General features: G+C 45.7%; 1 protein-coding gene across 1 annotated transcript; it reads right to left on the bottom strand.

The window, feature by feature from the left end:
• Window positions 1-27,079: 27,079 nt before the first annotated feature.
• LOC8027661 (ribonuclease Oy) lies at window positions 27,080-65,631 on the bottom strand. Its single transcript, XM_029990409.3, has 9 exons — window positions 65,342-65,631; window positions 51,484-51,685; window positions 46,927-46,973; window positions 45,879-45,945; window positions 40,034-40,104; window positions 32,857-32,970; window positions 31,431-31,479; window positions 27,814-27,885; window positions 27,080-27,238 (listed from the first exon to the last, which is right to left on the bottom strand). The coding sequence occupies exons 1-9, from the start codon at window positions 65,404-65,406 to the stop codon at window positions 27,116-27,118; spliced, it is 810 nt and encodes a 269-aa protein (XP_029846269.2). The 5' UTR covers window positions 65,407-65,631; the 3' UTR covers window positions 27,080-27,115.
• Window positions 65,632-72,089: the final 6,458 nt, after the last annotated feature.

Genomic DNA, 72,089 nt, shown 5'->3' with positions numbered 1-72,089 from the left:
TTCATTTTTGACAAACGCCGTGACATGGCGCAGCGTGCTAGGAGCTCGAGGCAGGGGGAGACGCACCTTGTCATTAAATAAATATATACGATTTAAGTGGATTTAAATCAACTTGTCAGGAAAAGCAACAGCAACAACAACAACAACGGCAACATGCAACTATAGGTGACTCGAATTTCTTACTTTTTTTTATAGCACCACACGCCCTCAGCGCACGAACGCAAAAAAAAAAAAAAAAAAAAATAGGTTGATTCACCTTACCACGCATATAAGATTAGGGTTCGAAGTAATACTCTTTTAGCCGTTTCAAATTGTAACCCCGAACTACGAAGAAGCATGCAGGTGCGTACATATTGAGTGTCTCTATGTTGAACAAGGATTAATCTGTAACCCCTCCATCATTAAGTAGCATAGTTCTCTCCTCTACAGATCAAACAAGTTATCATACACGAGGATTATTGGGGAGACGTCATGCCAGATGCAAGCCATGACATCGCGCTCATCAAGTTGACACGACCTTTCGATTTTGCGGCCAGCAAAGGACACATTGGGACCGTGTGCCTTGCCGTGATGCCCCCCCGGCCCGGGAACGTCGTAACAGTGACAGGATGGGGAGAAATTTATCCGAGTAAGAATAGAGGTTACGTGTTGCGTATAAGGGCAGACGCCAGTGCTGTGAGTTAGCGTTAGCGTAGCGTGCTGCACAATACGGATGCGCGTTGTAGCTATTCACCAACCCAAGACACCAGTTTGGGCTCCCGCATGAGTAAAGACTAGGATGCTATTTCTTTGCATGCGAAAAGCGATTGCGTACGCTATTCTAAAACTCACTAAAGGCTAGACTCGTTTGTGGTTCTGAGAGCCTTAAAGAAACGCTAAACCGAAATTCGGATTTCACGAAATAAGGTGGCAGGAGTGTTCAACTGGGCGCCACAAACCCCAATACACCACTCATAAAGCAATATCTCGAACGGATAGCCGTATTTTTGTAAAATAAGGATGCGATTGAGTAAGAATCGCGACGTCGGGTCACCTGCTGCATTGTTCAGGAAGAGGGAAACGGCCTCTTTTCCGTCCCTCATCGCGTCCTCGCGGAGTCATAGCGAGAAGAGGAAACGAGAATAGCGACGTCACGGGCTTCTTTGGCCTTGTTCAAGGGTGCTCTTCTTTCACAAAAATACGAACATCCCTTGGACTTGGAGATATTGCTTTTTTAATGATGATGCTTTCGGGATTGTAGAGCCACATGCCTAGCGCTTTCGCGCTGCTTTTTTAAAGCAAATTTTTGTTTCAGCATCCCTTTAAAGACTTTTCTTTTAAATTAACACGGTCTCTCTAGAGACCCTTATCCAAGTTCTCCTCTTCGAATGGTCACCACGACAGTAATCGCACTTTGGATGCCTTTGAAAAACATTTGCCACCTGCGTATTAATTACGAATGATTGTTATGATAGCGCTAAAACATCGGGCGCGAATGAATACTGTGCTTAAATGATTTATATCTGATAGAAACAAGTTTATATTATTGTTGTCGCGTGCGAATTTAGAAGCTAGTATGTGTTATAATGTATTGTGTATTTTATATATCTATTCTTTTTTTTTTAATTGGTACAAACCTCTTTTTTTCTCTCACAAAGTGGAATATCGTTAAGTGGACATGTTCTTCGTTGTGCTTATCCAGTACGGGAAACATGAAATGGCAGATAAATTTCACGATTGCCGGTTAAGTAACTAAACGCTTGTAATGGCTTCGTGGATTATGTGCATGGAAACTGTAGTTATTATACGGCACCCCGTATTACGAGCTAATCCAATTGCCACCTCTTCCGAAGTTACATCGGCCTTTAAAGCTATTGATTCGTTTGTTTTTCGCGTTCTTTTTACCCGATTCTAAAATTGGGCGCACGACAGTGACACAAGTCCGTTGCAAGGACAACACTCTTCTTATTGTGCCTGTAGGTAATATGACAATTTACAGATACAAAACAAAGGGGTGCGAGTTAAACTGCGCAGTTTCTCTTTACTTATCACCGCCTCTAATAGCTTCAGAAAATGTGCCCTACTTCAAGATCTATAAAATTTTTAGTTGAGCTAGTTGGTTCTTCATGACTGACTTGAAGCGACGAAGCACAGGGACAAAGCGAGGGAGGTGACAAGACGGACAAGACGGCGCCCTTCTTGTAGTCAACTTGTTCGCTTTGTGCCTATCCTTCTGCGCTTCTATTAAATTCAAAATCTAGTTTGCGGCATCTCACAACTAGTTTAACTAGTGCAGCGAGGACGTCTGATTGCTACACTGATCATAATAGCTCTGGAACACAACGAAACAGCTAACGTGTAGTTAAAGGTTTTCCTTGTAACCTCGCTAATATAGATTACGTATACCCAGACCGGAACATTTTATGTCTTCTGCCACGTATACAATGTCAATTTACGCACTAAGTCCGTCTCATATTTCTCCTTTTCCATACAACCCGAGGGATTACGGTTTTACAATGACTTTGTTATGTTTTTTTGTTTTTTTTTTTATAATTCAGAGCTGTGTCCTCTTATTAGTATTTCCCGATTTATAACCTATCTTTTATATTAAATTATACATTTTAATTATGCATACTAAAGCAACCTAAATGGTAAATACTGGGCATCTAGTATTGTCATAAAATAAAAAAAAATAATAACAACAACAACAAAGTCATTCTTTTTAGCTTGCAAAATTGTGTGTGCATTGGTTCACACTTACAGTAATCAGCAAAATGCTTCTCTGTATACCTGTACTGTCAGCCGTGATTGCCTTTTCTGCTGCAATAGGCTGCGTTTTACCAATTTTAACGCTATGTATACTTGCTTACGTGCAGATGGAAGCAGTAGCTTTATTCTGTTGGCTGCCACGGTTCCTGTGATGAAAGACAAAATCTGCAAGAATATGTACCTTTATCTTTATTGGCCCAAAATGATGTTCTGTGCCGGGGAAAACGAAACAAATGCTGGACGGGTACGTCACAAAAAAAAAGTCTTAGCGCGCGGGCAAAACCAAAAGCTGTTACACAAAAAAAGAAAAAAAAAATTCTTTAGGAACGAAGAATTAAAAACAAAAAAATAATAAAAACAATGGGAATCGCAAGTTCGTCTGCTTCTTGCCCAGAGGTTGCGGTAACATCAGAACGATGAGCTTTCATTGGCTCTGATTAAAAAACAGAGGGTAGACTTCAAGGCAGCTTGCTTTGAGGTCTACCCACTCTCCTTCCAATCACAGCCAATCAGAACCCGGCGTTCTGGAGTCAACGCAACCCCTGCAAAATTAGCAGACAAACTTGCGCTCCGTAAAGTGTTCCGATACGATGTTATTGTTACTCACACCTTAAAGGGGCGACACAAGGATGTTCAGTTAGAATGTTTCTCTTTCATTTTAGACAAGCTTATTGGCGCTAGTGAGACCCACGTGAACTCGCACGCAACGCCGTTGATCATGAAAAGTTTCTGTAGCGGTGTGATTTCAAGGACAAAAGCGATCGTTGACCATTAAGTATCTCCTTCGCAAAACTTGCTGACGTAGCTTGGAGGTCGCAGTGTCGGCGTAGTCTCCCCGTGAGGATATTTGAATGCGGCTCGTATATTGGACCCGAGCATTGCGTGAGCACTTGATTTGGGCTCGTGAATATGGATAGCTCGACAAGTATTCGGATTCGGGCTCGGGCTCAATCGCTTTAATGACGAGAATAGCCGAACCCTATTACAATGCCAACCCCAGTGCGTGGCTATGATCAACATTGGCGGCATATAATCGGCTCCAGTTATATCACGTGGCAGCTTGTTCTGGCTGCGACGTAAACAAGTAAACGCTGTTATTGTTTTTTTTCTTTAACGTTAAAGTTTTATAGGTTAGGTGTTCAGGTGTTGTGAGGCCTCGAAAAGCATAACCCCGTTTTTCTCCACTAAATTCAGCAGGAAAAAAAGCGTCACATGGCTTCATGCCGGGTGGCCTTCACTCAAAGTTAGTTTTCCCGCTAGATGTAGTGGAAAAATCGATGTAAGGGAACATGGTCACGTGATCTACTCGAAAATTCAGTTTCTCCGGTTCAGTTTCCCGCGTAAATTTAGCGGGAAAAAAGACGTCACATGACTTCGTGCCACCCGACCAATACACCGGTCAGTTTCCCCACTAGATGTAGGGGACAAACAACGACGTCTCATGACTTCGTTTCGGTTGACCCATGCGCAAATTCATTTTCTCCGCTAGATTTGGTGGGAAAATTGAGCTCACGCGACCCCAGCACCAATTCGATTTCCCCGCTAAATTTAGCGCAAAAATTGACTTAACGTGGCTTATAGGCTAATTCAGTTTGGCTGCTAAATTTAGCGGAAAAAATGTTTGTTTTTTCTTTTATTGCGTGGGAGAAAAACGAACGTGTGCTTCATGGGTTATGAACGTCAGGGATTTGTTCTAGACGGTACTTGCGCCAAGTACAGAAATCGTTGGACCGCCCCTTTAAAGGCTAAAGCCTGGTTCAGACAGTAGCGTTTGACTGCGTTTGACTGCGTTTGACTGCGTTGCGGCAGCGAGAAACCAGGACATTCCTGCTGCCTGTATCGCGTGCCAAGACGACTCCTTGAATTGGATTCCACGCTTCCTACGAAGCACAGATGTGCCGGTGACTCGCATTCGGTTCTCGACGCAACGTAGTCAAACACACTCAAACGCAAGTGTCTGAACCGGCCTTAATACATTTTAGGGAGCGAATTATGCGACGAAATATAACTGACGAACTTCGCCAGTCGCCTCGCTCGCCATGCGCGCGACGTAGCATGCCACTGAGACGATGCCACACGCGCAGACCAGAATCCGCGGGCAAAAATTCGTCCATTTTCGCGCGGTATATATTCACCCCATGGATTTTAGCCGTTTAGAATCACAGGGCATAGGCCACTATGGTTCGTGCTTCTTGCTTCGTTAAACGTTCTTCCGCATTCATAATCGATTCGGATCCGGTAACCATGGCGTATAGGCAGAGCGACAATCAGATTTTCGGGATTCGCCACGCCACTGATCTCTATAGCAGTAGGCCGGATCGCGGACCGTGGCCTCGGCAGCTGGGGCTGAGCGTCGCCACCGGCGGCCATTGATTGACACTAGTCGATGCATGGGACTCTATGGGAAAAGAACGAGAAAAAGTGCCGTTTCCCCTGTTTCTAAAATGTTGTCGGCACTGAAACTTTTTGGCTGCTTTTCGATAAGCCCGTCAAATAGCTTGCGTACAAACATTAAAACTGACAGCCCTCGCAGTTCTTATTATAAATATTTCGTGGTCGAAAGTGACTCCGCTGTAGTGCAGCTCAGTGAGGCGAGAGTTACCTAGAGTTACCGCGGACTCGGTGCCGGTTTCAATGAGTTGGGTTGGGCAGACGACAAGCTTAAAGGCTTTGCTACGTGGAATTCGCTAGCTCGCGGAAAGCCTGTCGAAATGGAGCTTCTTTGTCATTCATCAACTTCTGGGCTTCCCCGAGGACGTCATAGATGGCAAGTTCCTTTGTTTACTTTACTACGAGAGCAAGCTAGCCAGCTGAGGTGTCGGTGCTCCGGTACGGTTGAATTTTTTTAATCGACGTTCGAACGTCTGACAAATACCGATTCGATCTCCAAACACCCAACATAAAGATCGCAGCACACCATAAAATACCCGCCTCTGAGCACAGACTACAGGGTTCAATATTCTTACTTTTGCGCGTTTCTCCCGTAGACTTGCGTGTATTGCCTGGTGTCAAGCAATGGCCGCCGGTTACCACAACGACAGGCTTTCGATCCGGGATCCAGCCTACTACTATAGAGATCAGTGCGCCACGCCATAGAGTTATTATAATGTACGCTAGAGCTTCAACTGGCGCTAGTGTGCTGTTGAAAACTGAAGCAGACAGCAACCAGTCCGAAATTGACTTCCGGTAATGCATTTCTATGGAAAAAAGCGAGTGCATTTCCTCTCCGCACTCGATTATAAGAGCAAATATCACGAATAATTCGTACCTACTAGGCACATTGGAACATTTTCCAGTCACGCAGATGAAATAATTGGTCAGTTACGGTGTTTTTATTTTAAAATCGTGGCATAAAAAACGGTGGGTGCTAAAACTGATTCGTGCACTTTCGGACACTGTTACCGCGACCACGCATCGGCGCTTTCCAGCATGGGGGATATACGTGCCAAACGAACGAAGGACATGTGGAAAACCAAGATATACGGCAAGATCTACGCAGAAACACTGAATAAGTAACTTTTTATGATTGCAGACGATCAAAATAAATTGAAAGTCACGTAATATAGTCCGATTATCAATAAATAAGTACTGCTTTTTTCTTTCTGCTCGTGAATATGTGCGAAGATGCTTGTTCTGTGTTCAAATCATCACCCGTACGCTCCAAATCTTTGCAAATAGGGGGAAGCCAGAGAACAGGTGCGCGATAAAAACTGCCCAATATAGAAAATAATAAGAAAACACACCTTTCGTAGCCCACGTACTTTATTCTTTACGTTTCGATTGTTTTTCTAATCACTTGTAAACATGCACGACGGGGTCATTTTCATATAGTGAGAGGACAGGCATATTAGCAATATATAAGCACCAACAGAATCCTGGCGAACTTTAAGCTCACTCTTCATTTCTTTCGATCGTTATTTTGCTTAGAATCGTCACTTGTTTTTAGGTTCCTGCCACGGAACGGAGGTTTGGGCCTTAAATATAGCGAAGTTTAACATCGTTCAGTGGTAAAGGGAAAATGCTGTAACTATACAGCAATTACACTTTCACAATATTAATAAAGGTGCATGCTATCCGTCATGACCGAAATAAGAAAAGTTATTCATGTTATTTTTCGGCGACGAGACGAAATTCATGCGTGTTTTTCCATAGGAATACACACGAAGACTGGAAAGGTAGACTGCGTGCTGTCTGCCTCAATTTACAACCGGAAGTCCTGCAGACACTAGCGCCAGCTGAGCCTCTAGCGTTTATTATAATAACTCTACGCGCCACGCTCTCCGTTTCTCGGGTGTATGGGTGGATTTATGCTAATGGCTATACCCGTCATAACGGGCAGCTTGCGCCACCTATAGGCTAGACTGTCAGTGAAGCTGGCATGTACTAGGGTTGCCGCTTTGTTTTTCTCCATAGAAAGTGCCTGCAGACATGTTCATGCATTAATGTGTATGTTTAGAACATGCTTCATGCGTGTCCGGAGATACTCTGCGGATACTGTCCGCAGATAAAATGATGGGTCAGCGGAGCGACTGTGGCTTTGGGTGCTATAGCGTTTGTTAACCACTACGAGCACTACGATTGGAACAAGCGTGATAAAAATACCGATACTTAAACTGAATGTCCCGATGTGCGCCGATTTAAAGAGCAACCGCAAGTTTGTATCAACTCATTTGGGAGCGATGGCACCGTAGGAAAAGCAGGCGTCCAATTGCGCTCCGTTAAGAGATTAATGTGGATCTTGCCCGGCACGTTTCTATGCGAAGCAACGGTACGTTATCTGCTCTGCTGGTTGCAACAGAAAGTTTCACTGCAAATGTTTGAACATCTGACTCGATAAATACAAGCTTCTCTGGAAATCTGGGAGTAGAACCTTCAAGTGCACGAATTGTACCCGATGCCACAACATGTCACCGAATCCGGCCAAGGACACGGCTGGTGCTCACATTCACAACTGTCATATGCAACTGTGCAAGCACTTTTTTTGCTGCGTCAGCCTCGGCACAAAAGACTCCCAGCGTTCCCGTCAGTTTACTGCTCGTGATTGACGATATGGCGAGTAAGCTTGAGTCCTTAGGGCTGAGTTGAAGTGCCTGAGGGCGGAAAACCGAAGCCTTCGGTCCGAGGTCTTGCTATTCCGCAAGACTGTTCTGGACCGAATCCCTGTCTCCCCTACACCACCCCAGCTCTGTGCCACCGTTACGGCCTCGACGTGGCGGTCGTCTCCCATGGTATCCGCGCCTTTTTTCGCGTCACCCGCCCTCGAACATCAGAGGAGCCTCCCTGCGTCACGCCCGAACTTGGTCAATCCCGTGGAACGTTGTCCCGCTCCGTCAGCAACAGGATTTTGTGCTGGTGACGAGGCGACTTCGAAGAACTTGATGGGCGACGGCTTCAGCACGGTAGGCCTCGACATCGAGCGAAGGCTTCTGTTCTTGTTTATTCTTGCTGCGGACATACCTTCTGTCGTTCATCCCTGATTTTGTTGTTCTCTACAGGTACCACATAAAAAGACAAGGTGAACGCTGTCGCTAAGCCTGAACATCATATAGCGCTATTTGTATCGAGGCTTGGCCCCAATACATCCGTAGCCGATGTCCAGGAACTTTTTGAGCCGTTTTTGGAAGGAAAGCCAATTGAGTGCTCAAAGATTATAACTCAATTTCCACATTATTCTTCATTCCATTTGTCTAGCGATCAAGTAGGGTTTGACGGAATCAACAATCGTAAAGTTTGGCCGAAGGGCAGTATTTTCCATCAGTTCTTTGGGCAACTTGGCCACGCTCGTGTCCACCCAGTTGTAACAACACCCGATAGAGATGACGAAGACACTTCAATTTTTTTACCAAAATGTGAGGGGACTGCGTACAAAGGCCAACGTTATTAGATTAGCTTAGTTACGGAACTGCTCATAGACGCTCCATGCATGAGCAGTACCCCCCCTCACGCACCACGACTGGCCTGGCGTCGCTCGACGCGCTGGACGGCTACTTTCGTAACTGCAGTGTTTTCTATGCGATACGTACGTTTCGATGCACGGCGTCTAGATGGCGTTTCAGCTGTGCTCTATGCGGCTTTATGAAATGCACAGTTATGAAATGAAAATCTAGATGGCGCTTTGAACGACGGCAGGCGGATTGAAGTGAATGAAAGGGGGGGGGGGGGGGTACCCCTTCCGCGGGAGTTCCACAACTGAGGTAATCTAGTAACGTTGACAAAGGGTGACGATGATGAATTCGTGTCAAATCTATATTATTTGCTTTCATATTATTTGATTATCGAAAACGTGCCTTCGCACTGGTATCGCTAACTCAAACTATATTACACCCAAATATAATGCGTTTCGCCGCGACAGTCCCTAACAGTTTAAGCCCAGTGCTGTTGTAGTCTCTATAACAGCACTGGGCTTAAACTAGGAGGTGGTGTTTTAATGATTGCACTCGACTCATCGTTTATGTCACATTGCAGGATTGGCTTGGAGTTCTATTCCGAATGTCTATGGGCCGAAGTTAGAACAGCGCACGGCGTCAATTTTCTTATATGTATTTACTATCTTCCGCCGATATTCAATGAAACAATTTTATCAAGCATCTCGAGTCACTTGAACAACAAATGGACTTCGATTTGTACAGAGTTCAAATATACGGACATGTTACCCTTCATGGAATTGATTGGGCATTAGGAGTTATAAATATCAGCAATTCCATAGCATTTTTATGGGTTGTATTAGCTAAAGAGTTTTGAGAGGAGCGTAGGTAATATTCTTGACCTTGTTCTTTCAAAAATTCCGATCGGCGACATTAATAAAGTTTTATCCCCTTCAATACGGATGGATGTGTTCCATCCACCTCTCGTGGTTAATATTTGTTTTCCTCGCAAGCTGCGCGTGTCGCAGACGCCCTATTTTTATTGTCACGCTAAACACGATTAATCTGAATGTATAAGCACTTCCACAGCTACCACTCGAGCGAGGTTCTAGCAATGGATGATGCCGATCTGGCAACATAGGCGTTTACTGCAGTTGTTAACGCCGCCATATATCTTAGTTTCGAAACACATTTCTCGGATTCCTATTTACCCTGATTGATTTTCGAATGATTGGAAGGATATCCTAAAAAAAAAAGATAATTTTCGTAGATACTCTAGGAAAACTGGCTTGAATCTCTGGTATACAAAATTTAGTATTTATCGTGCTCTCGCTAAAAGATTATATTCGCGTGATAAAGAGCTACACGTCGATGAAGTCGAACTTAGTTTAAATCGCTACCCCAAAACCTTTTGGATGTTTCCAAAGCAAGAAACTCGGGATGGTGCACAGGGCATTGCACTGCAAAATTGCGCAGATCAAAATGCTGGTTATATTTCCTGCTCTGCAGAAGTCTCAACTGTTTTTGCTGACTACTTCAGCAACTGTGACAGAATCGGTCCGCAGGTTTCACTGCCCTGTAACGCTCATATTAACTGCCAGGACACGTTTTCTGTTTTTTGAGTAGATAACGAAGAAATCGTAGAGGCTATCAGACACCTCAAGCCAGATTTATTTGCTGGAGCAGATATCACTTCAAGTTTTGTTTTCAAGGGTTGCGGTGACTTGGTTGCACCAATTTTGAAGCATATTTTTTATCTATCGCTGGGTTCTTGTGTATTCCCATTGTTATAAAAAGAAGGCGGTTGTCTTTACACTTTCAAAGAGGAGTGATGTTTCAGTTGTCTATAATATATTTCAAAGGAGTGATGCTGAAAAAAGGTGGAGGTGATGGGAAGAGCTGAGCCAGTGGAGGTGAGGGAGTCGACTGCACTCACCGCCACTAACAACATTACCAGCACTTCGTCGGACACCACAAACATGTATAGAGTTTCTGTGAGAGAGCGCTTGAGTGAAGAGGATGTAAAGATCGGACCAGCGATCACGGTGGACAAACGAAGGGAATTAATGTAGCTGGTTAACGGGTGCCGAGTCTGTTTTGCTACCAGTTTGGCTGAGTTGGGATGTACAATCCTGGACAAGATAGAGATCAAGGAGGAGCCTGGAAGTGAACCAGTTGCGTCTTGGCCGTATCGCACAAGTTTGGAGGAACGCAACAGCATTAAGCAGATCGTAACTGCGTGGCGCGAGTAAGTTATCTATACAGACACACGGTGACCGCATGCAATCCTCGTTTCGTTGGTCAAGAAGGAAAACGGAGAGCAACGGTTGGTTTTTGATTTTCGGCGGCTGAATGCACAAACTGTGGAGAAGCTCTACCCACCTCCCAACATTGACGACCAGTTGGAGAACTTGGCAGAGAGCAAGATTTTCGCAGTGATGGACCTCGCTCACGGGTACGTATACAAGGACCCACTCACCGAGGAAGTGAAGGAGAAGACAGCTTTCGTCACCCTTGACGAGACTAGAAAGTTCGAGCGGATGATCTTAGGACTGTCGAATGCGCCGTGCAAATTTCAGAGACTGGTGAGCCGGGCACTTGGTGAAATACGTGGAAGCACTGCCATGTGCTACCTGGACGATGTCCCGATACCAGCACGCGACAGGGAAGAGCTTATGGCGCGAGTGCGCATGGAGTTCACCGTCATAAGTGATGCTTGATTGACATTACGGCCAAGGAAACGTGTCTTTGGAGCACAAGAGATCGAGTTTTTCGGGTTCGAGAAAAGAATGGGAGAAGTAAGACCAGGAAAGGCAAAGGTGAAGGCGACAGCAGACTTCCCGCCGTAACAGAACGTTCATGAAGTAAGAACATTTCTTGGATTGACTGGATTTTTTCGCCGATTTGTGAAGGCCTACGAGAACGTAGCTGAACCGTTGAGCCGTTTGACCATGAAAGACGCAGAATTCTCGTGGGAGGACGAACAACCGAGGAGCTTCTCGCTGCTGAACGAAAAGCTCGTGGCAGAGGCCGTGCTGAAGCTCTACGATCCCAAGTAGGAGACGGAGCTCCATACGGATGCGAGTGCTGCTGGACTGGCCGGCATGTTGCTCCAGCGTGGAGATGACGGAGACTGGCACCTTGTGTACTGCGTCAGCACGAAGACAACGGAAGCAGAGAAAAACTATCATTCGAGTAAGCTGGAGTTGATGGCTATGGTATGGGCGGTGAAGCGCCTGAGGACATTCCGGATTGGGATCCATTTTACCTTGACCACAGGCTGCCAAGCTTTGGTGTTACCTTAGTGTATACTGCACCCAGAAACCACAACTTGTGAGGGGGTACGATCTTGCACAGGAGCACAATTTCACAGCGAGACATCGTCCCGTTGCGTTGATGTCTCATGTGGATTCGCTGAGTCGAGGGCCGGTGGAGCCTCCAACGGACACAATAGAGGACGTGATTGGCGAGAAGCTAGATGTTTTTCTAGCGATAAGTGCAGAAGACCTGGTGTTGGCCATGCAGGCAGCGGACATGGACCTGAAAGAGCTGGTCACCATACTTCAGGAACCAAGTGCGGACCTTTCGCGCGAGGAGAGGGACAGGGTAAAGGATTTTGCTCTGATAAAGGGTCAACTTGAAAGAAATTTCGGAGAGCCAGAAAGCGCAACGTCAACGCTGAGACGTTAAACGCGAAGCCGCAGTAAGCGGAATCTTAGAACAACATTTGAGTTTTTATTTTCAGTTAGTACCTTCTTTTTTGTGTGCTACCTTTTGTGTATTTTGCCAAATATTTCTACCCGTGTTACACTCTTAACTGGGGCGTTAAATCTTGCCAGGATGCCCGAGTGTTAGCGCGCGGACGTACTTGCGCGTCTTTTTGCTTGTCTATGTATCATCTGATGATGTACCAATGTATGCGTATTGCGGCACCCTTGGTCGGGACATTTTATCGAACACCGTTTCACCGAATGCCGTTTCATCGAAGCCGTCTCATCGAACACCGTTTCATCGAACGCCGTTTCCTCGAACGCCGTTTCATAGAAGCCGTTTCATCGAACAACGTTACAGTCTGTAATATTTTGGAATTTACTTTAATTTTTATACACAACTTCATCGAATTCTCTGTTGTTTTTTTTTTGTTTGTTTCACTTTTTATATCACTGGGTGCAGTGACGAGATAACTTCCATCGTAAACATATCCTACTTCGAGAAGAAAGCCTCCAGGAAACAATTACCCCTCTCCATGTCACATGAAACAATTAAAAATGAGACAAAAAACAGAAAGCACAAACACTTAAAAGTGTTTTAAGTGTCTGTCCTTTATTTGCAGCGTCGTGGTTTCAGTCATGTACATGATTAAAGCTTTTCAGTAATGTCGCATGCCCAATTGTTTTTATTTATTTTATGCCAATTGTTTTTATTTTTAGTAATTTAACACCATCTTCAAAACAATTTCACAAGTGACTGTGCCTTAGTCTTAACAAATGCCAAGTGAAACATCTATAAAGCACTGTTATGACCCAAAACTCGGTACAGAGCCATAACAGAGAAATTTGATAAAAGGGCCCTTAGCGATTCGATGAAACGGCGTTCGATGAAATGTCCGTTCATTCGATGAAACGCCGTTCGATGAAACGGCGTTTCACGAAATGTCCGCTACCCCGGAAACCCATATCTTTTCGTTGAGCGAGTGTTAGCCCTGCTACTTGAGGATTTCCAGGCCAACGGGACCCCCTTCCCCGAAGCCTGACAGTCCCTTGGGTCGTAATATAATGCGTGTGTGTGCGTGTTCCTTTTGTGTATTTTGCCAAACATTTCTGCGTGCGGCAGGAGATACGTCGGGCAAACGGGACTCTGCCTCAATGATCGCTTGCGAGAGCATAAGTATAATGTCTTTTGATTTGTGTCAGGTCACCTTGCCTTGCATTGCCGTGACTGCTGCTGCAATTCCGTCTTCGACAAGTGTGAAGTGATTAAGAAAAATAAAGACAAACTCACTGGAGAAATAATTGAGGCGCGTGAAATCGGAATACTGGAGGAAAACTGTGGTCAGCACTCCTTAAATATGTTTTTCCGAAAAGGAATGTTGCTTTCTAGGCACATAGTGACAGCGCATGGCTAAGGAGCGTGTGGCGTCCATTACGTGTGTTTTATCTTTATTTGTGTGTCATGACGTTACAGTATTTATACTTGACGTTAGCACGAATAAACTTTAGTTGTAAGTCAGCGCCGTGTTCGTCTACCTTCTTGTTCTTGTCCGTGTCCTTGCGTTGAAGGTAAACGTTCGGCAGACCTCTGCCTGGTTAGGAATAGACATGAAGCGAAAAATATGGACTCTAACCAAAAATTAAATAAACATTTACACGACGTTCTGGGACCAGTTCGGTCCCTTGTTCACGGGTGGTGTCATTAAATCAGTTTTGATTACACATTACCACGAGACGAGAAATAACTTCCTCAACCCTAGGTGAAAGCTAACAGTTGTTGTTCGATACGATGTATCTGGTTAAAAGTTATCTCTCATATCAGGCACGTAGCCAGGGGGGAGGCCCATGGGCCCCCCCCCCCCCCCCCCGGCCTGAAATCTTCCATTTTGCTGGGGCTTCCTCTCCCCTCTCCCTTTCATAAAGCATTTTGTCATGAGCGCCCCCCCCCCCCCCCCCCTTTCCCCCGAATCAAATCCCTGGCTTCGTGCCTGTCTCGTATCGCACAAATATTGTTACCATTTCTGGCACCCACTCTAAAATGTTTGAACCTTAGGTGTCCCCCAGGGATATCTATACTTGGGCCACTTCTGTTCTTGATATTTGTGAGCGATATAACATTATATGTTAAGAAGGCTGAAATAATACTGTTCGCAGATCACATTAAGATTTATGTGAGTGTCAATTCTCTCGTTGATTGCAACGTGTACTCCAAAGCGACGTGACTAACATACTGCGCTGGTTTTGAGCGCATAACTTGCTTCTAAATCCTCTCAAGACTAGGGCTCTTTCTTTGTTGTGACCCCAGGATTTTATACCTTTCACCTACTTTTTAGTGGGAACGCAAATCGAACGGGTGACTTTTTACCTATCTCGGTGTGTATGCTAGCTGATAGCGTGCTTTCATTCAATGCTCATGTCTGTTACGGTCGGAAACACAACGAAAATGCTGGGCATGGTTTTCCGTATGACTAAGCAGTTCAGAACTCTGCATGTGTGATTCCTTTATTTTGTAGGTTATTACGATCTGAACTCGAACTTGGTTCAGTTATTTGGAATTCATCGCTTGCAGTCGTTGAGCATTGAATTCGTGCAAAAAATGCCGATACGCATTGTATGTGATAGACACTTGCAACGTCTCCTTTATTATAACTATGGATTTACCTTTGGAAAGCAGAAGGCTGGAACGTGATCTAGTTTTATTGCACAACGTTATGAATGTCGACACTTACTTATTTTTGGGCTGCGTTACTTTTCACATTCCTTGCCGTATTACTAGACATTTTACTATTTTTACGTTCATTCAATTTGTAGTATGTTACCAGTGTCTCGTTTGCAGACTTCGTTCAATAGAAGCGCGTTGTCTAGCCTGGATATATTCAGTGACATTTCAGTTTTCCGTAAAACGTTAAGATACCAGACAGCAACCATTTAGCGTGCGTGCTTACCGTGCATCTCTTCCACTGGTCAATTTCATGTTATCACGACCTTTGATCGGCTATGTTTGTTCGCTTGGTTTTTAGATTTTTTGTTGTGCGTACCGAAGTGAAGATCTCTGTGGTTGGCTTTTGGACACATTAAATAAAGTTTTATTATTATTAATATTTTACAAATTGCGCGTCGTTCAAATCGCGGATAATTCTCTCTCTTCTTTTTGGTGTGTCGGGCAAGGCGAACCAGTGTTGTAGACGTTGACAAAAAAAAAAAAAAAAAGTAACGAAACACGTTACTCGTTGCTCTCAAATAAAAGGAACGCGTTAAGTTACCGTTACCGATAAAAAGTAACACAAGTTACTTTAGCGTTATTTTTTAAAGTATGAATTAGCTCGTTTTACTTTTCTGGTGTTACAGGTATGCATAAGCACCTTATTTCAAGAAATATCATGTCCATGCGCTAACGGAAATTTAAGTTTTTTTTATGGCTTCGCAAAAAGCAAGGCAAAAAAAAAAGTTAAAAGAACCCTCAGAAATGCACATAACTTAGCGCCTAAAAGCACGAAAAAAATGAAATGTATATTTTTTTTTCAAATCTCGGGAAGAAAAAAGTAACGAGTAACGTAACTACGTTACCGAAAAAGTAACGTGTTACCGCCAACACTTAGGCGAACTAGTATATAAGGTATTTTTTTTTTTCTAAAAGACAATAAGAAAAAGAAAAGCCTACAATACCGATAGATGTAGACAACAACAAAAGCAAGAGAAAATATGGATTCGAAAGAAAAAAAAAATTGCCTTCTGGGCCTCGAGAGATTCATGAAATAGTCGCTTGTCTTAGGCTTTTTGTTTTTTAGGTTATACTTCCGGCCACGTCACGCTAATTGTGCAATTTGTCTCGTTGTCTCAATCTTAGGGCGACTCTGGTGGTCCCGCTGTTTTCAGAAGTGGTCGGAAGTCATTCCAAGTTGGAATCGTTTCCTTCGGTTCTTTCGAGAATCCCTATCATGCTACGGTATACACCAAAGTTAGCTCTCACATCAAGTGGATTGCTCATACATTGAAAAAGCTCGAGTAAAAGGTTACTCCTTAGCAAACATTGGTGTACGTGTCTGTCAATGGGCTTTGCAAGATGCCTGGGTAGCACTTGCAGCGGCTGTCGCCCGCGTGTTGATAGAAATAAGGGAGGATATTTTGGCTCTCGTGATTCTTTTAGCTCCTTTGATTGTAGGCTCAGACAGAAAGCGACGTCCAGTTTATTTGTAAATAATGTAAATAAACGCAGAATACCGAAAATTAGTGACCCAGGATGTACGCTCAGAACACAGCAGTGAACAGCAATGGCGACGGGTGGACGTTCCGGAGCAGAAGAGCTAAGAATGGCTGTCCTGACCGCTTGGCTTCCGCCATTCCGGCCATTGGTGCAGAGCAGTTGGATTTTAAAAAAAAAAGAGTCGCAGTTTCTTTGTTGTTGTTTTTTTGCACCAGCCAATGCAGTTTCATCACGTGGTAATCACATTGTCTTTAACTGATGCTACTGAGGTGCGCAATGCAATAATCACTTTACCACCAGCAACGCCCTACGATATCCTTAAGGCCGAACTCTTTCAAGGCAGCAAGCCCCTCTGAACGACAACAGCTACATTAACTTCTATAAAAAAAAATAAAGCGAAAATCGAGGAGACAAGACATTTTTTTAGCGTATGCACCGGATGAGGCACTTGTTGGGTAACGTCTGTACGGGACTCATAAGAAGTAATCAAATTACTCGTAATCAATTGATTTTTAGAGTAATTAATGTTGTAATAATTTGATTACTGGGTGCGCGAGAGGGATGACTCGATTGCTGCATAGGCTTGTTCGGATAAAGGTGTGTGTTTTTTTTTTGTTTTTTTCCTGCGTCCAGTCGGCCTTGTTCTTCTTGCGAGTAATCCGTATGCACCGATCCACACATTCGTCAGTGCGACGTGCCTCTCGGCAGCAGATGATAGGACCGTTCCCACACTCGCGTTTGGTTACGGTTCTTGTGACCTCTTATGACGAGTGAAATCAATGGCACGATGGCGCCGTCGGCGAGGTCACCAGGTTCACTGTGTCTTACTATAGCGGAGGTTTAGCAGTATGTGCGAGATAACATGTACATAGGGGTGTGCGAATAGGGATTTTTGCAACCGAATCGAATACGAATCGAATAATTGTGGCACCGAATCGAATACGAATTGAATAATTTTCGAATAGTAAGTAAACTGCTAGTAAAGAAGAGTTATAAAACTAGTTTATTGTTCAAAATGTTCCTTAAAATTATTGTAACGACACGACTAGGCGATAATGACTGGAGTTCCACAATATATAGTGAAAGGGACACAAAACCTACTAAATTTTTGGAATGCTAACCATATAATATCAGGGTCCACGCGGATGCTGAACTTGAGATCACAGTTCGCGCGGAACTAAAAAAAAAAGAAAAAGGAATCGTACACCTTATAAGATTGCTTTTCACTCGCAATATGTTAGCGAGGTGATACAGTATACTAGACATATTAATTTCGCTGATCAAGAAATGAGAAGGCTTGTTACGTAAGCTTGAGGTACTTACAAATCCCATGCAAAAAAAAAAAAGTTTTTTTTACGTGTTTTACAGCGAGAGACTCCCGTCGGCTTGCCGCGGTGTTCGAGCGTGTTGAGAACAGCCTCTCACTTGCAACTTGGGTTGCGGTAATTGTCAGGAATAGTCGCGCCGGACATGCGAGGGCCTTGTACTTTTCTTTACCTACAGTTTGCCACCAGTGGAATGGGCTGTCGGTACGTGGCACAACCGGAGACTGAAGGTAGTCGCAGACCTCTTGCATTGGACAACCTGTTGCATCATTCTTCTTTGACTATGCCCAGCTGTTCAATACCTTCCACACTGAAGGCTGTTCACAGGTTTGAGATGGCTGTTAGGCACCACTTTCTTCGGACGTGAGCTGTGTTGAGCCTGCTACATCCTGAAGTGTTGTACTTAGTAGGTACTCTACATTTTCTTTTTCTTCCTTGCTGTAGCAGATGTATTTCAATCGAGGATCAAGGAAAATGGCAAGGGTATGAGGTGCCTGTGTGCTTACGTCCAGGTACCTTGTTTTCACTGATCTAAGCAGATTATGGGAAAACACCTTGTCTTGTGTTCCATTTGCGACCTCACAAGGCAACTTCTTCACACAGTGAACAAGTGGAACAACCATGGAAAGTGGTGGGAAAGACACGGCGCAGGCAGCTGTTGTGGGTTTTTCAATTGGTTGCAGCACTGACACCAAGGCCGCTACAAGACGCCATTTGTCCGTGGTCAAGTGCTCAACGGTATCGTTTTCTGCCAGGTCTCACGCAACAGCGGCCTTGAGCTTGAGCGGGCGTGCCAGCATGGCGTACTCTCTATTCCATCTTGTGAATACGTCTTGTACCAGCTCAAGAGGAACTTCTATGCCCATCCTTCTTTGTATATCTTGCGGTCTTGCCCTTGCACAGGTGCTCCGTTTGTAGTGCCCCGTTACCGTTATCGCTCGCGGTTTGGTGCACGCATGTGCGAACCCCTTGGTTTCTTTCTTGGCATCTTGAACGCAAAGCTGCAAGGTATGTGCAAAATATGCAATGTGCACCTGCGGCGTTCGGGCCATTGCAGAAACGAAATTCTGAGCGTTATTAGTGACCACAAAGCAAAGGAGTGTCAGAGTTATTCCCCACTCTTCAAAGACGCTCTCAATCAGAGAACGCAGATTCTCCGCAGTGTGGCAACGCATGCAGCAACACGCAAGCACAAAACTGTAAAGCACGAAGTCCTCACTCAGTGTATGGCACGTCACTGACACGCCAGCTCGTGACGCCCAGCCGTCAGTGGTGATAGTGATACACCCCACGTCCTTCCTTAGGACGCTGCGCAACGAATTGTGGGGAGCATACCTAGCAGCGTCGTACATTTCCGGCACGACAGACCTCGAGAACGTCGTTCGAGAAGGAACGTTGTACTCAGACACTGCACGTTTCATTAGCTCTAGAAAAGCTGGTTTCCCTACGACTGTCTAGCTGTGCAAGCCAGTTGCGATGAAGCAGCCGATTTTCTTTGTTAGTGCCTTGGCCCCTGGAGTCGGGGCTTCAAACCCGGCATCATACTTGCGTCCTTGGACTTTGGAGCATTACGCTGCTCCGCCACAGTAGCTGCGCTTTCACACTCCTTGCGGGCACCTGGATGACGCTTCAGGTGATTCAGCAAAGGCGTCGTCGTGTTTATTGCCATTTTCACGATGGCACCCCACACAAGGCACTTCGACGAAGCAGCGCAGGAGCGATCGAAGTACTTCTACACTCCACTGCGCCTTCTCTTCGAAGAACCTTCCCGCTTCAACCACTTTTACTTCGCTCATACTGAGCGGCGGCACCGTTGCCAACAGTTATAAAACTTCTCCACGGCACGCTTTCCGAAAGCGTGCACGATCAGCCTTGCGCGGAAGCAGTCCCTAATGAAGGCAACAACAACGTACTGGAGGCAACAGGAACGTACGGAAGAGAAACCAAGAAGAAAATTACAGATAAATTTGTCTAGATTCAGTACGCTGGGATCCTCCGGTGCAAATGGGTTAGCCGGGTTAGCCGCATATCTTAATCCAAATCCAGACACTGCTGCTGCCGATGATGATGATCATTGCTTAAGAGAAGAGGGTACGCATTTCCATCTTGCGACACGTATGGCAGGCACGGCCGGCGCATTGTGGGACGCCTGTAATCGAATCTCGCTGCGCGACACCGTAACGACTATTCGGAAATTATTCGAAAGATATTCGAAACATTTGAAAATTATTATTCGATTCGATTAACGAATCGAATAGGGTTATATTTGATTCTCGAAAATTGCGAATATTCGCACACCCCTAAATGTACACTCATTTTAATGAGATATAAGGTCATTTATAACATTACTAAAGGGGTCTCGAGAAAAGAAAAAAAAAAACGTAATGATACGCGAAAAGAAAAGGAAGTATACAGAAATCCCGAGTGTTCCGGCCATGGCTACCCTAGAGATTGCACTAGTGTGTTTTATTGTCCTAAGAGACCCCGAGAGGTTTAAAAAATATCAACCGTAAGCAGTCTCAGGTGTCTGCTTTATCTGTCCTTTAATCATAACATCATGCTCGAGCCTTCTCTTCCGATTGGAATTGAGCGTGCACTCTTCTTCGCGGCGCAGTCCGAGGCTAAGCGAGGAACCCGCTTGCAAACGTGTATAGGTTGGTACAAATGTTGCATTAGAGGTGTACACTGAGCAATGTACTAATCGGGGTTAGAACATCATCAGAATATAACTGTCTTGTTCCCCCCCCCCTTTTTTTTTCAAAACTTTGTCCAAGCTAAGCAATACAAAAAATATGGACGCGTGCAAGGAGAGGGAAGCTTGCGTTGAAGGCGGGACAGCTGCAACTTTTTCTTGGCGTTCCTAACCTTGTCAATATCTATAAAAAGAGGAGCGGATACATCGCGCGCTCTGAAGCTGACAGTGCGGTGGAAGCTACGTCCTTCTTGGTCGAATCATACGTCTTTCTTTAGTCACCTGTCTCCTGCCCATACCTATGCGCATTGAGCGAGGTCAGACGACGAGGGGGTGGCGGGTTCTTTGTTCCTGCGATGGCATAGTGCCACTGCCAGCACGGCGAGCGCATAGAGTCAAAGTCACCGCGCTGTGACTCTATATGCCAGCTTACACCTTTCGAACGCTGATTTTCCGGTCGAAATATACCAAGTCGCCGGGCCGCGGACACGTGCGTGGCGTCCAATATTTTTTTTATAAAAGAATTACTGGGCACGATGAGAACGCGTAGCCCGATGGACAAGGATGGCAGCCCGCCGAAGGTGATTATTGGAGTGGTCCATCGTCCACCACCATTGAATGCCTGACGTGCAACGAAGGATGTGCTCTCTTTCTTTTCTTCCCCGTTCTTTGACGCAATTAAACTTTACTCACGCCAGCGGACAGAATGAGCTCTTGTGAAGCTATGGTGCCTGGAACGCGTCCTCGACTGAAGTGTTGACCGCATCCAAAACAGTGTATTCCCTCCATTTCCTCCTCGTGACGTCATAGAAGTGCCATGCTGTTCGCCGGTAGCGATCCTGGTGGTGTCCCAGCAGCGGTGGTGGATGTGACAGACGCCCATTCTGCTGTAGGTCGCTCTCCAGTTTCACAGTCCACGAAAGCTTCGGCGGTCAGGAGTTGGAACGCCGTGACGACGGTGACACTCACGTTCGCTCGCGCTTTTCCCCAGCCTTTACGTAACCAACCACCACGAGGGAGACATCCTACAGCACTCTGGCTTCGGTCACGACATTTGCTGCCACTTCGGGACCATTTTTGATGTATGCGTGGGATAGGACGCAAAGCACACTGGTCGGAGACGCGCTCCAGGCACCCCATATATAGCCATAGCTCCCTCTATACTCACAAAGCCGGGAGTTCGACGAAGGTGCTATAGAGTTCCCGGTCGGAGATTTGGAGCGCGAGGATCTGGTAGCACAGATCATCAAAGGGCCATTGCTCAAGAAACCTGGACGTCAGCGCACAGCTTTAGCAGCGGCGAGGGCCCGAAACACACTTAGACAACAGGGAAAAAAAAAGTATAGTGTGTTCCAGCGTCTCGCCGCAGCGGGGCGCCAGTCACGTGGCTCTCCTCTCATCCGTTGTCTGCCGCTCCACCTTTTCTATTTCGACGGCCGCTTCTCGTGGCGATCTGCCATGGCTTGTCAGTATAGAGGAGGCTATGATATAGCACAGCTGCACGGTCCGCCTCGTTGGGATGCGTCGCTGGCCACTTCGTCAAGACCTCGAACCTTTTCCTAGGTGTCACTTCGGGAGACGACAACATTCGAACGACATAAGAATGAAGTGCGGCCTGCATTCTGCGCATGTTTCTTCGGGACGTTATCATGACAAGAAAGGAAATCCGCGGAACGCCGGCAACTGCTGCCGATGGGTTCTACGGGCGTTTGCGTCCGCAGAACTCGTCAACAAAAGCCCTTTAGATGTCATTGGATATCATCGGTCAGTGGCTGGTCTTTTCGTTTGTTCTTTAATTCGTTCGAGTAAATGGCCGGCTGTGGAGTCGGAGCGTGCCAGTCATAAACCGATTTACAGTTTTAACACTCTCCGCGACATGAAGTGACATGAAATTATTCAACGAGAAAAGTGGACAGACGCGTACTATTTAAAGCGTTCACTGGAACAGAGTTCCATTCAGCAGTGCACTCTAGCACGGATGATTGCGTCCCATTTCTCATTCTTGTCTCGTTTGGTCTTTCCTACTGCAGCACGCCCAGCAGAGCGGGAGCAGAACGGCATGGCCGTAGCTGTAGTATACAACTTTTTATATTTGCGACAAAGACGCCAGCTCAAAGGATCTGGCTGCTTGAAGTGGGCCTTGTGGCCCTACCCAAATGCTCTCACTAGTTTACGCGAACTTTTTTTGAATAAAGCAAAAAAATATTCGTAAAAGTAAAATATATTGCGATAAAAAATTGGTGCTCACGTTTACAAGCTTTTGGTTCGTTGATAGATCTTGATACCCGCGATCAACTTAACTGACGTCAGCATCGTCTGCTACAAAAGCTGTTTAAGTCGAGACGAAGCCGACGGAACACGATGATGGGACTGGACTTGTGCGTAATCCGTTACAAGAAACAAAATTACTTGTAATCCCTTACTTTCTTAGTAATTTAGTAACAGAATAATTACATATTTGCTCTAGTAATCGTAAAGTAATTCCTTTGCATATTTATGTAACGGATTTGTTGTAATCCCTCACATTTCTTTTCACGAGGCCCCCCCCCCCCCCCCCCTAAAAAAAGAAAACAAATAATGAAAGACATTTACAGTTGTCCCTAATGCCGAATTAGAGCGCAGCTCTTGAGGAGGAAGAGGAGAGGGTAGGTTACGGAGCGGAGGGTATGCCCCTCCCCCCCCCTCGTACCTTGCCCTCCTTCTCGCCTCCCATTTAGCGGAAAACTTTCGCTAAATCTCCCGCCATATTTAGCTGGGAAAATTTCCCGCTATATTTAGCGGGAACATTTCTCTCTAATGCAACGCACAAGTACGCCCAGTTGCATTATTCCGATAATGCAACGCACGAGGTTACGCCGACGCCGATGCCAACGTCCACGGCGACGGCGACGGCGACGCCACTCAAGCCGGAAACAGACGCCTAAAAGCTGCGCTGTAAAAAAAAAAAAGGTTGGTCTTATTTTGGTAAAGTCAAGCGCAGTCACACCATCACGTTCACTGGGAGGCTTGGCAGTCTTCCGTTCCCCAAACCCTTTTCTGGATCTATATGAATACATTTTGAGACCCTAAAAGCAATATCAAAATATCCAAATACGCACTTCTACAAAAAAAAAAAAAAAAAATAAAACGTGTGTGTGTGTGTGTGGACGTGTGGGCGTGTGGGCGGCAAGCGTGTGTGTGTGTGTGTAAAACGTGTGGGCGGCAAGCTATGTCCGCTGAGGGACACCAAGTGATTATGTGCCTCTTCGAGAGGGTTGAGGAGGTAAGTGCACAGGCAAGTATTTACAACGTCCTTCTCGGTTTTAGTGACTACGTCTATCTTCATAATTTCACAAGAGAGAACGCTCCCCCTACCCTAAAATCCCCTAAAAGAGGTGTGACAATATGTGAAGGTTTTCTTGCCACGAGCATCCTTGTTCCTGGCTGCACACTTCTCAATGATTATAATGCAATTAAATGCAAAGGTGAGGAGTGAGCTGGACAAGAATGACGAAAATATTCTGTGAAGAAAAGAAACAAGAGGGACAAAGGAAAAAAACACAAATCTCTAAACACAGCTAGGTGAGCGGGCCGCAACTCGGCACCCCTCCATTTCCAGTGAAGTGCTCTACCAACTGAGCTAACCAGGGGTTAGACGTCAGTAGAGGCAACAGGTTTTATAAGCTGCCACAAGGCTAAGACCAACATGGGTGAAAGCTTGCATTTTAAGGTTCTCGAAACCTATCTGTGTTTGGAGGTTTGTGTTGTTCCTTTGTCCCTCTTTTTCTCCTTCTCCAGGGACTATTTTTGTCACTCCTCAACTTTTGTGAAAAAAACAAAACGTATATTTTTTCTGCCTTTTTTCACCTTATTTGGCATTACTTTGGAAAGCTACTCATGTTTTTGTAGTCCGAATTCTGGGGTTGGCCCGCTTTACTTGTTAATTCCAGCCAGGTTATATGCATCTCAGTAACCTTTTTTGCGCGTTAGCTTTTTGCGAGCCCTTCAAAAATGGAAATAGTCGTCTTTTTTCTTTCTTTTTTTAAACTTTTACTCCAGCAGAACGCATCTTATTTTAGGCAGAAATTTTTACAAATAAAGCAGAATGGTGGCTGACGTAGACTTAAGATTATGGGCTTGAGGAGAGAGTGACACTCGTGAGTGAAGCCCATATGCCGCATTCATACTGGCGGTTGAACCGCGTTCGCAAAGCGGTTGCGAACGCGGTTGCTTAGAAATCCAGTGCAATTTCTCGCGCGTTTGATGATGAAAACGAGCGGATCCGCTTCGTGGTTGCGTTTCGAACGCCAGTCTGAATGCACACTTAATGTGGCTGAGTTCTCTCCCTTTCGCTGCCCGTGGCATGAGCGGACCTCTACCCGGAGAACACCGGAGTAAACTGCAGTCGGTCCGTGCTCCGTGTGCTTTTGAACGGCGTCAAAACATACACATGGTAAACGTGCGTTTACATATTTCCCTGTTTTAACCGACGTTCTACTTAATCCTTTTTATGGGTGTTCTGTTGTTTTTTTTTCTTATTGCTTATATTTATATATTGAAAACGTTTTTTATCCACCAACGTCTCAACCGAGGCTCGACCTGTTCAGAACCAAAGTAAAACGAATTATCACCTTACTGTTACCAACGATGTTTTGCTATTGTCTGGAAATATATGCCTGTATAGTAAGAACTAAGCACATAAATCAATTCTTATTCCAGTTTTGGCTAGCTGTATGACGACTTCTAAAACTTCGGGACTTCGACACTAAAGAGTTTTAGAAGATCGTTCCGATGACCGCAGCCTTTGCGCATGCACCCTACCGTTATCGTGAATCGTTATCAGAAGTATCAGAGATATCGGAACGATCCACTTAAACCCTCGAATATTAGGCAACGGCCGCAATGACAAAGCTTTGCTGTATCTTCTAAGTAAATTGCACTTCAATTGCTTCTCGGAAACAGCTCACTGCAGAGCATGAAGCATTCGCGAGGTACGACATGGCATTCCCATCCAGTGGCTCAGTTCAGAGTGTGTTCAGTGTAGCGGTCGACATCTTCAGTAAGAAATAACGCAAGATGTCCGACGATGCTTTCTAGAGCCATATGTTGCTCAAGGTCAATAAACGGAACAAGTGGTAACAATAAGAAATCTAATAACTCACTTCCTTTTGTTTCTTACTTGAGGACAATAATGTTGAATGTAACGCCACGAAAGTGAAAAAGTAACGGATGCCTTTTTGGGCTAACGGTCACTTACTTTTATAGGAAGGTAATTGTAATTGAAATTAATTATAATTTAGCTTTGAGCAATCCTAAATGTAATTCCTTACTATTTTTCAGTATGGAGAGCGACAGAAAACGCACCACCATGACCTTCGTCAGGTTTCTGGGCGTGTTCTAACGTCGCGGAACTAATTATAAACGGAAAAAGGCCTAGTGACTTGCTCTTTTGACGTTGCATGATGAATCCGGTTACCTCGCAGCGTCGGCTGCGTCTGGATCGAAGCTGAGACGAAGTAATAGGGTTTCGTGTTTCAGGGGTCTGGGATTTATTTTCCTTCATTGTCAGGATTTTTTTGTTGTTGCTGTTTTTTTTTTTTTTTTTTGGCAGTGTATTTTTGTGGTTTATCATTGGTCATTTATTTTTATTTTTTTAAAATTAAATGGTTTCTCTGTATCTTGCACAAAACCGAAAATCTATATATCTGATTTCGCTCCAAATTTAACTTCGTTTTTGGCATTTGACTAGGAGTAAACTTATTTCGAAGTTAGCAGCACTGGCTTTACAAGTACCAAGGACTAAGAGGCTGGAGTTGAGCCAGTTGGTACATAATTCAAAAGTAAACGGTCAGCTAGACAATAGGGACAAAACACAGACAGGGAGAAACAGAAACTGACATATACACTCACTGACTATCAACTAAGACTTTATATTTCTTCTTCATCACTTTGACCCAAAGATTCACACCTAAAGTAATGCCAATAAATCACCCTAGGTCCTTACATTAAACTACTAAATTAGAACACTAAATGAAAAAAAAACATTAATTACATTAAATTATTAAATTTGCTCACTAACACCTCCCTGGCCCAACCCACTAACCACCGCCCGACAAATATCCCTCTTATTCCCTTTCACGGGGCCGTTCCACACTGCAAAAACTGCCTTTCTCTCTTGCTGACCGTGATGAAGGGCATGCTCACGCAGTCATGGGGTCTTTCCTCAATGGCCAGTGCCTCGAGAATCTCGCGCGCAAAGGCATTTCTGTGTCTTTTAACAATGGAAACGCTGCTAAAACGTGGCCTGCGCCCGCACGTGCAGCAATGGGCTGCAAGGTGCCCAGCTCCCGTGCCCTGCACCGACGCCGCGTGCTCCCTGACTCTGTCATAAAAGACCAAACACACACACACGCCACGCCAATAAATATTGCTATCCTAACTTTCGTGATGGCACCAGTTGTTAAAAAAGAGTAATAACAATAACAAAGAGTAGAGGAATGAAATGTGGCAACGGTGGTTTCAGTTTAGTGGCGAGATTACAAGAAACCAGACTATACTTCTTGCGTTCGGTGCGGTCGTCTGCAGGTATTTATTCATCTCTTGGGCAAGTAATAGTTGCGCTTGGTGCATCCACCGTTCCTTCCCTGGCAGTTGACGGTTGCCAGCTCTTTGTCCAAGCAGAAACGGATCTCTGTCAGGACTGGGCCGTCCACATTCTGAAGCAAAGCAAGCGTGGAGATACAGACTGTTACAAACATCTCTATCACAAAGTCCTGATGAAGAACACGCGTGAAATTAACTGTGAATCCTGTATAAATGAACCCTCAAGTCAGATTTACAGATTCGCGTTTGACTGTGAACGACAATGTTACGACCGCTTCTGACTGGTTACGACGAGGTAACATACTGGTTCTATTCAACGGGTAGCACTGGAAAACTTCTGATCTGCAAATGTTTTCTCAAGTTATTCACCGAGAGGTTGAAATAATTTTGAAAATATTACAAGCTACCATTTTTCAGAGATAGGGCATAGGTCTGATTTCGCAAGTACTGCAGTGTTGGCACAGCTTCCTAAAAAATGCCGTTTTGAAAACAGAGGTAAACAAAAAATAGTTCTGAAGGAAAGTTTGTTTAGAAGGTGCATCTTCTTATTAAACACTAACTATAATATTCTATATTTCCATCTTGTTGTAATATTTCTCTAGCACAGATATTCCGGTTATATAAATCAATACCTACAGTTGTTTTTTTCTTTTTTGCTTTTTTGTAACTATGTTTGGGCATATCTTACCGGCACCCTTTGACAGACGATGTTGACTTTTTGCCTGATGTCGTCCGAGAGCGCGTTTCTGATCTCCGCAGCCTTCACAACAAAGAGAGAGATAAAAGTAAAAAAAAACAAACAAAAAAACATATAATTAGGGCGATGATTTTTAAGCCAGGAAATCAGACATTTTTGTTGTTTGTGTATGGGAATATAAGGCACAGACAGCGTTCCAGGAGCTTTCGCGAACACAGGTCCGTCAAGTGATGTTTGCATTTTTATGTTTTTACGATTTACCGGAATCCGTTACTCTTAGTGCTCTCTTAACGGCATTCGCAAAATTTGACGGAAGACGAAAGTTCGAGTTTACTTGAAGTACAGGGCGTCGCCGAGAAAAGAGAACGGTGTTTTTCGGCCCGGAAAAATAAACTATACATTGAAGAAAGCTCAAACTCCGCGAGAATGTGACGCATAGCGGCTGGGATAGAACCCGAAAGTTTGAGAACGTGACCTTACCTCGATGAAAAAGTAAGCGATAAAAACAAAATTTCTTTATGAGCTAGCGTTCACCTAAGCTTAATATCGCCAGAAGAAGAACTGGCATTTTAAACTCGTATGGGATTTATATAAGCAAAAAACACGTGCGAATATTCCCTTTCTTGCTGATAAGTGTTTTTCGATGATAAAAATCCCACATGCGCCCGCAATGTCGGTTCTTGCTTTAATATATTAGGCTTAGGCGAACGTGGGCTCCCCCCATAGGGACATTTCGTCTTTCTCAAATATATTCGGATCAAGTAAACGTCATGTTCTCAAACCTTCGCGTTCTATTCCAACCGCTCTCACTTTATCATGAAGTTTGAGCGTTCTAGTATGCATAGTTTGTTTACGCGGGCCGAAGAACACTGTTCTCTTTTCTAAGAAACGCCCGGTACCTTGTAGGTAAGAAATGCGCAGAAAAGGGATGGCCGCACGCGTTTCGCTAAAGCAACCAAATGCCTACTGGGCTCCCATCGCTCACTAAGCACATAAGGCCAACCCTTCTAGAGCCGACATTATCTAGAATCTCTGCATCGCCCCTCTCCCTCCCCTTTTCTTAGTGGCGGCGAATACTTTACTATACATCGTTTCAGCTTACGTCCGGACGAAGCTGACGCTACCAACTAAGGGGACAAAGCAAGTTGGGGGTCTTTTTTGCTTACGATTGGTTCGGCAATGATAGAACACGTAGAGAAACATGACGAACGCCATGATAGAGTGCACTTTTGACGCAGTTAGATTGGTTTCATCAGCTCGTAGCACCGGCTGCGCCTGGATGTTCTCCAGCCTGTACCCGTACCTTGCGTAACGCCCTTAAGGGTCTTCGAGGTTCAATAATTTCTGATGATGATGATGGTGAAGGTGAAACGAAGTCTATAGAGAATACATTCCAACTCTGCTCAGTAACATTGGAGAGCACATTTCCAGCGTCAAATCCTCCCTCAGCCGTGTTGGCGAACCGCGTTCAAGAACGCATGCCCATCGCGCCCTCCACGCTGTCGCTTAAAGGGCGATTCACATAGTTGTGTTGAGTCCGACCGAGTGCGAGGGTTGCTATGGCAGCGGCCGCGTCGCAACAGCTGCGTTGGAGCCGAATCAGCTGTTGCCGTAGCAACCCTCGCAACCGGTCGGCGGCGATTCACACAGTTGCGTCGAGTACGACCGAGTGCAAATGCAACGGCTTGTGACGACGGATTGCTATGGCAAAATGGGCGTCGACTGAAACAAAACCGGCTTTTGCTTCGTTTTGTTTGAGCCGACGCAGCTGTCGCAAGCCGAAGCAGTTGCACGCGGTCGGAGTCGACCCAAGTGTGTGACTCGCCCTATAGTAGCACGCCGCCATGGGAGAGTGGAGGTGGCCGCCGGCGCACCGAGACACCGGAGTTCTTCAAGACAGCAGAGACGGCTGTCTCTGCTGTCTGGAAGCTGTGTGGCAAGCGCAAGTCCATAGACCGGGCAGAGCACCTCATATGGAGGGTGCAAAAAGAAAAATTACAGTTCTTTTTGTGCAAACAAATTAATAAATTAGATTTATTAGATTTAAATCAGACTTATCTGATTTAAATTAAATCTATCTTAATTAAATCGAACTTACGTAATTCAGATCCCTTCAGCTAGAAAAGATGAACCTTTCATATCACTCTAAGAGATGTTTTTTAAATTGCTGCCTAATATAAACCTATCCTGGTCGATCCTTTTTTGCACATGGGAAACAGACGCAAAAAATAAATGCCATTGGAAAACGGACACAGAATATACGAAGGGTAAATAGAAATAATGGTCAGTATTGTTTTGGAGAAAAGTGTTAGATTTAGATCTTCGTAGACAAATTGGTGCGATCAAAATCTAAATTTAGATAATCATTTAAATCACAATTTAAATCGTCTTTAGTTTAATCCTCCACCCTGCTCATAAGCAAAATGGAAATACCCGAGTCAGCGGCGCGTCCAGTCTTTCGAACTAGGCAAAACCGGTCCGCGCCAAGGATTTGGGCGGGGTGGGATATATACCTCTAGTAAAGTATCCGGTGTCGCTATCTCGCTACACGTCGTTGTTAATTTAGCACCTTTATATTTATTTAGTTCCCTTTTATTTAAAAAAAAATTACGTATACGTCACGTGCACAATGCACAAAAAAAAAAGGCTTCCGATGTTTCTGAAGCAAAAATTACACATGTGAGTGGCAGATCTCTCTGAGATCTGCTACTGACTAAAGATGTCTAGTTACTCTAAAAAGAATTAACAATGAATAGGTGACCAGGGCTCAGATCTTTGGAACGTGTGGCGGTGTGTGCCACCTACCCTATTTGGGAACATGGTTTAAATGTATAAAAACAGTAGAGGTCAAATAGACACCGAAATGTTAATGGTAGGGCCAGCGACGAGAGCATTAAGATGAGTACCAGCATTTCAAAACATATACAATCAAAGTTCCAAAATTTCATGTAAAAAAAAAGGTACGAGACGCGAGAGATGTGAGATGTGTGATGAAATAACGAGCGTGTTGGGGCTAAAATGTAAACATTCGGAAAGAATAAACACGAAAGAGGAAACGAAACAGGGACACAACGGCTCTGAAAGAGCCGTTGCTCGTTTGTGTTTCGTCCCCTTTTTCGTGTTTATTCTTTCCTAATGTTTATGTGGGATACCTTAAAGTTTTCTTCTCTAAAAGTGTTTCTCGTAAAACGCTTATCACATACGTTCCGGACACTTGCTTTCAGTCACGAGAGAATGACGATCGCCTATTTCATCGTCTTAGAGCGCAGCTCTTAGGCGCCCGTTTCCGGCTTGAGCGGCGTCGGAGTCGCCGTCGGCTTCGGCGTCGTCGTCGGCGTAACCTCGTGGTGCGTTGTGGGTAAATTTCCCCGCTAAATTCCCCGCTAGGTCTAGCGGAAAAATTTCTCTAGGGAGTCACGTGACCTGTGGGGTCACGGGACCCCCCCCCTTCCCCCCCGAGGTCACGTGACACCCAACCAGGTCACGTGACCCCTCCCCCCCTCCAGTACCCTTCCCTCCTTCTCCTCAAGAGCTGCGCTCTAATTCGGCGTTACAGAGAGTTGTAAACGGCTTCCACTTTTTTTTTTTTTGCCGCCAACTCCACTCACCGAAAAAGTCCTCACGGCACTTGGTCGAATGTAGCTGTTGGCCAAGAAGCTGTAACACAGATGATGAGGCGGTTATGAAATTGGCAGTCCCCTTTATCTTCGAAGTAATATAATACACGAAGCGCAGTATTTAAGAAGTGATCGGTTAGAAGGACCTCAGTCAGTCGTTTTGGGAAGAAAATGATCTACATTTTCATAAATTTGCCGGGTAAACTTAGCGGAGAAACTGACTTGGTGCATAGGTCCCGTGATGTAAAATTACGCATTAGGTTAAGCGGGAAAGCTGAATTGGTGTATAGGTACCGTGACGTCAGTTCACATGACACTAATTTTCCAGCTAAATTTATCGGCGATACTAAAACGGTGCTTAGGTTATCTGATGTCAAATTCCCTGCTAAATTTTGCGTGTAGACTAAACTGGTAAATTTGTGTATAGGTCATGTGACGTCAGTTCACGGGACGTCGATTTCCCCGCTAAATTCAGCGGCAAATGCGCGGACAGCTAAACAAACGGACAAATAAACATTTTGAATTTTAACCCTCCCCCTCCTCCCCCCGAAAAAAAAAAAAAGAACGTGTTGTAGAAAACATAAGTGCCATGCCACTGACGACAGAACGACTCAAACATAAATAGTTTGCTTCGCAGGAGGACGTCATACATCTTCCCGCCAAAAACGACGCGCACCCGACAAGGATATAGATCGTGTGTGTTTATTATGAAAGGCCCAGAATTGGCGGTGATTCACCCAGCACATACTACGTCAGAAAGTAGACCGGCAAGCATTTTTGCCGAAAAGCTACAATTGTCACTGACCACTTAAGAAACGCAGCGCGAGGAAAGTCTCATGCTGCTTGTTATCGCCCCGCCACCGGTGAGATTTCAGTCATCCTCCAATAAGAGCGCCGAAGTGCGAGCAGACAACAGAGTGCGTGGTCTACTCGCTGCGCATACCGAAAAATGGCGCCACAAGTTAATAGCATCGCACACTCCGTCGTCTGTGAATGCGCCCAACGTAGACTTCGGCAAAACTGTTGCTTTTTTTTTTTTTTTGCTTTTATTTTTACAGGAAGCAAACTACGAGTTGAAATTTCGCATGGTAAAACTCAGCTGCTCATTGCACATTCGGTGAAAGTTTAAGCTTTTTTGAGTATGCGCCGATTTTTCCTGCTCGTTTTACAGTGGAAGATCCGCGCGTGCCACAGTGTAAATGTCAAGATGCACAGCGAACCTGAACCTTTTCTGCTCCAACTGATTGGTTTCACCCTTAGCAGTGTCTCGCGGTCAGTAGGTTAACCGGCATAATCGAGAGAGTGGCGCGCAGTTCACGTCCGCTTCGGAATCCACAAAAGACGTAAACATTGGTTGATGGCGGTTTTTATTTTTGCACGATAAGTTGTTATCAAACGAGGAGCACGGATTACTCACTCGAAGATGTTGTACTTGTGGTATATGGCCAGAGTAGAGTTGAAAAAGTTGAATATTCCGTTCAGCTTGGGCACGTCCGTAGCGCATGACCCATGCTTCTGCCACTGGTGCCTCCTGCAAAGCGACAACAACATTATCAAATTGATTCATGAAAAAAGCAAGTGAGAAAATCTGTTAGTAAATCAGCATAGTGACTTTCTGGGTTTTCGCAGTGTCATAAGGATGCGGTACTGCGTTAAGTAATCTAGTCACAGGGTCGGATTTAGAGGGGGGGTCCGGATGTCCTGACCCCCCTCTTGATTTTTACATGTGTTATATTTAGGGCGTTAAACAAGGGAGAGGGGGAGTGGGTTCCTAAACATATGGTACGCTGGCCAACACCTGACCCCTCCCTCAGGAAATTCCTGCATCCGCCCCTGTCTAGTCATCTAAACTTTCAAATACAAAAGACCCAGTTATCGATCTGAAACACTAAGCAAAGAGATCAAATTGACAAATGCACCAAGGATAGTTTTGCATGTTCTCTACTGAAACTACTGAAACTCCTGTTGATGTTGGAGCTATATACTATTTGTGAGCCAGACAAAAATTTAATAAATTCTTGGATTATTATGACATCATTGATTGAGATTATCCTGCGTCGCGCCAAAGTACATTTTTTTGCGGGTCATTGTTTCTAAGTGTGCTCGAAATAATTCTGACAATGTTATAAACGACCGTGCAATATGAATAGTTCGCATATTTGATCAGGCACAGGCTGCAATACCGCTCTGTCTAGTCATGCGCAGATCGAAGGTATTCCAGGGCTACAGAGAGATGGCGCCAGTGTTCCAGAGTGTTCTTGCGTCGGAAGCCGTCACCAGCTAGGGTGTCGAACCGAAACAATTTTTTGTTCGGTTCAAGTTACGGTTCAAACATTTCTATTCGGTTCAGGGTCAGCTCCAGAGCGGAAAAACTAACGGTTCGAAAATATTTAACTTGGTTCGTACGGGTTCATATAACGGTTCTAGGAAAAGTTTAAATGATAACCGAATACTCACACACCTCTACTGTCATGAAATGGATTACTGCAGTATAAAATACACGCTCATTTATTGCTGTTGTGTAATCCATTTATTTATTGGAATGATCTGCGAAAATTGAAGACGTAGCATGCGGCTGGATACCAATATTTTATTCATTAAACACAACATTATATCCATGTGCTACAAGATAGGACGAGCGCCTCTACAAGATTGTTACATGCGCAGGCAATATTAATTTCACTGATCGCTTTCTCTTTGGTGGGTGAAACGAGCGGAGAGAAAAGATATCATCTGGTATGTCCGGGCTCAGTCGCCTTCGTTAGCATGATAGGAAGTAGTTTAACCCCGAGAAGGACCTTTCCACGCCGACTTGCGTGGAGGGTACTATTTCAAGAGCAACGGCAGCAAGTGAATAGAGTACGGGGCACTGGGACTTTTGTTTTCCCCCAGATTTCAAGGTATGTTTACTCTTGCTAATTCGCAGTACTTTTGAAAGCAGTCCAGTAGGGTCTGAATCTTCCCAACAATCGAAGATTGGTCGCTACATGCTTTCAGGAAGCCGTTTCTTTTCCCCTTGAGAATCGCTTCGAGGTCGTCATCAAGACAGATGGAGCTTTCCTTCTTTCAAAAAAAAAAGAAAACAAAGAGAAAAAAAGTAAAAGACGTTTGCAACTCCCTGTAACGCCGAATTAGAGCACAGCTCTTGAGGAGGAGGATGGAAGGGTACTGAGGGGAGGGTATACCCCTCCTCTTCCTCCTTCTCCTCCTCCTCCCCTCATTCTTCAATCTCCCCCCGTGGGGGGTCACGTGACCTCGGGAAGAGGGGGGGGTCATGTGACGTGGGGGGGGGGTCACGCGACCTCGGGGGGAGGGGGGGTTCACGTGACCTCCGGTAGGGGCGGTCACGTGATTTGGGGGGACGTGACCCGGGGGGGGGGGGGGGAGGGCTCGCACGGTGCATTATGGGACATTCACATTTCCCATAATGCACCGCGCGGTTACGCCGACGCTGACGGCGAGCCCGACGCCGCTCAAGCCGAAAACGGCCGCCTAAGAGCTGCGCTCTAAAAGGAGACGACGGACGAAAAAGGTGACCAACACAAAACGTCTCAACTCCCCGTCGTGCGCGGTGCTTGAGGTTGCTGTTGCTGAGCATCTTCTTTAAGCTCGTGAAGCATCTTCCACCCCAGTAGCAGATGTTGCTTTGCTCTGGACCTCTCCTCGCTTGTTAATGTGACATGGTATCGAGGATCCAAAAATATAGCCGCACAGAATATGTCGCTTCCAAGTAACAACTTATCTTGCCTTTTCATGGCAGGAGCCAGCTGATTCGCGGCCGTGGTGTCAATTTTGACGTCTCGATTCGACACGTGAGCCATGCTCCGTAGAATCTCCCACAGCTAGTTGCTCCCCTTGAAGCTGCACTGTTGCTACTTCGATAGGCCCCAGGGAGGCAACTACGTTGCGTATTGATTGCCATGTCTTCTTGAGTAAGGCGGTGTTCATCATCGTCTACGATCAGCTCGTCGCAGAACTGTCTTAGCTCCAGCAATCGTAGCATCATGTCCCTGGTGGACCTCCACCTCGTTACGCAAGCCAGGATGAGCTTCTTCATATCAGCTTCTGAAGTGGGGACAGCAAGGTCTGCGACCTCATTTATTAACGCCACTGTTGGGCCTTCTCTACGATGTCGCTAGTAGTTGTAGAGTTGAGAGCATCATGTACAGCCAGCTGCAGCGTGTGCGCAGCACACCTCATTCCTTGAAGAAGACGTCTCTCACCTAAAAAAACAAAACTCCCTCCAATTCCTCGAGGGAGGAGGCTCCATCTCAGACGCCACTGTACACGTGCACGTCCTTGTCTTCCGACTCGGACAGCTCAGATCCTGCCGCGAGAGGGACAGCAGATTCTTCTCCTAAGATAACTGTTTTCAGCATATTGGCTCCCTTGTCGGTTGTCATACTGCTGGCCTGACCTGGGGAGACGTCGTACCTTGAAATTATCCGAAGAACTTAGCTTTTTAACGTAATGCGTCGCTTGAACATTTATTTCATTGCCAGCGTTTGCTTGTGAATTTTTCCAATTTTCGACATATTATACGTTCAGACACGTGGCGCGGGTAAATTTCAGTGACAGCAACCATGCCCTAAAGAGCTCAGAGACCTCTCTTCTGGAAATTTCTGCCTTTTCCAGGACTTTCTGCCACAGATGCTTTCGTCACTTACTGTAGCGTTGCTGTACGTGGCGTTCGTGGCTGGAAGCATGCTGTCCGGACTCTGGAGAGCCGCAGCGCATATTTGTTGATACAGCGTACTAACTGGTGTTTTTCAGTGTCAAATTTCAAATATTTTCGCACTAGGTTCTTTTTCGGTCGTACGATTTTTATTTTATTTGTTTTATTTATTTCAAAAAATAAACTGCCACCCGTGAGGCCGAAGCAGGAGAATGGCTGAAGTTTATATTAGCACTCTCAAGCGCTTACAACCATACAGATTGGCAAAGCGTCACACATACAATATCAAGGAATCGATAAATTCTGAAATTCGCTCTGTTTACAAAGTTCGTTGGCCGGCAGTTCCAGTGATCAATAGATTTAACAAAGAAAGAGTTCTTAAAATAGTCTGTGTTAAAGCGAGAAAGGATAATGTACTTGGTGTGTTGGGTTCTAGTCGCACAATCAGGGTTTTCGTAGGTTACATATTTTTCAGTCTTCATAATATACTGACCATGTAGCAAGTTGAAGAATACTTTCATTCGGCTCAACATTATTTTAGCGCTAATAGGAAGGAGGTTTGCTGCGGATTTCAGTAGGGAAACGAACTCTGCAGATACGTAGCCATTCAAAATGAAACGGACCGCTTTACTTTAAGTGCTGTCAAGTTTATGGATGTTTTTTTTTTTTCTTTTTGTCTGTGAATGATTCTTAGACTGGGCTTGCATATTCGAGCATTCGTAAGATTACTGCTTTATATACTGTTAATTTTAGCTTTGGAGTAGTAAATGCTAATATTCGTCTGAGTTTACAAATTTTGTTTAATGCTTTCTTGCGAACATTGTCTACGTGTGAATTCCACTTTAGGTTTGATTTTAAAGACTCCCGAAATATCTAAATTCCTGAACACTTTTTAAAGGCCTGTCTGTAGTTGAATTGATTTCCGCGTTACATTCATGTAAACATTTTTGTGTTTGTTGATTTCCATTTGCCAATCGCTGCACGAACCGGTCAATTTATGTAAGCGCTCATTTAATTTCTTCCGATCATTGGATGTTTGTTTTTTTAATTGTAAAAGTGCATCGTTGACAAAACGTTTAATTTTGACTTCAGTTTCAAATCTCCGGCTGACGTCACTACTGTACGTGTCCTACGTACTCCTGCTGTCAAGAGTACCTAAGACATATCCTTGATGTACTCCTGACATTACTGATAGGTCGTCTGACCGTACATGGTTTAATTGGACAAGCTGTTTTCTGCCGATAAAATAAACTTCAAGCTGTGTTACAATTTGATCATTGTTCAGTATGTAGTTGAGTTTATGAAGCAGCTTTGGGCGTGTCACGCGGTCGAAAGCCTTGGCGAATCCAAGTATACAACATATGCTTCCCCACCCCTGTCAATACATAAACTGTGGTCATGAGTCACCTTTATTAATTGCGTAACAATAGAACGTCTTCGTCAAAATATTCGCAACTTCCTCTGATGTTATTATTCTCAACGTATGTTATAATGTGCTTGGCAAGGACGTGTTAACGAATTTTACAACTGGTACTTGTGAGTCAAATTGGACAATAATTTTGTCTATTTGTTGTTTCTCCTGACTTTGCTTTGGGAATTATTTCGACAGATCTCCAGTCTCGTGGAAAGCTTCAACAACACAATGGAAATTTTCAGCACACAACAACAACACTTTCATAACACAGAGATTTTCATTAATGGCTGCCAAGAAAAGAAAGCAGCATTCAGCATATTTGTTTAAAAATATGTTTGGCAGTTCATCAGGTCCGGGTAATTATTTCGACATTCAAGATTAAAAGCAGATCAAATCTACCTCTCCAAACAACGCGTACATTGTCAATACCAGGAAGAGGTGATGCATGAAGCTCACAGTGGTGAATAATTTTGTTATCAAGCGTGAAAACCAACTGGAAACAATTGTTAGACAAAGTGCACATGTTTCTTACATCGGCGACAGTTCCTTCTTCAACAATCATGCTGGAGATACCTTTTCTTTTTTTGGCGGCATGTTTTTCCAAAACTTTTCGGGGGACGATTTAACAAAATTGTGAACTGTTACATTAACGTAGCCCTTTTGTTTGCGTTTAGTACGCCATTTTTAAGCTGCTGGGACAGCACCCTTATTTTAGCGTGTTGCTCGGGAAACGTTTTGTAACCGAGTCACTTTCTTCGTCATTTTATATGGTGTTTCAGTTGCGTCATATTTGTTGTGATCCATGGGTTTCGACGAATTTGCTTTTTGTCCGAGCGGAACAACACGCTCTATTTCAGCTTGTGTTAGCATCTTAAAAGCAGCCCACGCTTGTTCTACTGCTGTGGTCTCTGACGAAACAAGTTCCTCGAAGTCTGTGTAACGTAAATCCCAAATGTCGAGAACGCTTTCATCACTAGCCCTCATGAAATATCTGCATGTGGTCTTAGCTTTATAGTGAGATGGAGCCATCGGAGAATGTACAAAACGATCAGAGGCATTCATTTTATCGAACTTCATTTTAACGAACGCCGGTTTAGAGACTCCCGTTTATAAAATAGAGAAATCGTCGATTATTGTAATCAGCCGCCGCAGGCGGTCGCCGAGAAGGGCCGTGGGGGTTAACACGCGCCCCAATGATTCACGCGCGATGTAGGGGAGCCTTTTATCAAGCAGCGTTCCCTTTTCGATAAACGACGCTGACGCCGCTCTGACCTGCAGCTCGTGACTTATCGCCGACGTGGTTCCACAGTGGAACACGTGACTCATCGCCGACGTTGGTGAGCCGCGATACAGCGCCGATGCATCGCAGCTAGACCGACAACTCGGCACAGCATCAGAGCTGCATTGGCGTCTTTTTCAGCGTCGATTTGGCGTTGAACAGTATGTGTGAACAGGCCGCGGGCAGGACACTCCTTGACCACGTGACTGGATTATTTGCTGCGAACGCGACCAGTCGAGCGCTCGCCGTAGAAAGCCGGACGTGCTTGTGTTATGAGCAAGTGTGATTACCATTGTTCATTTGGTCTCGCGAATGCTGCAGAGACTTCACTTTAATGAAATGAAGTTCCAGAGTCAACTCCTGGATGACGCCAGCGTGTCAGTGTGCTCTCTCTCTCGTCGTAAGAGATCACAAGAACTCGATCATAACTTAAGCAAAGGAGAGTGTGTGAAGGGGCCTGTGGGTTCTCTCTCATCGGACTTGCTTGTCGAACAATTTTAGCGAAGTGGAAGAGATGGATGATATGTTGAAATGGTGAGGTCAACGCTCTTAAAAACTTAAAAAGGAGCTGTGCAACGATATTCAATTGGAATGTATCTCTCTATACACGAGCTTACTGGCACACCTGGGACTCAAGGATACTCACACGCAACGCCATTGGCCAAGAAACTCCTTTGTTGCGGTGTAATTTCAAGGACAAAAGCGATCCTTTTCATTCAATCTCTCCTTTGCAAAATTTGATGACGTAACTCGGGGGTCCCAGTACACCCAAGTGACGATATTTGAATGCGGTTCATAGATTCGACCCGAGCATTGCGTGGGCACTCGACTTGGGCTCGTGACAATTGCTAGCTCGAGAAGCATTCGGGTTTTGACCCGTGTCCAATCGCTGCAACGACGACAACAGCCGAGCCATAACAATGCCTGGAACTCAGCGCGTGTCCTGCGCTTTGCCAACCCCAGCGCGTGGCTATGATCAACACTGGCGGCATATAATCGGCTCCAGATCACGTGGCCGCTTGTTCTGGCTGCGAGTTGAGGGGGTGAACGCTGCTCGTTTTTCTTAAATTGTTTTCTGGAACTTCTATTGCGTGGGGTTAAAAACGAACGCGTGTTTCATAGGTCATTAACGTTAGGGATCCGTTTTAAGCGGTATTTGCGCAAAGTACAAATATTGTTGCATTGGTCCTTTAACGAAGACGAAGCTGCCCAGTTCACGGTCTTACCAAAAGGCGAAATACCGGGCTTCGGCGTGATTGAGGGAGGGCCAGTACTTGTTCAGGTCTCTCTTGATTGGCTGAAAGTCGGAGAACAGGAGATTGTCACGTGCGTCCCACGAACCAATAAGTGTTTGTGGTGTATTTTGAAAGTTAAATGGAAGCGGTGCTTGAGCCTATTTCTCGCATATGCGGAGCACAAGTCCGTCTGCTTCTTTTGAAAGGGGTGTGTTGACTCCTGAACGCTGAGTTCTGATTCGCTCTAATTAAACGATAGTGGGTAGACTTCAAAGCAAGCCGCCTTAAGGTCTACCCACTATCCTTCAATCTGGGCCAATCAGAGTTGGGCATTCTGGCGTTACCAGTACCCCTTCAAAAGAAGCAGACGAACTTGAGCTGCGCATTAAAATTGCCCTACCAATAATGAAAAATGAAACTATGCAGACCACCGCGAGAGGCAAAACAGACCACTTTAGGTATCCCAAGGACAATGTATGCATTTAATTGTGAGGTTTTCGGGTACATTTTAATGTGTTCCTAGATGTTGAAATGCAATAAGGTTTTTATGAAAAAAGAATATCCTGTTAGTAACGTTAGTATAGGAGGTATTCACTGGACGCCATATTTGAGGGCGATGTTTAGAGCGCATGCTCAGAACGAGCTCACATTAATAGCCTGCTAAGACCGGCAATCTTCATGGTGCTAAATGCACGCTCCAAAAGGACTCAGAAAGCTCGCCGTCGGCACGCGCTCAGCAGCAGCGCACACGGATATGGCCGCCAGTGAATACTCCCTTTGGTCTTAAGCAAAAAAAGAAAAAAAAAAAAAAAGCTTCAGCGAAGCCAAACGTAAACGGCATTGTGGAATATTAAAGTATGAGATGACGAGGTTACATAATTAACCGCAACAAGGTACTGCGGTGGGCTAGTTGGTTCATACTTAGTGTTTGAACAGCGCAAAGACGACAGGAAGATAGAAGAGAAGAGGACAGGACGAGCGCTGACTATCAACTGATGCTATTTATTCAGAAGAGGATGAGGTGCGCGAGACTCGAGAGTGCCAAAATGCACTTTTTTCATCAGATACACGCGCGGCAGCTTTTTGCAAGGGAATGGCCTGTGCCAGCAGGCGTCACCTTTTCTTCAACCGAAAGCGCAACCAGAAAACAAAAGAAAGAAAAGAAAGGAAAAGAAAAAAAGAAAAGAAAAAAGAAAAAGGAGAAAAAGCACGTGCTATAGTTTGCTGACCCAGGCGTGGTAACCTTCGCCACCTGGAGACCATTGAGCGTGCGATTGCCGCCTTTCTTCTTTTAGGAGCCTTTGTGTAGATTCTGCGCATTGTGATGTCCAGCGGTCTTCGCCTGATGGTGACCAATGATCTTGGAAAGTGTCAACCAAACTAAGGCCTTTCCCGCACATGCCTAGGTTGCTCTTCAAGGAATTCTATTTCTTTGGCAAGCAAGGTTATTGATGGAGAACTGATGGCTCCTTCCCCTCTTTTCTATATCGAAAAGGCCTCCACGATCTCCCGCGTCCTAAAGTGTCTTTTTAGGATGGTACATTGACCGAATAAAGGGGAGCACAAACAGTCGCTGCAATGCCTAACCAAGTTACTGCCTGAGGTGTTTCCTATGGAGGCGGCATGTTCCCTCAGTCGATCATTGATACATCTTCCGGTCTGCCCAATGTATGAACGACCGCAGGAGAGAGGTAAGTCATATACAGCACCTTCTGTACATTCCGTGAATTGTCTCGCGTGCTTCTTCCCGCATGGTGTTTGGGAGATGGAGAGGGATGTAGAATTCACCTTTTTGCACATCCGGCCAAGCTTGTTGGGTGCCGAAAACACAACTCTGACTCCTACCTTGGCTGCAGTTTTTTTGAGGCTGTGGGAGATTCCATGAAGATACGGGATGACTGCCGTGGGTAACTTTTCCTTGGTTACATTTTGACAAGGTTCAGCTTGGCTACGAGACTCTTGTAGAAGCCTCTCCGCCACGCTGCATATAATATGATCTGGGAAGCCCGCATTTTTCAGTCGATTCACTTGAGTGGTAAAGCTACTCGAGACCTGGTGGTGACAAGACCTGTGAAGGGCGTTTTTTATGGCTGCAACCGCAATGCCTCTCTTGACTAGCTTTGAATGTGCAGATGAAAACGGAAGGAAGGATTTTTTAGAGCGGGGCGAATACTTCCAACAGACATGATCTCCGAATAGAAGTGTCAAATCTAAAAATCGCAGCTGTTGCTCCTCGGGTAACTCATTTGTCAGAGTGAACGGGCGAAGAGTAGACTTGAACGTATTAAAAATATCTCCCACATCTTTTGATCCAGTGTCATCGGATGGTCTGTACAAGACAAGAAAGTCATCAACGTATCGAAATATTTTGATGACTGACGAGTCCCGGAGTGAAATTTCTAATAATCTGTCATAGAACGCTAGGAGTAGATCACTGAGCGCCGGGGCTATGCATGATCCTATACAAACACCTTCGCGTTGCCGGTAAAACTCACTCCTGAACACTACTCTTGTGGAGCGTAAGTAAAGCATGAGGAGATTCAAGAAGTCCTCAGCTGCGATACCGACTGAGTTCTGAAATTGTAGAGGTCCATATCTATCAATGCCGTCGTTGACTGTTTCACAAATAGAGTCGTGAGGAAGGGAATAGTATAAGTCCTTAATGTCCACAGAGAAGGCCAAAACCTTCCCTTTGGGAAGTTGTTGAAGGTAATCTGACACCATGGACGGTGTTCTGACCAAGTAGGGATCTTCAACTTCCAAGACGAATAAGGACTTCTGGAGGTAGTACCCCAGAAGGCGCTGCCATGTTCCTCGTTCCGAGACAATGACCCGAAAAGGGCAAGCCATCTTGTGTGTCTTGGCCGAAAAGAAGGCCTCCGGGGAAAGGCCTTTGCAATTCCTCACTAATGAAGCGAGTTTCGTTAGATTTAGCCGCTCGCACATCTTGACGGCTTCCTTGTTGCTCTTGTTGGATTGCTCTTGTCGGACAAAGAAGGCGGGTTCGCCATAGTTCCCGACGACATCTACAATCAGAAGGCCGCGGAGGCCATCACAAGTAACTTTACATTATTGAAGAGTTACAAACCTGAAAAGACGAAGAAGGAAGCCGTCAAGATGTGCGAGCGGCTAAATCTAACGAAACTCGCTTCATCAGTGAGGAATTGCAAAGGCCTTTCCCTGGAGGCCTTCTTTTCGGCCAAGACACACAAGATGGCTTGCCCTTTTCGGGTCATTGTCTCGGAACGAGGAACATGGCAGCGCCTTCTGGGGTACTACCTCCAGAAGTCCTTATTCGTCTTGGAAGTTGAAGATACCTACTTGGTCAGAACACCGTCCATGGTGTCAGATTACCTTCAACAACTTCCCAAAGGGAAGGTTTTGGCCTTCTCTGTGGACATTAAGGACTTATACTATTCCCTTCCTCACGACTCTATTTGTGAAACAGTCAACGACGGCATTGATAGATATGGACCTCTACAATTTCAGAACTCAGTCGGTATCGCAGCTGAGGACTTCTTGAATCTTCTCATGCTTTACTTACGCTCCACAACAGTAGTGTTCAGGAGTGAGTTTTACCGGCAACGCGAAGGTGTTTGTATAGGATCATGCATAGCCCCGGCGCTCAGTGATCTACTCCTAGCGTTCTATGACAGATTATTAGAAATTTCACTCCGGGACTCGTCAGTCATCAAAATATTTCGATACGTTGATGACTTTCTTGTCTTGTACAGACCATCCGATGACACTGGATCAAAAGATGTGGGAGATATTTTTAATACGTTCAAGTCTACTCTTCGCCCGTTCACTCTGACAAATGAGTTACCCGAGGAGCAACAGCTGCGATATTTAGATTTGACACTTCTATTCGGAGATCATGTCTGTTGGAAGTATTCGCCCCGCTCTAAAAAATCCTTCCTTCCGTTTTCATCTGCACATTCAAAGCTAGTCAAGAGAGGCATTGCGGTTGCAGCCATAAAAAACGCCCTTCACAGGTCTTGTCACCACCAGGTCTCGAGTAGCTTCACCACTCAAGTGAATCGACTGAAAAATGCGGGCTTCCCAGATCATATTATATGCAGCGTGGCGGAGAGGCTTCTACAAGAGTCTCGTAGCCAAGCTGAACCTTGTCAAAATGTAACCAAGGAAAAGTTACCCACGGCAGTCATCCCGTATCTTCAGGGAATCTCCCACAGCCTCAAAAAAACTGCAGCCAAGGTAGGAGTCAGAGTTGTGTTTTCGGCACCCAACAAGCTTGGCCGGATGTGCAAAAAGGTGAATTCTACATCCCTCTCCATCTCCCAAACACCATGCGGGAAGAAGCACGCGAGACAATTCACGGAATGTACAGAAGGTGCTGTATATGACTTACCTCTCTCCTGCGGTCGTTCATACATTGGGCAGACCGGAAGATGTATCAATGATCGACTGAGGGAACATGCCGCCTCCATAGGAAACACCTCAGGCAGTAACTTGGTTAGGCATTGCAGCGACTGTTTGTGCTCCCCTTTATTCGGTCAATGTACCATCCTAAAAAGACACTTTAGGACGCGGGAGATCGTGGAGGCCTTTTCGATATACAAAAGAGGGGAAGGAGCCATCAGCTCTCCATCAATAACCTTGCTTGCCAAAGAAATAGAATTCCTTGAAGAGCAACCTAGGCATGTGCGGGAAAGGCCTTAGTTTGGTTGACACTTTCCAAGATCATTGGTCACCATCAGGCGAAGACCGCTGGACATCACAATGCGCAGAATCTACACAAAGGCTCCTAAAAGAAGAAAGGCGGCAATCGCACGCTCAATGGTCTCCAGGTGGCGAAGGTTACCACGCCTGGGTCAGCAAACTATAGCACGTGCTTTTTCTCCTTTTTCTTTTTTCTTTTCTTTTTTTCTTTTCCTTTCTTTTCTTTCTTTTGTTTTCTGGTTGCGCTTTCGGTTGAAGAAAAGGTGACGCCTGCTGGCACAGGCCATTCCCTTGCAAAAAGCTGCCGCGCGTGTGTCTGATGAAAAAAGTGCATTTTGGCACTCTCGAGTCTCGCGCACCTCATCCTCTTCTGAATAAATAGCATCAGTTGATAGTCAGCGCTCGTCCTGTCCTCTTCTCTTCTACCTTCCTGTCCTCTTTGCGCTGTTCAAACACTAAACATAATCAGATTAAATTAGCGCAAACGACAAGAGAAGAGAAAGGTAAGACAGGACAGGACAGAGCGCTCTGTCCTGTCCTGTCTTACCTTTCTCTTCTCTTGACGTTTGCGCTAATTTAATCTGATCATGTCTAACCAACTAGCCCAACAGATGATATTGATGCACTAAACATAATTAACCCTTTTTATGGTTATAAATGAATATATGTGCCCCAAGAAATTTAATTATCACAAATTATTTGCACACGTGTCCCGCTTCTAAATGAAACAAAAAAAAAATCCCGATAAATTTCTTGTACATTTTATTTCATCTCAGCCGCGAAAAGAGAATGCGACAAACCGCTTAAACATCGCACGCACGGCCTTTCCTCAACCCGTGTCCAAGAGTTATCACTGAACACAAAAGGAAAGGAGAAAAAGGTTTATGAAGAAATCATTAATGTCAGAGTTTACACTAATCATCTCTTCTCAGCGTGCTCGACCAACACCATGGTCCTAAAATAACCAAAGCGCGTGCACCGCCGCTTCGACGCCATCGCAGTGACATCGAGTGCAGACAGATGATTGGACCCGAATGCTGCGTCACCGTTTAGACATTGATCGCGTGTTCGTTTCACAAACTGTGAATTCGGGAGATCAAATCAGAGTCGTAATAATGTCGAGGTCAAATGCGTGTTTAAATATATTGCTTACGTCCAATATGTGGCCGTTGAATCGCTCGTCAAGACAGTAACTGGGAGAGGTGTAATTTCCACTTGGCCTGCAACGAGACAGACAACCACAAGAGCTTGTATTCGACGCACTCACAGCTAGGAATCCGCGGTCGCAGGGCTAATACATCGTACAAAATACAGACATCAGACACTGTGGGAGGCGTGTTTCTTCCTTGTAGTTTCCGTCACGCTGGTCACACAAAAACCGCCTGCGGACGTGTTTGAAGCTCACATATACATGGCGTCACAAAAGAAAATTTACAGTTTTTTTTTTTTTTTTTTTTTTTTTTACCGCAAAAATAAACTAGGCATTGCCGAACGCTCATACTCCGCCCAAAGGTAGCGCTATATGTGGTCACAACCAGATGCCAAAGTTTCAGCCCGATCCGATACCTTATACAAAAGTTTTGAGTGATTTTCTGAAAATTGCTATGGAAAAATGAAAAATGAAGCCCATTTTTGAAATGAAAAATGAAGCCCATTTTTGCCCGTTTTCGGTTTCTGGTGCCATAGAGCCCCATGTATTCGAAAACTTCGTCGGCCACCATTTTCCTATTGAAATTTCCAGAAAATCACGTATAACTCTTAAATAAGGTATCGGATCGGGCTGAAATTTTGGCATCTGGTTGTGACCTCTAGCACTACCTTTGGGCGGAGAACGAGCGTTCGGCGATGCCTAGTTTATTTTTGCGGTAAAAAAAAACCCCTTAAATTTTCTTTTGTGACACCCTGTACATGTGAGGCAACCATGCCTCGAAAAGGCTTAAGGCCGTCTTTCTTGTGTGGCTTACCAGACACCAAACAGCGGAAATGAGCAATCGTGTGCACCCAGTATGGCCCCACGACCGGCTAACTAAGGAAGAGAAAAAATCGCGATCGATGGAAATAGCGAACGATTAATTAGACGCATTGAATCTTCAACGACAGATGGAACTTCCAATTTTAAAGCTTAGCTCGGGTATGGTTCGCTTGTTCGCTCTTCATCAAATGTGCGCCATATTTAACCCGAAAAGAAATGATAAACCTACCACAGTCCGTGAATCGTCCAGTAGTTCCGCTTGCTGGCGGAAACGCACTGTAAGTTGAAACGAAAAACAAAGGAAAAGTTTAAACGTCGAAATAAAATAAACAAATGTCAATAATTATGTCACTATAGCTTTTTTTTTTTTTTGTTGAGGAGCCTCTTGGTTAACATAATCTGCTTTGACGAAAGCGCTGCGCAGACGGTCAGCACATACTCTCGAAATGTTCCACACACCAGTTGTGACGCTACAAAAAGAAAAAAAAAAAGTCTACCCTATTGCTATGGCTCGCCGAGCTTTTTAAGAAAACGCATTTTGTACAGCCGCCAGCAATGTAAAGGTAAACACCTTACCTGGTTTCTTGCCTGTTTTACGGCTCCCTAAAGCTGTATTAACTCTCAACGTCTAAAATGGTACGTGGCTTGGGGTCTAAACTTTGCGTTCTTGCCCTCCTCTGGAACAGAGCTTGTTCCAAAACTTGCAGGAGCGTCGAAAACAAGAAGAGGGCTGTTCTCCTTCATATCGCTGTCACAAAAACCGGCCTGGTCCTGCCGGGCCACGCGTATTGTAAAGGGCGCCCCGTCGGCTGCCTGCGGGGCCATGCGGTCACCGCGGGTGGTGTGACACTCCCTCGTTGGCGCTAGTTAGCACCTCGCCGGTCTCGACTGGGACCCTAAAGACCCGTTCACACTCTTGCAACCGAGTACGACCGAGAGAGACCAGACCGGTTTTTAAGCCTCTTGCGATCTTTTAGGACCAGCCCCGCTGCAGCGCATCCGGTCCTAAGAAAACCGGTCTGGTCTCTTTCGGTCGTACTCGGTTGCAAGAGTGTGAACGAGCCTTAACTTGACTTCTTTATGACCTCTTCGACTCTCGTTCGGGGGACGCTTTTGCCCGAGGCTTGGGCGCGGTACCAGTTCGTGGAATTCGGAAATGAGTTTGCCAGATGCCCCAGTTGAGCGTTTTTGGTGTTGACTTTGGAGCTGGGGGCAACAAGTGTCTTCGCCGCTGTGACGGTCCTTTTTTTTTTTTGTGTGTGTGTGTGTGTTTGTGTGTGTGAGTGTATTGCGATTGTAGGGGAGCGGGTGTGTTTTGTTTACTTTGTTCGGAAAGAGCGCTGTTCGGTTGTAACTGAGAAACGGCGCGGGAGTCGACTTGAAAGGTTCGAGAGCGCAACCCGCTCTTCCTGTCGGCTCCGGGCGTAGCCTCGGGCACCGCGGTAAAGGGGAAGACCCGTCTGGACACTGAACGTCAGCTACTTCTGTGCTCCAACCCTGTGCGGCCTTCCTTTGCTGGACTGCCCAGTGCGTCGACCGTCCGTGACGCGACAGCGTCTAAAGCCAACAACCCCCGCCTCTGGCGCACCGCGGCCACGTCCAGACAGAGCCCGTCGCAAGCGACCGACCTCAGGTGCGTCCACGCCTCTGCGAGCCTCGTCGGACCGGATTGCGCCAAAGTGCGGTGTCGTTCTTATTCCTCTTGTTGTGTACTCTCTGTCTTGCCAATAGCTATTAAGTTCTTCTTGTATGCTTCCACCTGATTGAGACTGTGTCTGTATTATCCTTTCACTTTTGTCACCATCTTACTATAGCCTTCATTAAATGTTTCTACTGCTTTGTTCGTCACGTGCCTTGTCTTTGTCCCCCCGTCTCTGGAGCCCACGTACTGTGGGATAGCCGGAGTCCGAACCCACGTTGCGGTCTACGGCGAGTGCGTTTCCCCTCTCGTTCCGCACCGGACCGTGACAATCGCTCACGGGTGTACATTTACCTCTGCCTATTCCCTGGGGTTTTATGAGCAAGAAACTACTTAACGTTCCTTGTTGCGGGTTCACTGCAAGGACATGATCACCATTAAGTCCATTTTCATTTACATTTGGGCTGAATCATTCAACCAACTTTGCATAGACAGATTATTTCGAGTGTGCGCGGTAAAAGAGTCCGTGCCATTGTATCTCCACTATCAACGGAAGGTATGCGACTCACTATACTTCGTTTTAAGGTAACTTGGCGAACTGTGAAGGCTACAGACCCCGCGACCCAATAAGAGCGTCAGAGCTAGACACGTGACAACACGTCACGGAAGCGTTTCTGTCACTCCGCCAGATGCGAGGCCCGGAGAAACGGCTGTCGTCTGCTGGCAGAGTCGTCTGCTGCGAAACCAACTATCTTCGAATGAACGTTACCCGCCGCAGCATTGCCGTTCTCTAAGGTAGCAGGCTCTTGGGGAACACCTCATTACACAACCATGAGCTCAGTTTACCAGCAAATATGAGGCAGGTGCTACTACTAGGGCGAAGTTTTGAGTGGACGTGGTCAATTACAGTGCTGCGATCGTTCAAACATCGTTCAAAAGCAACGTTGTTATCGGAAAAGGCTTGATCCGGGTTAAGTATCATTATAGACTAACGTGTCTTCGTCTTCTTTTTCTTTTTTTTTTGTGTAACGTATTGATGATATACAGGGTGTCACAAAAGAAAATTTACACGGTATTTTTTACCGCAAAAATAAACTAGGCATCGCCGAACGCTCATTCTCCGCCCAAAGGTAGAGCTAGAGGTCATAACCAGATGCCAAAGTTTCAGCCCGATCCGATAACTTAATCAAAAGTTATAAGGGATTTTGTGAAAATTTCAATGGGAAAATGGCGGTCGACGGAGTTTTTAAACACATCGGGCTCTATGGCGCCAGAAACCGAAAACGGGCAAAAATGGGCTCCATTTTCCCATTGAACTTTTCAGAAAATCACTTATAACTTTTGATTAAGTTATCGGATCGGGCTGAAACTTTGGCATCTGGTTATGACCTCTAGCTCTACCTTTGGGCGGAGAATGAACGTTCGGCGATGCCTAGTTTATTTTTACGGTAAAAAAGACCGTGTAAATTTTCTTTTGTGACACCCTGTAGATGCAATAGTGCGACCTCAAATGCCGTTAAAAAAAAAAAAAAAAAAGATGCTTAGATTTATTTTTGTCGCGGACGGCTCTGTTGCTCTGGCGGTAATCGGAACGCCGCCTGACCCGTTCACGTTTTCGTCGCCGTCCTGCGCTACCGCGCTGCTTCGGGACTCTGCGACCGTCCAAGGGAGAGTCAAGTCGACACGCTGGTGTACCTGATGGGCCCCCAGGCAGAGAACGTTTTTAACACGTTCAAGTTGACGTCCGATGAGCGGAAAACCTTCGACATGGTGCTCAAAAGCTACGACAAGTACTTCATTCCTCGAAGAAACGTCATCTTCGAACGGGCGAAATTCAACACCAGAGTTCAGCTTGACGGTGAGTCATTCGAAGATTTTGCTGTAGCTCTCCATGCCCTAGCGGACACCTGCAACTTTGGAGAACTCCGCGAGGATCTGATCCGAGACAGGCATCGAGACTAAGTGTGTCCAAAAAGTGGAAGATGTGTTGTCCGACCAATACTTTACGCCCCCGGACATTTCCTTGTTAGAAACAGGAAGATGTGAGACACAGACTCTCATATAGACGCTTTACAGCAGCTGTGCATGGGCGCCGCCATAACTGACCTTCAGTTTTTGTTCCCCCTTATTCCGTTCGCTTCACTTCATCATTACCACAGCAGGACAGGTTATTGCCATTTTAGATGCTACTGTGTTCTTGTGCCCAGCATAGGCCCTTGTGAAGACCCGTCAACGCCCGCTTCAGTGGCTCGATCGGCATCTCGGTAAGACAAGAGAAGGGCGGCTATGGCGGCTCAATCTGGCGCGTGTGTAAAGCGTCTCGTTGTATATACAGATCGTAGAAGAAAAAGAATTAAAGAGCTCTCGCCTCGCGCTTCGCGCTGGGCTGTACATTCTATCAAACAGAAGGGATGAATGACGACGAAAATAAAAGGTCCTGGGCGGGAGAGTCCGACGACTTGTCTACAACCTCGCAAAAAAAGTTCGCAGTGGTCCATCGCGTTCGGGTTTGTAGCAGACATTAGGGAGTTTTAGTAGACCGCTTTCCCCCTCCGTTAACCCTCCGCTAAAAATTAACCGTTACTGCGCCTTCGTGCCGATGGCCGTGGCTGTAGAGTTCCGGCGAGCGGAGGGGCTTAGCGAAGGGAAAGCACGACCTACTAAAACTCACTAATGTTTTCCACGAGCCGCCACTGCTTCCTCTAGCTGGGGTATGCGTTCCTTTTTAATGCATTATTCTATCACATTTGTGTTCACAATCATTTCATCATTTGCTACTTATATATATTCAATTTGGTATCGTGTATTAAACAAGATATGTTAATATCTTAGTGATTTTTATTTTGTGTTCGTTGGTCCGAGGCTACTCCCTGTAGCTGTAAATGGAGCTCGGCGAGCCCCGTTTAACACAGGACCTCCCTTAGCGGAAGGGACCTTTAGGCACCGTGTGATTACGATCTCCAGCTCCCTTTATATAGGTACCTTTGCCAAAGGTACCTTTATGGTGCCGTATGAATTTGGTATAAGTCCTGTGGTGGCCTCGTGATCGTTGAGCGTTAATCAATATATCCTTATGTCGCGTGTCGGAAAAAAAGACGGTTTGTATTTTGTTTTGTCTTTCGTGGACCTTTGACTTGCTCGCCCCACCTGAGAATCGGCGGCACAGATGCCGGGACTCCATTGCTGACTGAGGACGAAGTAGTCGTAGGTGGCGTTTGGGGAGCCAGCGGGTGTCCTGCGGCGATCCGGGCGAGCTCGGCCCAGCGACGGGGAGCCCGGTGGTGAGGGTCTCCGACTTCGGAGGACAGGACCGAGGGGACTGGGCGTTCGGAGTGCTTCACGGGCCCAACTGCGCATGAGCCGATTACCAGAAGCTCCAGTTTTAGCAACTATATATATATATATATATATACATATACATCAAAGTTGAATTAACTCCAGATATTAAAAAAAACCTTTAACAATATATTACCTATGTCTCACGACTTGCAGTGTGAACCTCAACTTCATGGTCTACGCGCATTATACACCATGTGTGGGATGTCCCATTCATATCTGTGAGTAATTTTATAGCGTTTTTTTTCTTTTCTGATCCGTGCTGTATCTATATAGTGCTAGGACCTCGTCAGAAGACAATATTATCCTCTTTTACCCTTGCAATTCAGACACTTTTTTTTTTGTCTGAAATAAAAACTTCAATACGGTACATAGCAAAACAACAAACACGTACTTCAATGACAATAGTAACCAAACCGGCCACTTCCTGATTGATAGAGCGCGTACAGGTCACTCCGTTAAGGGTATAGCGAAGCGCCACAATCTCCTCCCACACCATGATATTACAGCCAAGAAGTATCCTTGAAAGAAGACCTGAAACCGGGACAAATAGAAAAACGGACCTCTAGTCTCAGGTTTTCTTTCAATTATGTTTCCTAACCAGCTGGCCTGCGTACTTTCCCTCCAGGAAGTGCTCCTTCGTATTACCCAAATAGTCTGCTACCGAGGTGCACGTTGCGGTGATATCTCCGGGGATTGGTGCATACCGCTCGGCAACAAGAAGGACATGAGAAACTGGACACGGGGAAAATAGACCTCTGTCCAAGCAGGCCCAGCACTCAAGCGCCGGGCCCAGCCCTCGCGCGTCCTTGGCCGCGCCAAGGACGCGCGGTGTGAGGTGCTTGCCTTTCTACGACGACGCGGCTCTCATGAGATAAAATAAATATCACCATCACTATTACTATATATCTGCTGGTTCACACACTCGTCACCGCTTACGACCGGAGATACTCTAAACCGGTTCTTAAGCCGCTTTCGACGCTTACGGTCGTCAGCGAAGCTGCGCAGCAGGTCGTAAGCAGCCACAAGGGGTTTAAAACGGACTTTCAACCCTCTACAGGTTTGGAACGCGCGTTCGTTTATTCTACCATTGAATATAGACGTGACGTAAACCTCGGATGTGCCAAGTTTTCAGTCACCAAGAGTTACACCTTTTTAAACTAGCGACGCTAAAACGGCTTAAATCAGTCGAGTCGTATTTTTAGAGCTCACGACCACCGCTAGGGGCTGTTTCGCGGCCTGGGGTTGGAAACAAGATGCTCGCCTATTCAAATTAATGAATGGCCAAACTCTCACAATATACGGCTTTGATCGGACCTACCCATATTTTCCAAAGGGCTAGAAAAAATTATTTTGCGTCGTTTAGATAACTTTTTTGATAAACATTCAGTGCTGACTGACTTCCAGTTTGGCTTCCGTAAGGGAAAGTCTACGGAATGCGCCTTGTTAACGCAGAAGGAACTAATATTAAAAAATATAGAGCAACGACAGATGACACTGGGACTTTTTATTGACTTTAGCAAAGCTTTCGACTCTCTTAACCATGCAACGCTTCTTGATAAACTTTCCCATTATGGTGTACGGGGCACGTCTTTGGCACTCATTCAATCATATCTACAACATCGCAAACAGTGTGTCTCAATAAATCGTAATACCTCATCTTTGCAACTATTGAAGTCTGGTGTTCCGCAGGGCAGCATACTTGGCCCACTTCTGTTCAATGTGTACATAAATGACATCGTCAACATTTGTCAACACTCACGTTTTATAATGTATGCAGATGATTCTAGTATTTTTATTTCTGCGACGAATATCGATGAACTGATTATTAAAGGTAATGTTATCTTAGAAAAGTTTCTCTTATGGTCAGAAAAAAATGGCCTCGAAATAAATACAACCAAAACAAAAGCGATTGTTTTTAGACCTGTAAATAAACATATTGATGCTAGTTATGCTCTTAAGATTGGAAACAAGGAAATTGAAATAGTAAGTCATCATAAAACGCTAGGCATAATTTTTTCAGAGTTTATGCAATGGGATCATCATATAGAATTTCTAACTCACAAACTGGCAAAGGTAGCTGGCATCATCGGTCACTGTCGCTCTCTTTTGCCTACAAAAGTTAAGATTCAAATTTATCATGCCCTGTTCGGCTCACAAATCAACTACTGCCATTTAGTTTGGGGCACAACGACCAAAAGTAACGTCAACAAACTAATAACTCTTCAGAAAAAAATTATTCGTTTCATTGCTAATGTTTCGTACGACACACATGCTGAACCATTATATTTGAGCTACAATATCATGAAAGTTTCTTGTATTTATGACTATCGTTTGCTATTTTCTTACGCCTTTTCAACTTTGGAGTTTATTGCTTTTTTGTCACAGCTAGCAAACCTGACTGAGCGTGAATCAGTCTTCGATGTTCGTCGTAGAGAATTCTGGAAGGTTCCCCATTTCCGTACAAATTATGCACTGCAGTCGCTTGCTCATAATCTACCTACATTGCTTAACAACATTGTAATGAACCGCATCGATATTCATTGTATAACTAAGAAAACATTGCGTACTTTTTTGTGTTGTTAAATTAAGAAAAAAAATGTTCTCTAATGTCGGTGATTTTAAAATTTTTATTGGAACATTTTAAATTGTTTGATTTGAATATTGTAAGAAATATTTAGGATTGTTTAAATATGATTGTGTTCCCTGTACATGCAAGGGCACCGGACCCAGTCAAGCTAGCTTCTGTTAGCTTTTTGTCCGGTGTGCTCGGCATAATGTTGCTGAAATAAAGTTCAAAGTTCAAAGAATCGGTCCGCATGACAATAGAGGGTTTTAGTAGATCGTATTATGCGGAGAGCGGGCTCAGCGGGCCATTGCTCAATCTTTGCTTCAAAGTGACGACGTGGACGAGCTCCCGCTAGCAAAACGAAGCCCTTGTTTAGAGTCTACTGAAAGTCCTTATTAATTCCCGTGTGCCTTATGACGGGCGGAGCGGTCATTTTTGTCGTGCTATAAGAAAGGCCAGCAAGGGGACCCCGGATTCGCCCCATGGCTTTACTCTGTGCGGAAATTAATATAACGTACCGGCGTGCGGTCGTGCGCCACCACTGCATAACGCACAATAAATACCCTAGCTAACAGTCGTACAGCACAGGCTAACTTTTTCATCTGCAGCAGAAACACCAGACCAGTGGCGAACCAACTTGTCTTTGAGTGGGGGGCAAACCAGACCCCTCCCCCCTCCCCGCGGGTGGTGCCCGTGGTGTCTCTTGGGCGCCGATGGAGAATATTTGCCCTGCCCAGTGACGGCTGTTTTTTTTTTTTTTTTTTTTTTTTTTGGGGGGGGGGGGGGAGGGGGCAAAACACATGCCTTGCTCCCCCCACTCTGAGAACTTGGGGGGGGGGGGGGCAAGCGCTTGCCCCCCCCCCCCGCCCCCCCCCCCCCCCCCCCCGGTTGGTACGCTTATGCACCAGACGTCTATTGGGGCTGCCTAGTTTTCCGCTGTTTAAACATACACAGAATAAACTATTTAGCTAGAAAAATCGCGTAATACAGAATAAATGGCAAGTTGTACCACGGCTAGCGGCAACGCCGTGAAGATTAGGAGAGGAGGTCGTTTCGACTCTCGACTGCTCTCGCTGCTTGGTTCTCCTAGACAGCATAGAAACAAACATCGTTTCCAGTAATTATTCTTATGCTTCCGCCGTGTCATTCCTACACACTGACTAGAAGACGTCTTCTACTGTCGAAAAATCGCTTTGCTTTTATATGTAACGTTGATTTTACACTGAAATGCAAGAACTTTATGGCGGTCGGCGTGCTGAACGACGAAAACGGCCTCCTTTCGTCCGCCATCTTGCCTGACCTGCGCACCCCGAATAGTTCGCTGGAGTCGCAAAAAGCTTGTCCCGCAGCCGAACTTCGGTTTTTGCTTTTAAAGCGTGAAATGCTTTTTAACGCTACCCCCCCATCCCAAAATGTTGTCCGTCCGTCCGCCCGACCGTCTGTCCATTTTCAGCTAAACATAGTGTGGAAAGTGGCGTCACGTGACTCACCTGACGTCACGGGACCTATACATGTTTGGGAAATTGACGGCTCATGACCTATACGTCAACTCCGCTTCCGCGCTCAGTTAGCGGGAAAATTCAAGTCTTGTGGCCAAAACATTATTTAGTTTCCCCGCTAGACACTTAGCGAGAAATTAGCTTCACGTGACCTATGGAACAATTCAGTGACCGGCTAAGTTTAGTAGGGAAATTCACGTCTGGTGACCTACACAGCAATCCAGTTTCCTCACTACGTTTAGCGAGGGAAATGGACGTCACGTGACCTGACGTCACGTGACCTATATAACCATTTAGTTTTCCCGCTAAAGTTAGCGAAAAAAATATCCGTCACGGGACACACCAAATCCGTCACCAATAGACCAATCTCACCAATCAATGTTTGGTGATTGTTTCGTGTTTTCGGATAAATCCGGAAAACTTCGAAAACCTCCCGCCTGGAACTTTTTCGACAATTCGGATTTATCTCATAAACTCTCAGTTCCTATGTACCACTGCAAAAAAAAAAAAAAAAAAAAAAAAAAAAACGAGAAACATTTTTTTCCCCTTTTTTGGTATTTTACCTATAAGCTTGGTCAGTGCACAGTGTCAATGGTCCTCAGAAAATTCCACCACAGTTATCTTTAAAATCTCGGACCTTCGTCAAAAGGGGTTTCACCGCTTATCTCGTCGAGGCTTATTCGGGAAAACTGGTTATTGTACTTCGGGTCACGAAAGGAGCCACTGTTTCGGCATCCAGTTTGGGCCATGCTATTTGTGAAAATACATTGAGTGGTGTGCAGGCGAGTTGGTGATAGTAAACCATGATGTTTCAAACTCGAGACGGTGGTCAGGAAAAAATATTAAACATTCTAGCCGAAGAAAAATGTCGCAGGAGAAGGCGTCTCAAAGCAAACTTTGAAGTCGAAGAAAAAAGGCACAGGAAAAAAACGTCTCAATTGAGACGCCTTGTCTTGTGCCTTTTTCTTCGACTTATACTCCGAATTTTCGTGAACAAATGAACTCCGAAACAAACACTCCGAATCTGACGAAAAATAAACACCGAAAACACGCAATCATACCTGTAATGCATTTCACGAATTATAGCTAGGACTTTGAAGGTAAAAATTGTTGCCCAATGTTTTTGTTTGTATCGGCTAGCAGCACGATGGTTCAAGCGAAATGGAGACGCTGTCTTGTTGATTGGGTTATTTCACGGGCTTAACGGCGTAAAAGCTACCGAGGCCATATTACGCCATTCAGTCTCTGCCTTCTGAAAAATCAGATATTCCTCATGGTTTCAAAGTATTCCGACGGGATCGTGGCTCAAGAGGGGGAGGGGTCGCTCTTTTGATCAAGGACACCATTCCATGCATGTCTATTGAGCACGTCCAGGACTGTGAAATGGTCTGTGCCTCTATACGTTTTGGTTGCCAATCAATGCTTGAAGGAGCAGTATATAGATGTCCTCAGGCCAGTATTGATGTCCTACAGAGTTTATCTGAGTTTCTTCTAACTTAAACCAAGCAATTTTCACGTATAGTTATGGCCGGTGATTTTAATTTGCCAGATATAGATTGGAATTGCGTGATGCCCAATGGGATATGCAATCAGTCTAGGCTTCTTGTTGACATTGCTTTTAGTAATAATTTAAGTCAAGTGGTCAAGTGTCCCGCACGTGTGTCAAATGATAGGGAATCCTTGCTTGATCTCGTGTTTTTATCTGTGGTCGTTACAAGAAGTATTCTTGACGTATCAATCGCGGATGGCATATCTGACCATGCAATAGTTGTATGTGACCTATCTGCACCGCAGCATGCACACAATGAAACCGAAGCAAAATCTTATCGTGATTTCAACAGGGCGAATGATATCGATATTATAGACTTCTTGGAAGTGGCTCTAGACAGATTTCTTGCGTTTTACGATGCGAACCCGGACTCAGTAGATAACCTTTGGCTCTTTTTTAAGCAATTCATCCTTACATGTGTTGATAAGTTTATTCCAGAGCGACCGATAAAAACGATGAGGCACAATCCATGGGTGACGCGCGATATTTTACATTTAAAGCGAAAGATAAATCGAGTAGATAGGTTCCAACCAAGTTTAAAATTTATGCTTCCTGCTCTTCGCCAAGAGCTACGGACCCTTGTGCGCACATCTAAATATCGTTACTTTAATGTCACGATGCACAACTTTCTCGTAGAAAATCCGAGAAAGTTCTGGGCTCATTTGACAAAAAAAAAAAGGGTGTTGATTAAGGAGCTTATTAATAGCGGGCAGACATTTGCCGATGAAGCGAGCATAGCAAGTGAGCTTAATTATTTTTTCTCTTCTGTCTTCACCGTTGATAACTGCATGTTGCCTTCATTTAATCATGACAGCTGTGGAATCAGTGATTTTGTGGTTTCTACAGAAGGTATTTTTAACAGTCTTTTGCAATTAGACACCAGAAAGTCGAGTGGCCCAGATGGAATTTCTAACGCTTTCTTACGAAGGTACGCTGAATGGTGTTCCAAGTTTCTTTACGTGATTGACTCTTGCAGTTTAAAAACTTGTGACGTGCCCCAAGATTGGAAAGTAGCCAAAGTTGTCCCTATATATTAAAGTGGAGAGAAAAAAAGTGTTTGCAATTACAGACTAGTGTCATTGTTGAGTACATATGTAGCAAGGTTCTCGAACACTTCATATTTAAGCACATTGTAACTTTTCTAGAATTTGAAACTTTCTTAGTAGATTACCAACATGGATTCCGAAGAGGCTTTTCGATAGTGACACAGCTGCTTCATACGGTCCACAATTTCGGTTCAGTGATTGATAACAATGGTCAAGTCGACACTGTCTTCTTAGATTTTGCGAAGGCGTTCGACAGGGTTTCGCATCGCAAGTTACTGCACAAATTGAAGCAAGTGTCGGGCAATGATCGCCTACTGAGGTGGGTAGACTCGTACCTTACAAATCGTAAACAGTTTGTGTGCGTAGGCAATGCTGAATCAATAGAGTTACCTGTTCTTTCTGGAGTGCCCCAGGGCTCGGTACTCGGACCATTGCTCTTTTTGGTTTTTACCAATGACCTGCGAGTTGATAAGCCCTCGGTACAGTGCCGTTTTTTTACTGATGATTGTGTATTGCTTTCAAATATGTCTTGTGTATCTAACCAAAAATGCTTAGAGGAGAGTATTCAAATGATTTCATTATGGTGTCAAAAATGGCAAATGAATTTGAATTTCAAGAAATGTGTGCAGATGTCAATTACACTGAAGAAGGCGCCTATATTTTTTTCTTATTCTATTCATTCAAATGCATTAGAAGTAGTTAATAAATACAAGTATCTAGGTGTTACTATCACGTCCAACTTAAGCTGGGCTAGTCATATTGAGCAGACTGTCGCAAAAGCGTCAAGTAAATTGTGGTCGCTACGTAAGAAAATGTGTCACTGTACTCCTGCGACAAAGCTGACGGCCTATGAATCGCTGATTCGTCCTTTGCTGGAATATGCTGACGTTGTATGGGACCCGCACTCGCTTATTGACCAATTGGAAGGCCTTAAAAAATCGCTTAGGTTTATTTACAACTCATACGGCAAAGATTCACACGTGTCACCATTGTATACCGCCTCCGGAATGTCTACATTATCATGTCGAAGGAAAGTAAAGCGTTTGACATTTTTGCATAACATAATTCATAATAACGCTGGTTTAAATTTTGATGATTATTTGCAGTATAACGCGAGTCGAGCTACAAGGCAGAAGCACGAGAATTTGCTCCTTGAGTTCCGCTGCAGAAAAGATGTTTTTAAAAACTCATTTTTTCCTCGTTCTCTTAGTGAGTGGAATGAGTTGCCACCAAGTGTGACGGCGATTGCTTCTACCGCTTTATTTACGGGTGCAGTTGATGAATTGTTTTTTGTCACCAATGACTAAGTTACTTCTTTATTGTTGTTTGTTCATTCGACTCATTGGTGGTTTCTGATGTTTGTCTATCATGCCTTGGCCCTCAAAAGTTGGCCGGCAGTATTCTCAAATAAATAAATATTCAGAATGCAGCTCCGCACTGTCTACTAAATATGACCCCGCTCCCCACCCCCCTTATACAGAGAAAAGGGAACAAACCTGCTGCCAATAAAGAAAACTTCTGTCCTGTATTTGCTACCATAAAACACCTATTACAATATGTAACTTCCGGTGTGACGAGTTAATGTTCCAGTTTTTTTTTAACTTAACGGTGATAATGTCGTTTTTTTTTCTAGTCAATTAGTTTGTACTTGAAGAGATAGTGTATATTTTTTTTCTCAATTATGTTTGACGACGATGCTTAGAACCTTTACACCATATTTTTTTGTTTGTAATTTGAACATGTAGGACGGTAGGCCGCTTTGATAAAGTTCTTGCCTTGTCAGTGATCCTATTAGACTAGTAAAAGTTGCACATGCTTTTTGTTTTTGTGGCCCCTGTGATTGTTTCTGCCTTTCCGGTTATTCGGCTTTCGATGTTTTTTGTCACAACTTTAAAGACATGTAAATTGTTTTCTCGTAGAATGAATTGGGTTCATTATATTTTGTGTAGTAACGTATTGTTGGCACTAAATGTATCAAAACATTTTTCTTTGTTTCTATTCACGCGTCAGTTGGTTCGGACTGTGTAGGAATTATTCGCGAGGTCAGCACTAAGAACGTAAGATTAAATTATATGTGGCATGTCTGAACGACCATGTAAAAGTTTTAAAGTTCGACGTGGTTTCTATAGTGCAGCGTGCCGCAAAAAATAATTACTGTTTTTTTTTTTTTTTTTACTTTTTCACCGCAGAAATAAACTAAGTATCGCCGAACGCTCACTCTCCTCCAAAATGTAGCGCTATAGGGATCCGAAGCAGATGCCAAAGTTTCATAGCTAACGGTTATCTCATTAGAACGTTATAAATTGATTTTAGAAAATTAAATAGGAAAAATGGTACCCGTTTTCGCCCGTTTTCAGGAACTGGCGCCATTCGGCTTCGTGTTTTTGAGAGTTCCGTCGGCCACCATTTTCCCATTGAAATTTTCAGGAAACCATTTATAACTTTTGAATGAGATTACAGTTAGTTCTGAACCTTTGGCCCCTGGTTCGGACCGCTAGCGCTATATTTGGGCGAAGAACGAGTGTTCGGCCATGCTTAGTTTATTTGGGCGGCAAAGAAAAAACCTCTGTAGGTTTTTTGGGGGACACCCTGTATACTTATACGCCGACATTGCCCGTTTGTCACTGCGAGAAAAAGAGAAACAAAGATAAAACATCGCCTTCGAAGCGTCTTTCATTCAGAATAAAAGCCACGCAGGTCCCGATATGGATGATTTAGTATTAACCAGCTCGGGGGCTCTAACCTTGACACTTGGCGAAAAACGTCGGCGAGGAACTCGACCGCCGTGATCGCCCGGCGACAAGGTGCAACCGCGGCGGCAGCCAATCACGGCCACTGAATTTGTCGCTGGCTATTTCGCCAAGTGCCCAGATTAGAGCCCCTGCTTTGACGAGACCGCGAGTGTTCGATACGCGCAAGCTATCGGAGATTATAAGCCGCAGTACAAACGCGACAGCGATGCTCCCCAGCGATGAAAGAAAAATCTAATATGCAAAAGGAAGGCAGCCGAACTCACTCTTATCACGACTCCTATATAGACGCTTGATACAGTGCCGCTATCAAGCAGTCGGCAGTAGCGTAACTTTGACGATATAACCCGCGGCCACTCCAGCGAATGAAGGTTTACCTCACACCACCTTGAGGTTCGCGTGGCGTGTCACCGAAATCTAGTGAGCCAGCAGCACGAACTTGATAGAAAATAAATCGCAAAATGTTGATTTCTGGCTCTTTCTTCTTCGACTTTAAAGGGGCGGTGCAACGATATTCAGTTGGAATGTTTTTCGCTTTACACGAGCTTATTGGCAATAGTGGGAGAGGATACTCGCACGCAACGCCACTGGCCGAGAAACTCCTTTGTTGTGCTGTAATTTCGAGGACAAAACCGAGTGTTTCCATTCAATCTCTGCTTCGCAAAACCTGATGACGTAGCTGGGCGGTCGCAGTACCGCCCAGTGATGATATTTGAATGCGGCTCATAGATTGGACCCGAGCATGGCGTGGACGCTCGATTTGGGCTCGTGATAATCGATAGCTCGAGAAGCATTCGGGTAGTGTCCTGTGTCCAATCGCTGAAACGACGACAACAGCCGAACCACAACAATGTCTGGAACTCAGCGCGTGTCCTGTGCCTTGCCAACCCCAGCGCATGGCTATGATCAACATTGGCGGCATATAATCGGCTAGATGACTTAGCCGCTTGTTCTGGCTGTGAGTTGAGGGGGTGAACTCTGCTCGTTTTTCTTTATTTTTTTCTGCGACTTCAATTGCGTGGGGTGAAAAACGAGCGGGTATTTCACAGGTCATTAACGTCAGGGATCCGGTCTAAGCGGTATTTGCGCAAAATACAAAAATTGTTGCATCGCCCCTTTAAAGCTGGGACCACACTCTTACATCATACAAAAGGCAGTCTGCAGACAGTAGAGAGTTTTATGAAACCATTTTTGCATATTCGATACGGTATGATGGGGCCCCCGGTACGCACTGCGCATGCGCGAGTGTTCGGTGATAGCGCATGCGCAGTTGGTACCGGAGGTCCCATCGCACCGTATCGGATGTGCAGAAACGGTTCCCTAAAACTCTCTATTGTCTGAAACGTGTTTTTTCCTTGCGTGACGGTCTTTTCAGATTGGTCGTGCAAAAACTGTCTGCAGAGATGTTCGAAGCATACATACGTATGGGAAAGACGTGCTTTGAAAACGCCTGAGGTGTGCCCGCAGATGATTTGGTCATTACATCCGCAACGAACAGCCATGCGTTTTGTATGATGCAGGCACGAGTAGTGTGACTCCGGCTCTTTGTCCCTCACCGAAGTCTCGGGTGTTACTTTTATGATCGTATACCCATCACCAGCTCGTCAGCACACCCACTCTATTTTTCAACAACACCGTATTCAACGACATCCTAAGAAACGCGGCGCATGGCGATGTCCCGGGCATCTCAATATCTCTCGGCGACCCATCAGGTTACGGCATTGGCCCTCATGAGCGACCGAGGAACCAATCACAAAACAAGAAGCGTGAATATCGTAAGCCACGCCCTGCTTTTCTTTAAGCTGTCCGTTACCATGCAGAACGCAAATTCGTCTGGTTCTTGCGCTGGGGGTGACGTCACAACTCCGAACTCTGATTAGCTCTGATTGAAGGATAGTGGGTAGACCTCGAGGCAGCTAGCATTGATGTCTACCCACTATCCTTCCCATTGAAGCCAATCAGAGCTCGGCGTTCTCTGACGTCACCGCAGTTCACTGCTCAAGAAGCAGACGAACTTGCGTTCCGTATAGTCAGATCCGAGAATTGGAAGCCGGATCTGCGGATATACATAATCCGGTGCCCGCCATCAGAGTGACAGTGACACGGAGAGGGCCTAACCATAGAAAGATTGCGGGCTGCTCGGGGTGGCAACTCATGTAATACCCCCAGTTTTGCGGGCACGTTAAAAAGCTTCCGAAACGAACTCCTTTAAAGCATCAACGAACCAGCGTACGCCGATGGGAATGTGCAGAGTTGAGATCACGAGCTGATTCGCCGATTTTTTGGAAAAGCTCGTTCTGAAAAATTGCTTGTTTACAAGCACCCGAAAAAAAACAAAAAACCTTTACAATGCATTTAATTTTAAAATCGGCGAATCATACAGCGATCTAGTCTCTGCGTGTATACCCATCGGTGTATTGTGATTTGCGGCCGCTACATGAAATGAGTTTGTGCTGAAAGCCTTTTTGAGTGGATGTAAACTACGGACGTTACTTCGACACATCCTTTCCCGCACAGCTGTCGTACATGCAGGATCGTCGAGATATTCGTAAGCTGAATGGAAAGCGCCGAATGAACAAGGACGAAGGCGACAGAGACGAAGCGCACTCACAACTGAAGGTTTATTTAAACAAACATTGACTATTAATACCGTCTATATGGGTGTTGGCTCAAAAAAGAAAAACTCTTTATTTGTTAAGTGCAGTGACGGCGCTCTAATACACAGAGACTGCCTTTGCTTTCTTATGCGGAATTCCTCATGCCTTTCTCGCCATGTTTTGTTTACGTATCTGCCCAGAACTGTTGTTTTTTCCTGTTCCGGGCCACATGGGCATCTACCACAGGGCACCGCAAGATTGCCCGGCGGGGACTGTTTCACTGACCAGGCGTGTTCCCTGGCCCCCTCATTAATGCAACGCCCTGTTTGGCTCACATACGATTTCCCGCAACTCATTGGTATGTTATATACCACTGACGTTGCACACTCCACGTATTGATTAGCGTGTTTCTTTTGACACACTTTACCCCCTCCCTTGTCGTTGTTTATCTTTGAACATAGATGAGACAGCTTGTGTGGCGCTGAAAACACCACTGGCACTTCAAAATGAGCCGCCACTTTTTTTAGATTGTGCGATAGATTGTGAATGTAAGGATCACCGCCGGTCTTATTACTTGTCGATCTGGAAGGAATATGATCGCCATCTTTTTTCTTCATCTTGGAAACAAGGTTATCCGCTACTTCCCCCAAGAAGCGATCGGGGTACCCTCCGCGTTTTAGACGATTCACCTGCGCGAGGAAGCTTTCATTCGCGACATGGTGGCATGATTTTGCCAGCGAGACTCTCATTAGGCACGATGCGGTTCCCGTTTTAACGAGTTTGGATTGCGCAGAATTGAAGGGCAGAACCCCTTTCTTAGTTCGCGGCTCATATTTCCAACAAACATGGTCAACTTCGAAGTTGATGCTCAAATCGAAAAACTGAACGCTTTATTTCGTCATTGTTTCATGGGTGAACGTCAATCCATCTGAATTTAAGTTAAAACAATTTAGCACATCGTTGATTAAGCCCATGGTAACAGTGACGGACTTCGGGGCAAGCGCCAAGAAATCATCCACATACAGAGAGATTGTGAATTCCCCCAATCTTTCGATATCCTTACGTATTCTCTTATCACATTCAGCCAAAAATATATCGCAGAGCACTGGCGCAACACGGGAGCCGATACATATGCCTCGCTTTTCAACGTAAATACCACCCCCAAAGGACACAAATGTTGAGTTAAGGTAGCATTCTAGTAACTCTAAAAAAGTTCCACACTTACTCCGCTCGAATTTCTAAAGCTTATTTCATCGTTTTCTTCAATGCACTTTTTTACTGCTGGGAAAAGCTTGTCATGCGGGATGGAATAGAAAAGGTCCTCCACTTCAATAGAAAATCCTCCGCGTAGGTCTGGTCGCCCTTCGCCAAAAATTCTATGACAGCCTCCGAGTTCCGCACCAGGAATGGGTCACTCAATTCAAGGCCGGCCAACTGCCTACGAGGGAAGCCCCCTACTTCTTTTTGCCACGCATCCCTCTCCGTTACAATCGCTCTTAACGGAAAGTTTGCTTTGTGGGTCTTGACATTAAAGAACACATCTGGACTGAGTTTTGTGGAGGCTTGTATCTTCTTCGAAAGCTGGCTCAACTGCAGCCTGTCACACAGGCTGCAGCTGAGCCAGCTGCAGCCTGTAATCGCAATCGTAAACACACTCACCTGTCGGTTATAAGAGCGAGGAGAAAAACAGCCACTGGAACCGAGACGGCGGCAAGCGACGCCATCTTCGAGTCTTTGGATGGCCTTCCGACGACGACTTCGCCGAAACTGAAAGGGGGACCCCCAGGGGACAAGGAAAGACGGGGACACAATCCTCCTAAATCACGAAGAGAGTGCTTCACGGCTTCACGGTCACTGTTCTCGCTTCCTCTCGCAGGAGCTCAATCCGGTTTGGAAAACGATCCCCCGCGTGAGTGTGCCCAGCGAGCAGACGACGTCCGTTTCTCGCAATCGAGATTTCGTAGCAGACGACACGGCCGTCCGATCTGGCCAATCAGGAGCACGGCTGGAGTCACGAGGTTTCCTTATCGTCCGCTCGATGAAAAGAAACCGGGGAAAAGGAAGGCACGAACCGCGCTATAACTTGCGAAGACGGCAGTTCCTACTTCTATTAATTTTGTTTTTCAACGTCATTATTATGTTGATCACGCGTGATGTCGACTCAACCTTTCTCGAGATTTTGCTTTGTTTTGTGTATGTGTTGTGCATATGTTTAGCCTGCGGGAAGTTATAGCAAGTTTTCACTGGTGGCCATGGCTGTATGCGTGACTGCTGAGTGCGTGCTAACGGCCTGCTTCCACAGTTCTTTTGCATCGTGCATTCTACACCATGAATATTGCCGGTCGTAGCAGCCTATTAATGTGACGCTTGTTCTGAGCATGCGCTTTGAACAGTGCAATCAAAGGGCGTCCAGTGAACACCCCCAATACCAGGGGTTCCAAACTTGTTTGAGTGTTGCAGCTAAATACGCCATACTCCAAAATGTCGAAGGTCAACATCGGGCGGGAGGTAGACCAACAAACAGCGATCCTGTTTTTCGTTGCAAAGCAGCCGAGTCTTTTAGCGACACCCAGAGATTTCATAAAGAAGGGATCTCGTGCTATTTGCTTGTTTTGTAAAATAGCCGTTTTTCCAGTGCCGTCTTTAGCTTTGATTTAGTCATACAACTACATCTGGTTTGTACCTAGTGTGATTGCAAGATTGAAAATACCACCCTCCAGCCGACGCGCGGGAATTTCTGAATATAAATAAAAATCAAGCACACAATCCTTACTACGTCGCTCAATTCGCTTGGGAAGTATCCGATTTAAATATGTCTCGAAACAAATTCTTTTTGTGCTGTAGCTTTTGTTTTCCTGAAGGTTTTTATAGCAGAATTACAAGAAAATGCTTGAGTCTTAAAGGGGCCCTGCAATGACCTTTTTACTAATTTTTAATTTGCACCGAACCTGAGCGCACTGAACGTAGTAACTTAGTGAAACTTTTCTTTTCTCGAAATTCCCTTTATTTTAGAAGTTATAGGCAAATTAAAATTACAAAAACAAGCAAAAAATAACCTCCCTCATGACGTTTTTGGTTGCTTGAGAGTGGCCGTGAACTAGAGGAGAAGTAGTGGGCTCATCGAACGCTCACGGCTGCCGCACTCCGAGTTGACGGCGCGAGAGGGCGCTATTGAAGCGTGTTCGGGATAGGATGTATGCAGCGGGCAGCCAGAGCGGCTCTCATTGCATTTGCTGCGCGATTAAAGGCTAGTTCGGCATGACACTTCATTGGCCAGAAACGACAGCAAACACGGGGTAAAGATCAGTCCAGAATGGGAGCTACTTTGCGCTGCCACACCGCGAAACGGCCAAAACGCAAGACAAAGCTTCCCGCCGAAGGCCTTCGGAACGCTCGGAGCCGGTCGGATGCTCCTGCCCAAACGACCGCAGCGCCGCCGCGTACATCCGGGACCTTTTCGTGTCGGCGCCTGATCCCACTACTCTTTTCTAGTATGCGCCGCCTTTTCCACCGCTTGGTGGCGGGTATGTCGACGGGTCATTTCTTGTTTCCGTACTTTATGAACGGCATTCGTTTCTTTTTTGATCAAAAATACTGAACAAAAACTACTTTTATAAATAAGTGAAACGGTTCGCGCCACTTATATTTTGTATTTCGACTAAAAAGAAGCTTTTAGCGGCTCTGTCCAGTAGTAAGCCCAGGACCAAAGACGTCAGATTTTGCGCGCTTTCGGTACCGCGGGTCACCCTCGTCGGTGGAGGAGGTTTCCGCGTCGTCCGGTTAAAATATGACGCACTGATATTTCGTTACTCTCACCGTGCCTGCTGGCTTGCCCGAACCCCAAGAGACGTGGAAACCGCAAAAAAGGTGGACGCTTAAATATGATTGCAGGGTCCCTTTAATGCTGTATAATACGAAACAATCCTGGGATCTGAAATAAAATAAATTAGTGCCTAATATGTTAAAACGTCAAAGGAGCGGAGCTACGTTTCCCGTGGAAAGGAATGGACGACAAGAGGTCATTATTTATAGCGCATGCAGCGCGCTCGAGAACGGGAGCTCGCAGCCACGGAAGTCTTGCGGGCCGTGTCCAAAAGAGTAACGGGCCGCGTGTTTGAGACCCCTGCCATATATCTTTGTTACGTGGGCACACTTATTATAACTACACTTTCGAGCTGCAGTTACCCCACTATACTTTCGGACAACGTTATGCGGCTATACAGTCAAACCTATGGACGCTCAAGATGCGGTGGCGCATCTTGAGCGCCCATCAAAGCTGGGCCCATGCACTCTTTACTTCCTCTGCAATAGCCATCCGAGATAACGGTGGTGAAGCGTAATATCAGAAGTGAAAGGCGACTTAACTGCGGTTAAGGGTGCCCGTGTAACGAGGCCATTCTTCAGCCCCGTTGGGTGCCTGGTGTCACCGCTGTATAGATGAGAAATTTAGCCAGTGCAGTATACTGATACGGCCTGGAATCTTTAACATGAATCTCGTACGACCGCACACCTGTGCGATGATTATCAAGATTCGAACGGGCAGGGATGGGCAGTGAACCCAGAATCCCTCGATGCTACAGCGCGAGCTTCCGCACCACGTCCTCCAAGCTGCGGTGCGTTAAAAAACGCAGCCACTGAACACTTTTTTTTTTGTTACGTTGCTTGGCTCGCTCGTTTGATACCCTCTGTTTAGTAATATTAATGAAACATGTTTGGTATCGTGACAGCGAGCAGACTAATATCAAGCTGATTCAAACATGAGGTGAATAATATTTATGGTTTATATATCCGCTCAAGCCATAACCATATCTATTTTAATTTGGGAGGTGGACAGTTGCGCAGCAAAACGAATACTCATGTGCCATTGGAGGCCTCCGGCTATGCGGTGCTGCGCCTAATGATAAAGATGGAATGCGTATTTACAGGGGACCTTCTCTCAAGCTGGCTTTTGCAAACCGGTCTCCTCCCAAGTGCTAGTTACCTGTTCAAGTGACGCTAACGGTTTCTTCAAGAGCTAAAAATGGAGTTTTGATTACAAAAGCAGAGGAGGGACTTTACAGTTCATATAGGGGTATTCCCACAAAACAAGGGATGCCTTTCGGGGAGCGATGTGCGTGACGTCAGTGATCGACAGAATCAGCGGGACTTCTTCCCCGGCTCAAGCATTCACACAAACGGCGTGGAGGTGAGAAGGATGTCAGTGTTATCAGACGTATTTAGCTCTCGCACTCCCGACAATGGGGCTCGGAGCGCGCTGACGAGAGAAGGAAAGTCGAGGCGTACATGACACTGCGATACACGATTATAGCAGCAGCGCCCAGTTAGATGCATAAAACGCCAAACTGATTTCTGCTATAAGAAATATGTTTCTTGAAGGGTCGGGCGCAATACAAAGAACGTGCAATCAAAAAATTACACCATCTTCCCGAGGGGAACCATGGGGTGATGCGGAGCATCGTTCCATCACGCTTCATCGGAAGAACGGAGTGAAGTGGAGTCAACAGCGGTGAACTGAACGCGCGCAGAAATTGGCTTGCTATTTATGTTTATACAGCCTTGATAGAGATGCGCCTCAACGGGGAATCGGTCTCTTAGCTGTAGATAAGAAATTTAGCCAGTGAAGTACAACCGCTAACCTGGGATTCTTAACGTGCATCACGCAGTAGTCATCACACGAACGCGTGCCGGTACGAAACTCATCCAGATCGAAACGGGCGGGGGTGGCGGGGACTCGAACCCAGGAGGTTCCCAGCGCAAGCTTTCGCTCCACGCTCCGAGCTGAGACGCGTTAACCCACTCGGCCACTTCCTTATTTTTTTTTTCTTTATTGTTCGGCCACTTCCTCCCCTTGAACGCGCAGCGCGCTACCGCTGCTTATATTCAAACTTGAAGGAGAAGAAACTAGAGGAGGAGAGTTGCGCCTGCGCGCGCGGTGTGAGTAGAAGCGAACGCACGCGAGGTGCACGCAGCTGGTAGCTGCGTGCACTTCGCGCAGCTGTTGAAGAGAGAGAGAACGCACGCGCAGCTGTTGGAGAGAGGGACGCAGCTGGTAGCTGCGTGCACTTCGCGCAGCTGTTGGAGAGAGATAGAACGCACGCGCAGCTGTTGGAGAGAGGGACGCAGCTGGTAGCTGCGTGCACTTCGCGCAGCTGTTGGAGAGACATAGAACGCACGCGCAGCGAGGAGAGTTGCGCATGCGTAGTGTGAGTGCGGACTACGACGCCGCGGCACATAGCCCGAGCAAGAGATGCTCCGCATCTAAAACCAGTTGTTTGAGGAGCGGCCTTAGGACGGCATCGATCATTAGGGAGTTTTAGTAGATCGTTTTTGTGCAGCCGCTCTGCAGAGCGGAGCGCGGAATCGCCACTGCGCCTGCGCGCCGATGGCCTTGGCTGTAGAGTTCCGGGTAGCGGAGGGGCTTAGCGGAGCGGGAAACACGGTTTACTAAAACTCACTATTATCGAGGACTCCTTCCGGTGCCTCGGACGACATGAGGGCAACAGCGCAAACCACAACTATACTTCGTCTCACCTTAGTAAGGACTATTGTTACCCGCGCGTGCTAAAAGCGCGAGCTAGTTGCTTCGAATGAAGCCTCGGCGGCTGAACGAACGCTCGAGCAGCGAGTGCTCCAGTCAAAGCAGTCAAGGCTGCAGCCGCTCGCGCTAGCACAGCATTCGCGGTTAGTCCATGCTAAGGAGGGGGATCGGTGGCCGAGTGGTCTAGCGCACACCAGCTCGGAGCACGTGGAGCGAAAGCTCGCGCTGCAGAACCCAGGGATCCTGGGCTCGAGCCCCGCCCCTGCCCGTTTCGATCTGGATGAGCATCGTACCGGCGTGCGGTCGTGTACCACTACTGCGTGGTGCGCGTTAAAGACCCCAGGCTAGCGGCTGTACCGCACTGGCTAAATTTCTCATCTACAGCTGGGAGACTCGTCGCCCCTGTGAGGCAGACCAAGTTCTAGGCTGTATAAACACACACACAACCCAATTTTTTTACATGCTAAGGTGAGACCACGGTGGGTGAGACGAAGTATAGACCTTTCCAGAAAAGGGCTGCTGGCCGGTTTCATTTTCAGTGTTCGTGCGTATCGCGCGTGATTTGCTCCCTTTCCGAAGCGACGCACACGCGCGTGCTGAGCTGTGGAGATCGCACGCTGAGCTGTGGATTTGTAAACATTGGAAAGGTCTATAAGGCCACTCGATAAAGGCGTATTTTACAAGTACCGCCAACCATTGTTGTGGTTACGCGCAAGACACGTGCCATGCACGAGCGGGTGCTCCGCCGCCATTGGCTTCCAAGAGCAGCTCATTTTGGTGATCCGCCGCCATTTGCTTCCAAGGGCCTCTCGAGATACGGGCCATGTGCACTGTCGCATTTGACGCTTGTTTCCAGACAAAGGCAAACAGATTGAAGGGATTTGACCCCAACAAGAGTGGCGATCCCGATGCCACCGCTGGCATCTCGCTGAGCAAAACCTGTAATATTGCCAGACACGCGAATAAAGTACTTCCTAGGGTGCCTCAATGTCCTTCTGTTAAGGGTGATGCCACCCTTTGTAGTACCCGATGCCGACAGCACGCGCTCACGGGTAAAATACAAAGAAATCGACGAAAACAAAATGTCGCCGTAGCACAGTCAGCGCCACGAGCGCGTGCAGGGACACGTTCCTTCACGCGCTTCTGGACAAAAAAATAAAAATAAAAGTGTGAGACAAAATGGCCAGATGTCTCCACCCTAAGCCAAGCGCACATGAAGGCACCCTAGTACTTCCAATTGCAAAGAGATCCCACGCCAAGGCGGGAAGCGTTTGTGCAGCTCGGGCAGAAGCTCCTCCATCCCCCTCGGATGTATACATCAGCGCGGCTCCGAGAAAAAGCGTGACGTTTTTACCACGTGATGCGCAGCCCGGTGAGCAAAGGCAGCGATTTGTCCAGCGTCTGAATGCCCCTTATCGGACGTTGTTTATTCGGAGTATATGAAATGAAAACTCCCGTGACGACACAGTCTGATTGTGAAATCACACAAAAACAAGATACTTCGGGGTAGTCAACAAACGCCATTGCGCGTGACCTTACAGATTAGACAAGGGGAATGGCTGCAAGTCCGTATTGTAACAATGCAGGCTGCTTCTGGCTGAAACATGTTTGTAACAAAAACGCTCGTAATTAAAATAGTAAAAAAAACATACCCAACAGTTTCAGTAGTCTCACGATAAAAAAGAAAAACATGAAGCAACGAGTTCATAGCGAGACATGTTGAATGGTCTCAATGCCAAGCTTGTCGGGCGAATTATGTGCAATTTCTCTTCTTTTTTTCCGACAATGTTAAGAGGGATGTGTCTGACACTCCGCGGCGTTTCTCGTCGAGCTCCGGCGTGTATGCTACCTGCGGGGCGGGGGCACTAA

This window comes from Ixodes scapularis, unplaced genomic scaffold, assembly GCF_016920785.2.
Source record: "Ixodes scapularis isolate PalLabHiFi unplaced genomic scaffold, ASM1692078v2 PGA_scaffold10__122_contigs__length_95168666, whole genome shotgun sequence".
NCBI lineage: Eukaryota > Metazoa > Arthropoda > Arachnida > Ixodida > Ixodidae > Ixodes > Ixodes scapularis.
The sequence above is the reverse complement of the archived record's forward strand: the minus strand, read 5'-3'. Positions and strand labels throughout refer to the sequence as shown.

Coding starts and splice junctions, on each gene's coding strand:
- LOC8027661 (XM_029990409.3), bottom strand. CDS start 65,406: ATGGCGTCGCTTGCCGCCGTCTCGGTTCCAGTGGCTGTTTTTCTCCTC. Junction 51,686..65,341: donor CTCGCTCTTATAACCGACAG/GTGAGTGTGTTT, acceptor GCTCATGCGCAG/TTGGGCCCGTGAAGCACTCC. Junction 27,239..27,813: donor TCGTCTGTCAAAGGGTGCCG/GTAAGATATGCC, acceptor GCTTTGCTTCAG/AATGTGGACGGCCCAGTCCT.